Source organism: Pelecanus crispus, chromosome Z, assembly GCF_030463565.1.
Source record: "Pelecanus crispus isolate bPelCri1 chromosome Z, bPelCri1.pri, whole genome shotgun sequence".
Classification (NCBI taxonomy): Eukaryota; Metazoa; Chordata; class Aves; order Pelecaniformes; family Pelecanidae; genus Pelecanus; species Pelecanus crispus.
In genome coordinates this window covers 76,181,741-76,242,688 of record NC_134676.1, presented here as the reverse complement: position 1 = coordinate 76,242,688, position 60,948 = coordinate 76,181,741, and the positions used below count along the sequence as shown (strand labels likewise).

Here is a 60,948-nt window from a genome sequence, read left to right as displayed (position 1 = left end):
GTTCTGGGCTACATCCTTTAATATTGCTTTAGATGTCCTGGGTATCACAAAAAGGAGCAGCTACATTGAAAATTTTGGCATAAACTTCTTTTTTGGAAGTATTTTATATCACAAGGTCTGTAAATTGTCTTGCTGGGGAACAGAGATAGCTTTAGACCGGTACCTGTAAGGATTAATTCAATGCATGCTTATTTTCCCAATCACACAGTTGGTGTGTGAACTTGGTATTCTGATTTGAAAAGTCTTTCCAAGATGTGTAACAGACCTTCAACTCTCAGTAGAGACAAAAAACCAATGGTTAGTCTTTTCTTTTTTGCATACAAAATACTATTTCAAAGATCAGCCTAGGTACAGTTGACCATACCTGGTGGCTGCGAAATGTACTAGACAGAGGAACATCTTGCACTTCCCTCCTACCATACTGATTACAGTATGGTATGATTTCAGCTTGTCAAAATCTTATCAAAATCAAAAATTAATGCATATGTGTGTACTTGCTATACTGCCAGATTCTAAGCAGAGGGTGGAAAAGGAACTGAAAATGCAATGTCAGAATTTTGATAAACAGGGCTTCTCTGCCATGAAAGCAATTGGAAAGAACAAGACCAAAAATCTTGGGCTTGAATTTCATCCAAGTCATATTTGGCAGCAATGTGTGGCTTCAGTGGAGGTGGAACAGGGACTGGAATCCACCACTTGACCAGGCTGACACTTGTTTACAAGAGCAGGCTCACAACTGTTATGAGAGCTAACAGTTTCTTATGGTAATCCGAGAATTGCTTTCATTAAACAGCATTTTAGCATGCTCCACAATGGCTTGAACAGGCTTGGCTAATCACTGCATCCATTACCAACAGGGACATTTGGGTACTACACATTCCCTTGTACCCCTCACATTCACAGTTGGCAGACTGCTGCTGCAGGAGGTGTAGCTGGGGAAGATGGCTTCTTTTCAGCTCTATTGAAGGGTTTGTTTCCTCAGGCAAAAATTAATGAGAAAACGCTTTAAAGAAAGATGAAGAGTTCAAGATTTTTTTTTTTTTTTTTTACTTTTTTTTCCTAAGCTTCAAGCTGGTAAGTGATCATCTGTGCAGACAAAGATATTAGAAGTTTGGCACCTCCCATCTACCACAACATATTGATTCCTTCCACAGAAGGCACTAAATACTGGCTTAAAACAGGAAATGAACAGCAGAATGCAGAGTTTTACCATGACACACAAAAAAACCTGCTGGCACAGCTTCGTAGTACAGTACCTACAATGGTGGTGACTATAGCAGCAATGGTTAGCATTTTTACAAGTACCACATAAATGTACAAATGTCAGAACATCTAGAAAACATGCAAAATTTCAACAGCAACATCACTGAATCACACAATGCATAGAATTATTATTAATATTATTATATTATTATTATTATTATTTGGCAAGACAGTGAATCATTTCCTTATAAAACAAAAGAATTAACAAAATCTACTTTTTTACAAACTGTTCTTAAAAAAGTTGAGTTATCGTTCAAGTCAGTGAGTAGAAGTTAGCCTTAGAGAGAGGTTTAACTCTGAGAATGAATTGGTCACTTAGGAGAATTCACATTGTTAGGTGGAAATTTGGTTACGTTTAAGCAAAATATGTTTTTCAACTGCTGTTTTGGGAGAAACAGTGCTAATCTTGTCAATTTATAAAATGGGAGAAAACATATTCACATTAAAAGATTAGAAAGATTAAACATTGCATGCAGGGAAAGATAAAAGCCTTACTTCAGCTGTTTCTCCCTAGCACTGCTCACCATGAGACCACGGGTTGTCATAGCAAAAATACTTTTCAAAGGCAGAGTTAGAGCCAGCAGATAATTAAAACAAATGGAAAAGATTTTCTAATTCCAGTGTAAAACAAAGTAGGATATTAAAGGATACGGATTATGCTTGCTGCCTTTAGAAAAAAAGACAAAAAAAATCCATTGTGTTTGCCAGGCTTTCCCACTGCCTTTCCACTATCTTCATCACACTTAGATCTTCTGCCATTTCTTTTTCTTCCAATCTTGAATAATTTGGTCTACCCTGACAGGTCTCAAGATGACCCTGAGATAGATGGGTCACATGGACAAAACCAAACACTGACAACGCAACTATGGCCAAGCGATGTCCCTTCCTGCATACTCCAGACCCATTTCTTCCAGTGGGGCCAGTCATGCACTTAGGGCTAACTGCAGCTAACAGCCCGAGCTGGGTGGAAGTGGGCAGCAGGGGCATGCATTTCTCACAGAGCTCTGCAGAACCGGCACCAAATCCTCTCCAGCAGCAGCAGCACCACTTGGCTTGCAGGCACTGCCATAAACAGGAGCAGAATCAGGTTCTCACCATTTCTTCCCCCGACAGCTTTCAGACTCCATTAAGACGTTTCATGTCACGTTTTGTCTGCACACCCCTGAATGCTCTGGGTATTTCTGCACCTGCATTTCACATCCAGGCACCCAGCCTGGTGCAGACGAACCCAGTCTTGCAAGTCGCTCACAGAGAAAGCTCCCGCAGGAGGCAAAGCTTGCAAGATCTGAACCATAAGCACCATGCAGAAAACAAAGGCCTCCACCAAGCAATTTACACTGCAGTCATCCTGCAGTGCAACTTCAGCCTCAGAGAGTCACTAGATTTGTCTTCCTACACAAAAGTTACCAAAACCAGTTCGAAGCCAGTTACTCTTGCCTTGCCTTCTGGATCTATACTTTGTATCCATTGCTGAAGATATAGAGGCTGAAGTTCGTCTCCTGCATTGCCTTGTTTTCAGGCTGGAAATCTGACATATCGTAAGGGTATTAAATGTGTGATAGTAGAAGGGAAGTAGCAATGTGGGGCAGACCAGGGACTACTTAAGGCTACATGTGATTTAGGCCAGCTGAGAACATGCTATAATGGTAAGGAGGACAGTCTCAGCAAGATTACAGCCTTCAGAAAACAGATCAAATTCTAGGCATGAGGAATGTTAGAGTCATCTTTGTTCACAAAAATAACAGCTGAAGTGGCAAAGATAATATCTGTAAAATTAATTTTAAGAGTTTCATTTTCTAGTGTAAGAATAATACAGTATTTTTGTCCAAAACATTCTGCATTTTCTTGATTCTTCTCCCCTCACTTAGCTGTTTCATTATTTTCTTGACACTTACGGACTGTATAAAACAGTAGTAACCAAAAACCACAAAGGCGGATTCCTGAAGCATTGTGAAAGAGCTAAACACCTCTTCTCATTCCCACTGAAAGCCTATCCCACTGAATTTCAATGATAGCACCTACCTCACCAGTCTCTTAAACACTGTGAACAAATCTTCTATTAATTACAAAAGATGAAATTGAAATCTGAAAAGGTACTATTTTTCAGATACTAGTGACTGCTGTGTAATGAATGCTGAGCACAAGAATAAAAGATTAAGCAAAAGCATCCTAATCCCCTTGAAACAGTAAGTCCATTTCCGATGCACAGACAGCTCATTTAATGGCATTTGTGTAATAAAACAAATAGAATTTTGTGTGCATTACCAACTAAAGTTAACCAATTCAGTGAGAAAACAGAGGAAATAAATTCTTCACTTGAGACAGAGACTCTAGAGACTATGTTAAAACTCATCACTTCATGTAACGAGCAAATCACGTGCCAAATCAATTTATTCCCCCATCAGATGAGGAATTAAAGCTTTAGACATCACCACTGCTTTGAACATGTTCCAGTGAATGGCTACTGTCAATTTTTCAGCAAGCTCACAGATGTCTCTGAGCTGTGGGGCTTTTAGCTTTCCAGCATTTCACCGCTGTAAATGCCTCTCTGCTGCTTTCGGGAAGGGTCGAGGTGCTGGAGGACAGCTTCAGCAGAGCTTTGCGGGGCCTCAGCCAGAGACAGCACAGTGGGGAGGAACGGGCTGGCAGCTGCTTTGCATGAGTGGAGCTGGTAGCAGTACAACCATGCAACTCGCTGGGGGCTCAGAGAAACCTGACTTGTCCTCAGAAGGGCAACTCCATCGTCGGCTGAAGTTACGCTGCTGTGAAAAAGGTAGAGCAGTGATATCCCTGGTGGCCCTTAGCTTTCCAAAACCCTGGAAGAGATACGGCGCAGCCTCACGTGTCCATCACACGCTGTCCATGGGGAAAGCACCATCATTTAATTGTGCTCAGGGCCCTCCCCCTTCTTGGCTCGCAGGCTCTTGGTTTTTGGAGAGTGGTGCAGCTCTGCACAGACCCAACAGATGTGCCAGGAGACACCAGATGATGCAGTACCATCCCCGACCACCAAGGCATGCTCAGCATACGGGGACCATCACCAGAAAATATAGTTCAAGTTTTTCAGCTAGGAATATAGCCATACTTTATGCTGGACTGCCTTCTCTCCACACTCCTCCTCAGCACTGAGAGTGCAGATTCAGCACACACATGAAAGCACAGAAAGAAAAGAAAATACATCCTCTCTCTTAAGAACAAGAACAGCAAATCACCTTCGGCAAAGAGCCATCTCTTCACACTGACATTTAACGAAGAACCCTCATTAAGAAGTGCCGACCCACTTCCCACCACATTTCATAGTGAACAGCTGAGTCCTTCTCTACCCTAACCCAGAGGATGAATTGGCTCATTCCAGGCAAATCAAACCACATTTGTGTGTCCTGTAAGCTCTCCTCCTTCCCACGCATTTGCCCTGCCTCTGGGAGTTCAGGGAGTCAGGGGGGTCCCAATGCCCTGTTGTCCACACCACATGAGATGAACGGATTTCCATGATGGAGTGAGCCCAAGAGTTACGTACAGTTGAGGACCAGTCGTCTCAGTCCTATTTTAAGGATGTCGGTGGAAGGCCAAACAGTGCACCGATGCGGGCCTGGTCCCCTACACAGGAGTGAATTTCATCTAGTTTCATTATTTGAAAGCTCTCTCACAAAAAGCAGAAGAGAAGACAGAGCGAGAGTGCTTCCAGCACAAGAGATGCGAGCCTCCAGAGTGCTCGCGTCCAGTATCCCACAAACCCCGCGTACCTGACACGAGGCGGTCCGCCCTGAGCGCATTATCCCCAAAGCACAAGGTCACTTGATAGGCAGGGAGGGAGCTCTCAGCCAAGAGCTGCCCTGCACAAAGCGGTCCCCTTGCCCCACAGTGCAGATGCTGGGAGAGAGGAATATTAGAGGATCAGGGATGGTGAGAGAAGCAGGGATGTTGGGGAAGGGGAAGACTGGTCAGTCAATCACAGTCACTTGCAGCTTATTGTCAGGAGGAATGATCAGCCCATGCACCACATGTGCTAGCCAGGTCAGTCAATGCACTTAGGGGATGTACTCAGACATGGTGACAAGAAAGGGTAAATATGAGCTGGACAGGGAGGAAACCTAGTGCAGCAGGAATCTCAGTTTTCTTTAAGGCTGTTTCAGTCCTTAGGGCAGTGCAGGCTCTAGAGTGATGCAATACCTGCTCTTCCCGATCCCCATCTTCCCACCCCACATCACTTGCGCAAACAGCAGAATAAGATCTGGTCACAAACATCTGAGACAAGCACACACAGCAGTCCAACATGTTGTTTGCGTCTCATTCTCTACGCAGCTTTCTAAGAGGGCAACTACACTGTAGACTGAATACTACCCACAGCAGCTTCTAAAAACAAAAACACAAAACAGATCGAAAGCATTGATATTCTTCACGAAGGAGAACGTGCAACAGGGATACTGTTTCCATTGTTAGATTGTCCTGTATGTCAATAGCCTGGATGCTGCTATTACAGAATTATTGCACTATGCAAATGAACAAGCTATTTGCTGTTACTTTAGATATCCCTTGTAATTTAGCCTACAATGTAGCTCACAACAGTATTTCATTCTCCTGCACTTAAAAATATGTTTTGTTGCATAAATATGTATTTGAAAACTAAACAGGCAGTTTGTAACACCTAGATATCAAAGACTTCAGTTCCAGCTACCTGCATGAATACATGTACACTGTGCAAACTCACAATATCATAAATACATGCATGAGTGACTAATAAAACAGAGCTTAAGCCATCCAAGTGCCCACAGCTCTGCCCAGCTAAATGTGCAATCACGTGAACAGACCTAAGTGCATGTATTGTGCACAGCTGCATCCAGATCAGTCCAGTGACATCCATGTATAATCCCCATGTCTGACTCTTGGTTTGGTGTCACGAAAAGGCCACGTGGGAAAGCCTGCGCTAACATTGGTGCAGATTCCTTCACACTGTGTACAGGCCTGTGCTTTGGCACTCTGCCTCTTTCTGAAGTTCAAGACCCAATGTTGCCCTTGCTAGCAATGAGCAAATCTCCCAAAAGATGGTAGATGGTTCTGAAGGTGACCAATACATCTACAAATGATTCCGAAGGGTCTCAGCCTGCATTACCCTTTTGACGGTTTTCCAAGGCCACAGTAGCTGAGCCAGGCTAATGACTCTGTGATACTGGCAGGGGAATACCTTCCTCTGTCTCCCCCACTGGCTCTGCACCTCGATTTGTGAGCAGATGCAGCATGGTAATCTGGCAGAAAACTAGCTGACTTCCCCCTTTTTCTGCTGCATTTTCTGCTGGGCTAGTGAGTTGAAATGGCTCACTGAAGAGGTCTAACACCAGATCAAAGAAAGGTGAGTGGCAGGAAAAAGGAAGGGAAAAAGAAAGGAGAGAAGTGAGCCCCATTTTGGAGCCAGCTACCCTCACCTTATGAAAACCACAGCCTGTCCTGTGGGCCAAAAGCTCAGCTTTTACATCAGAGCACAATGTAGTCAGGAGCACAGCCAGCTGCCTGCAGTGCCTCACTGTAAGCCACCCTACACAACCATCAGATAACAGGCTGTGCTGGATGGGAGCGGTGCGGTGTTTTGCCAGCTGCCCTTTTGATTTCACGGTAAAAGGTAGTCGGTATGAAGAGCCACGGTAGGAGACCCCAATCCTCTGCTTAGGCAGAGAGGAAGGCTTGTAAGAGTTGGCAAGTTGGCAGCACTAGCCCCTGGCCACAGTGCCGTGTCTTAGCACCAGGGAAGCTGCACACCATCGTGGTGAGCTTGCAACTTGCTGGTGGAAGACATTTGATACCCTCGGTCAGAGTACTGGGAGACAATTACAAGCAATTGAGTTGTGACCTGTCAGCTGAGCCAGAGCGACTGGGACAGCTACTCTCCTGCCAGCACGAGACAAAACCATGAGAGTGGTTTAAGTCAGAAGTCTCCTTCCCAGTGGGTTAACAACCCTCCCAGGTCCTTAATACAAATGGCAATTCATTAAGCTGTGGTCACTCAATTCCTTGCAACTGTCCACAAATTAAGACTGGGTAATACATTGTGCTAAATGCCCTTCAAAGCTAATAAATTTACTTTTAGAGTATGATACTACTTGGGTATCATATTCTGGCCATATGTGTTTAACTGCTTCAACAAGTAGTCTATTTGGGGCTGCCCTGTCAGAATGCGCCACGCAATGTGCCATCAGCAGCAACTGGAAGCTGGAGTTACTAGAGATGTTGCAAAGCAGAACAAACCCACCCCTATAACACTGAGGTTATCACAATAAGCACACATACTCCACAGCTTATCCCCCAACCAGAGAAGCAAAAGTTGCTGATGTGCCCTGCTAATCCAAGGGTATCAGAGGCTTTGCCTCACCCAGCGCATGGGCTGGACATTAGCACAAACTATCCTAATACTGTGGTAAACAACAACTCAGACAGTATGTGGAGTCAAGAAGTCATGGGAAATTCTTTTTATGACCTTTCTGCTCAAAACCCAAGAGTGCCCGTCCTCTTTTTCCTGGGTCACTCCGAGCATTTTTGGCTCCTGCCAATGGAGCCAAGGTCTGTGTTGGGTCTGAAAAACAGCACTGATGTGAAGCAGCACTTCAAAGACCTGCTCACAGCACAGCACATCCACAGACAGTGATCTGCCTCCTCGGAGACAAGAGTAATTGTGGAATTACCACACTAAATAGCCTGCACAAAATAGCCCACTCTGAAGCAACACACGTAAGGTATACCCGCAGAAGATGTGAACCATTGCCAACCTCTGAGCCTGATAATAGTGTGAGAAGCAATTTGGTTATAAGGTCTGGTTTCCTGCCTTGTTGTGGGGCTTGAAGAGAGATGTGAGACAGCCACACTGTGGGATGGCTTCTTTCCCCTGCAAGATCAAGGCAGCTCTTCCCAGCAAAGCAGGGCGGTTGGGCAGGGGAGGAGAGGCGGGAAGTGGAGATCTGCTGCCCCACAAAGGCCAGCTGATACCCAGCCTTGTGTTGCAGCACAGGAAAGGCAAGGTGGGGAAGCAGGTCAGATCCTGCAATAGCTGCCACTGGGAAGTGCCGAGATGAGGGCCAATGTGGCAGAAACAGAGATCAAAGACTTTCCTAGACATTGGCTCCATGACTGAGCTCTCACCTGGCACCCCTAGGGAGCTCCTTGGCATGGGACCCCCCCGGCACTCCAGCACACACTAAGAGCAGCTGCGTGAGTCCTCAGTGGGAAACAGCAAAGAAATCCCCCAGAGAGCAGCACCAGCCTTGCAAAATTATTTTTAACTGTATCACATTAAAAGCACTGCTGTGAAAAGGCAAGGCTGTGCTAGCAGCAATCAGATGGCTGCACCCGAAGTCTTTTTGTGCTTCCCTCTCCTTCACCTGCAAGTCAGATTTGCCATGGCACTGCAAGTCACGGACACAGCCTGCACTCACTTCAGTAGCATCATGATTTGGTCTCAAGCCCCGAAACGAAGTCACAAAAGCATAGCTCTGCAGTATGAATGACAGCCTGTGCCCACCAATCCACTGCCTACCCTACACCCTTGAGAGACAGTGGCCAGTAACTAAGAGATTGCAGATTTGGTGGTTACACTGCCATGGCATGCAAGACCCTGGGACAGCCGGCACACAGGAAACCCAAACTTTGTACCAGCCTTGCTATGTGCGGAGCACAAAGAGATGGGAGCCAGGCTGTGTCACCTGCAGGAAGCTCCGCGGGAGGACAGAGTTTATGATAGTGGAATTCTCTGCTCTTAGGCCTTCCAGCACATCTGCTACCTACACCATCCCCAAAACAGACCTTCAATAAGGCTTAAGGTGAGGTGCAGGCATTCTGCCACCTCCCTGGCACAGAGGAATTTTTCATCCTAGCAACACAGAAAACAGGTTTTAAATGGCGCCAGGTGGGTTATTTTTATTTCTGTCTGCTACCTTTGTTTCACCCTTTCTTTGGAATCAGTGATGATTAAAGTCACTGTACAGTTGCAGAGCTAACGAATATGAAGGATATGCAGGAATGTGAAGGAATAAAGACAAACAAGCATAAAGAAACACAACAAAAAAACCCCAAACCAAACCAAAAAATCCCCTCAGTAACAGTTTGGTCCAACACCCATGGGAAGTCAGCTAAGGTTGACCCTTTCATTGACTTCAGTGGGCATTAGATCACCCCAGCAGACTTGTCTGAAGCCTCATCATGGCCCTAGGATATCCTAGTGGAACATAAACTAAGCTGAATTACTTGACAAGTACTGTACATAATTCTAAAGGTCAGGAATTATAATAATTCACTGAAATACTGAATTTGCTAGTGTTATCCCCATACTTAGAGAAGAAGAACAATTACATTGCAAAGTCAAATGCTGGAACAGTGGCACTCATTATTTCAAGGCTTCAAGGACCAAATTGTGCCTTCAGATTCACATGCACATTTTCCATTGTCTGCAATGAAAACAGATTATGTGTAGCTGACTTAAATTTGTTTTCCAGCAAACCCAGCTTTTTAATTTTCTGTAGCAAATATGAAATTACCTTTACATTCTTTCTGCTGTTTTTTTGTGGATTTCAAATGATGGCCTAAGACATATTTGATGTATTTTTTTTTTCTGTACAGTTTGGGATAAGATTGTAGATTTTAATGCACTGTTGCATTCCCCAGAATACTGAAAGAGTGGCTCATAGTCAGTAGATTTTACATTAAGTATACACAGTGACAAAATACTAACAACCCGTGCTTAAACAGTTAAAATTATGTGTATGACAGTGGTTTTGCCATTATACTTTTGCATATTGTTGAAAACAATACCTTTTAGCCTAAAGACCAGCAACATTTTGATCACAGAAAATCATCAACAAAACCAAAAGTTAAAAATAGCCTTTAGCTGACTTCAGGATTTTTTTCCCATCTGGCATAAATGAGCCTCAGGAAACAAAATAAAAAACAGACAAAAATTGTTGTAAAAGGTTTCATGAACTTACATTGATGTATCTCTTATTTCTTGGTCTTGCTGATCAAGAATAAGCCAGCAGCTAAGAAGCAGTAGCCAGTGATAAGTTTGTGTCCTCCACTCTGGGAGGTCATGTTAAAATAAGAAGTTGAAGAATGCTTTAAAATAGAATTGCTACGTAAGCCTCCCTGGGGATTTACACTTACTGATGTGTGCATGTTAAAACCATATTTCCAGTCTATCTTGTGTTGCCTGAGAACCATTTTTGTCCTTTTAAAATCTGCATTTATATTATAACCCATAAGTACCTTTCATTTCTGTGTTAACACTATAAATACTATGTTAGTAATACTAAACTATTTCTATTGACTTATTTGTAAAAAGAAAAATATATTATATATTTATATATTTTTATAAAGTGAATTAACACTGGAGAGAGGGCTATGGGGGAGTAGTGTACAATCACAGTTGATGTGTATTATTGGGCACAAATTCAATGCTTGAAACAAAAAGGAAAAGAAAAAAGTGTTCAGGTGATATCCCTCTTTCAAGCTGTGTCAGAGGAAGAGTCATAGGATGCTGACACTATGAAATTGCCAGTATTGGAGTGGCTCGCCATGGACTGGGCAGCCTGCTGGCTCAAGTTATTGCAGATCAGCACCAGCTGGTTGCTCTGCGCTTCTGAGAGGGTGCTACAGCTCTGGTAGACGCTGAAGTTGGTCTTCCTGCCGGGGATGTTGCCTTTCTCGCACATCGTCTTTACCATCTTGGCAAGCTTGTTTTTCCCCAGGGCTTGGCAATTGTACCAGTGAAGTGCAGCCAAGTTGACAACAGGTTTGATGGACAGGTAAAAAGGCGCATCCTCGTAGCGCATGGCTGGAGGCCGCCTCTGGGCGTACTCCTTGTAGTCTTGCACGGGGCAGGTCTGTGGGGAGTGCTGGGTGGCGTACACCCGGGAGTCCGTCCCGCCTCTCTTGCTCTTGGCGTTGACATCTCCGTTGTCCGGCCCCATCCACTCCAGGTACTCCAACCCAGTCTCTGTCACCCGCAGCCGGATGTCTCCCCACTTGAGGGTGGACCCATGGAAACCCGTGCAATGTCCAAATGCCTTAGTGTTGTTTAGCCAGACAAGGTTCAGCAGCCCTTCAGGATTGTAGCGGCTCAATAACCCTCTTTTGCGCAGGATAAGCTCATCAGCAAAGGTGAGCTTCATGGATTTGTGTGGCTTGTTTCCTTTTCCTTTACACCTCAGCTCTATCTGCTTTTGCTTTAGAGCTTCCTGGGACCTCTTGAACTCCTTATCCCTTGTAATACTGTATCCATACCTGTGCTCTTTGAGATACCGCTCCAGCCCACACTGATAGTTGGCCAGACTGTTTGGCTCATATTCAGACCCATCCTTTTGTCTGGCGTCCACAAAGAAGGAAGCAAGGTAGGCATCAAGCTCTTTGCAGGGGATGACGTAGATCTCCCGGGTCTCAGAGGGATACTTGGAGATGAGGAACTCTCGGAAATTGCGAAGAGCTGTCTGCGTGCTGCGAATGGTCTTCTCATTCTGCTCCCTGCTGAGCTCCGCTGCTCTCTCATCCTGGTCTGAAAGAGGGAGAAGGGGAAAGACAAAAGAAAGCAGATGCAGTGAGTTTGCGCAACGTGCTTTTCCCCAAAACAAATTTGTTTAAAAAGGAAAAAAAATTAAAATCAATTTCACAAAGAGCACTGGAAAACATCATTACATACCTGTCACATGACTGAAAAGCCAACTTCAATTTCACAAAATATGTACTAGAGTACGGCACAAAATCAAAGTGAGCTCCTCATGACACTGGGGCACAGTTTTGTGCATGGAGATTTGTGGAAAACAGTGGGATTACAGGCAATCTGCTTTTTAGAACAAATGCAAGGTAGAAGATTTTTCTGTGGATCCCAGTGCTGTGTGCAGGGCCCAATCCAAATAAAAAGCCTATTATGAATTGCTTCATTTGTGAAACCAGAGGTTGTGTACTGGTTCCAATTTTTTTCTACAAAAAATAACTAAAGCATCATATTTATGACAGTAAAAATTACTTTTAATCAGACACATCTTTAAAGTGCTAAGTAAATACAGACAGAAACGTACAGTACAAAATAATGCAGCACATCCTAACAAAGGAGTTGGCAGGTCAAAGTACTACAGAGCAATGTGTAATTTACAAATGTAGAAGAATAAAAAAAAAATAGTTAATATGTTCACATCAGAAGATATGGAAGAAAAACATGATTATACAGTCTGTCTACATAATCAAGCTGTACCTTGACAGTGGAAGTACAATTGTGGTCATTTCTTTCCATTTTGCAGAAAAATCAGATTCTGGAAACAGCTTTATATTGCTCTATAAGGCTAGACTCAAAGGTCCTTACAATCAGTGACTTATCAAACCACAATATTCAGATGCTTGTTACGGACAACTGATTTTCAGGCCGATCATAAGCATGAAAAGGAAAAGCTTTTTACATGTAAGTGATGTATGTACTTAAGGACTGTTTTCTTGGCACATGTAAACTATCTGTCTGTACAAGGATGCAGCTTACAAGGTGGAACTGTCATTATGAATGTGACAAACCTTAATGGTTTTAGAAAATGAACAGCAAATGCAAAGAAGGAAAAATTCAATGATTTGACTATTCTCTGTAATTGTGAATGGAACATTATTTGTTCTCTCTTTTATTTAGTAAGCAGAAGAGGGGAAAAAAGCGAGTTCTTTCTTGTTCTGTCTCATTGCAAAAACCATACATTTTGGTGTCCTTTCATCAGTCCCACAGTAACACTTGCCAGGTGTTTCCCACCCAACATACACACCACAAAGTGGTATAAGACCAGGTGCCCCTCTGGCCATTCAGGCCAAGCTCATGTAAGGCCATGTAGCACACCCATGCCATGCAGCAGTGCTCAGACACTTGCTCCTCATGCCCACTCTGCCTTGCCAGCCTGTTAACAAGGGAGGCGGCAGGAAAAGGAAGGTGGCCCTACCTCCTTCCCTAGCCCACCCGCAATGTTTCATGTGGTGCAGAAACCTCAGTGCACAGCTGGGCAGCTTCCCCTAACACCCATCTAGAAAGCAACTCTGAAGAGCATTCATCCCATCACCTCCATACCACAGCTGCAGACAGAGGCACTGTGAGTGACTTGTCCCAGGACTGGCCAACAGGCCAGAAACAGGGATGAGTTTATATCCCCTGGGACCAGGTCCTGTGTCTTCACTGCAAGGCATCCACTGCAACTGCAACACTCAGTGAAACCTATCGAGAGGGGTCCTCAAACCCTCTGCAAAGCACAGAGAAGTGGGGGTTTGCAGCTGAGGCCTTTGGAGGCTTCCACAGCCGTGAAAAATGCTGCCACAGAGCACTGAGATTTGCTCTAACTGTGCTCAAGGGGAAAAAGAAAAGGTCACCAGCCTGTTTCAGAAACTGGTTTTAATATTGATGTCAGTATCAAAGAGCTCCTAGCAGCCTGCAGTGAAGTCTCATGCTTTAGGCAATGTATAGGATAGATCCTTTTATTATGGCTAGACGCAGGCTGGCAATAAAGAAATAAGGCTGTTTGAAGCTCTAAAACAAACATGTACTCTGGTACCTTATTCACTGCACCCACCACCAGTTATTACAGCACTGTGTAAGTAATCAGTGCTTTGACTGACAGTTCACATTTTAAGTACTGTTTCAATATAAACAGCACATATAATGGCTTGGTTTTATACATGTCATCAATCACTACTTCTTAGAGGACAGCCTGTCACAACACAGCAGTGACACCCAGTCAGTCATTTATGTTACGGCATCTTTCCTTAATCTGCAAAGGAAATTGCCATATCTGCAGCTAACAGTTATAAAATCCATGCTGAAGTAAAGATCCCCTGAAGTTGCATGAGCAGAACAGTATCACAGAAACACTGCATTCCTGCAATGCTCTGGTATGTTACTCCACAAGGCAGGTGAGAAATGTTAAAGATAATAGGTCAGCTTTTCCTCCAGCCACATCAGGAGAGCTATGTCAATTTTGACTGTGAATCCAGCCTGCAGTGGTAGCTGATTGTCCTCTTCCTATGAGACCACTCAAATATCAGGGATACCTCATAGCATGGGACGCATACAGGGAGGCAGTGAGACCCAGCAGACAGAGTCTGAGACAGCCAAAGTCATCAGATGTCAGCTGAGCCACTGTCATCATCTGCATATGGTCTTCCTCCACAGCAAAAGCAGATGATGCAGATGAGCCTAACTTAACTAAGACAGCTCTTTATAGCCTAGGATAGCTTAGGAAGGAGACATAATTCTCCATGTCATTAAAGTCTTACTTCTTCATTTAACCAAGGAGAATTCATAGTGCTGAAAGAAACCATACAATCCATCTCCAACTACCATGGAGCTATAAATTGTATCCAGGCACGCTTTTAGTAACACCAAACTCTGTGGTTTTTGCTAATTTCATAATCTTATTCTCTATTATTGTGGTGGTTGACCCTGGTCAGCACCTAAGCACCTCACAGCCACTTGCTCATTCCTCACCCCAGAGGGACAGGGAAGAGAATAGGAAGAGCAAAAGTGAGAAAACCCATGAATCAAGACAAAGACGGTTTAATAACTGAAGGAAAGAGAAAAAAGAAACCCAACTGACAAGTGATGCAAAGACAATCACTCACCATCTTCCACAAGTTGACCAATGCCCAGTCTCTGAGCAATGCCCACCTCCCCCCAAAAAACCCTCCCTTCAGTTTTTATTGCTGAGCATGATGTCATAGGGCAGGGAATATCCCTTTGGTTAGTCTCCGTCCCTGTTGTGTCCCCTCCCAACCTCTTGTCCACCCTAGGCCTAGCTGTTGGGGGGACAGAGTGAGAAAAAGAGAAAGCCTTGACACTGTGCAAGTCTGGCTCATCAACGCCAAAACACTGGTGTGTCATTAATACTGTTTTAGTCACAAATCCCAAACACATCAGGGTATGGGTGGCTACAAAGGAAGTTAACTCCATCCCAGCCAGACCCAGTATAATTATGCCGCTTGGATCACTAATGAAACAGCGCCCAAAACCAGGCGCACCTTGCATCCTTTCTGCACAACCTTTGACAGGAGAAGGAGACCACAAAAATTATTCTCTGGGTGCAGTCTGCAAATGGCCCATATACTTACAACAAACCCATCTACTCTACACATCTCTACTTTGCCTACAGGAAATAAGTAGAAACAGAATCAAAGACCTTACCACAGTCTGGATATTTGGCATTGATTGCTTCTGCTCTAGCCACATGGCCTTGCAACCTTATCAGAGAAGATTGGGCTGATGTAATATCATTTTGTTCCTTACAAATCCACCCAGACTGACAGTTAAAGAAAGGCTATATAAAAGTAATTCAGTCATTAAGAACTCAAGACTAAAAGGCATCTCAACTGCCATCACAGTGAATTTTTGAAAATGTGTATGTTATGGTAAGGATCTGACAAGCTGGGAGAACTGTTGAGGTACAAGACTTCATCTCTGGGTCTGGGTATTGAAAGTGAATGTTCTTGTCCTCAGACAGGAGTGTTTCCAATTTAATATTTCCCTGATGCTTGCTTGGTCTCACTTTGCTGCATCTTGCTGAGAGAGACCAAAAGCTCTTTTGACCAGGGCTTACTTTTTTTTTTTCTTCTTTTAAATTTTCTGTGGTCCTCCTGGAAACTACTGAAAAGACAGGTGGGGACCTGCATTAGTTCCTTGACCACTGCAAGCATAAACCTGTTTGCTTTTGGGCCTCTGCTGTTCACAGTATCATCATCAGTGTGCATGGGTTCCAAAACAGGGTAAAAGCACAGGAAAAAAAAAAAAAAATCACAAAGCGCTCCTCAATACAAGAGAACACCTCTGGTTCAGGAAGGCCCTGAGCTGCAAATTGCTGGGGGATAGGAGAGTGGGGAGGTGTCATATGCTTGCATCTTTCTTACAGTCTTCTGTAGGTGTCTGTTGTTAGGCTCTAGGAAGACAGATACTCTCATGTTATGGTCAAACCTGTCTTGGTTCGTAAAACGGTTTGAACCAACCAACCAAAAATTGTCATCATTGACCTACCAAGCTTGCTATCCTTAATGCCTTTTCCTTGTCATAATGCAGCCTTTGGGGTTGGTAGTGCTGTTGCCCCTGTTTTACAGACTAGGAACAGAAACATAAAAGATTAACTGACTTGGAGATGCACTTCCTGAGGTCCTGCCCCTCCTCAGCTGCATCACTGCACAAAGGACCTGGTTGGAGCTCTTCTGTTTCCTATCTGATCTGGAGTCATTTCCAAGAAAACCAGAACATGGCAGAAAAAGCCAGTAAAACCCACCTTACTGTGGGATCCGGTATACACTCCCAACTAACAGTTTGAGAAAGTACTGAGTAGTTTATATGTCCCAGTTTAAACGTAGCCAAAGAGATAAAGTGACCTGCCAGAAATTAAACAGACAACCTAGTGGGAGCTCAGTGTCCCAGGCTAGCCTGCAACCATGAGATGATCCCTCCCACAGAGCAACAGCTGTCTTCTGATCTTTTCATAATCTGATCTTAATGCAGCCAAGACTTAACATTATCAGCAGAGTTATCAAACTCAGAGCTGTTTTCATTTCAGCTCGCACACATACACACATTCAGACTCCCTGAAAAGGGCATAACCTCTGTAATTACGTATGGCAGGGGAAAGGCACTTGATTTCATGACAGACATATGCAGATTGTTAATGTTCAGAGGGGGGTTCTAACATTAGCGGGAGTCATGAACCTGAGTTATTATTGCAAACAGTCTTAAATTCTGTGACTAGGCAAATGCTTTTGCAGCAGACCTGCTTCCACCAAAATGCTTTCATCTGGGTGAAAAAGCCTAGTTAACCTCACACAAGGCACCACAGATCTCCACGCTGGAGCTAAGTACTCTCTCTCTGCAGTTATTGAAAAGCAGCAATATCCAACCTACGGGCCATGGCCATACGCAGCCCACTAAAACAGTTAATGTAAACCACAGCCTGCTCCTTTCTATTCTCCTGTCCCCTCCTGTTTCAAGAAGGTATCTGCAGGCAAATGACATTCTCAGGTCAATAAGCGCAGTGGGCAGAGGTCACGCTGTTGCACAAGGGAGGTATGGTCAAGTCATGGGGGGAAGGGCTGGGGGACCCTCTGACAAACGTGCCCTCCTGAAGCAGCGGTACAGCTCCCGTCAGGAGCGGCTGAATGCCACTGTCGTACCACGGCATCCTCCAATACCAGTCCTCTTTCTGCATGCAAAATTTAAGAAGTTGAGAGCTGGTTTTCACTGTATCACAGGAATAACCAAGTGAAAGCCAGTCTCCCATCTCACCACTGAAGAGCGAGGGTGAGGGTAAGAGCAGGAGGTCTCCCCAGCAGAAATGCCTCTCAGCATTCGCAGAAACACCCTGAGATTAAGAGATAGGGAGTGCTAAACACTTGGAGAATGGTACTTTTGGCACTTCTGCTGTCTGGTACAGAATAACTCCCTTGGGGCAACTCCTACACACACACACACACACAAAGTAGTCAAAAGCTTAAGTCAAAAATACATATGTTTCAATGTAATTATTTCAAATCCAACAATCACCACTTCTTTAGCAAGTCCTAAGGCCAAATAAAGTGCGCTTCCTGTGCCGTAATAGTCATACTTATTAAGCTTAGGCTTGGTGAGTCAGAGTCAAAAGAAGGGGGAAAAACCTGTGACTGCCTGGAGACTTTAATCAGGTTTTGACACCTAACAGTTTCTGAGATCTACAGGATCAAAGGATTAACTTGTTAGCTGCAGATTAGTGACGTAAAAGAAAGTGCTCCTGCACTTTTTCTTGAATTTCTGCCCTACCCATCTGATGTTGCTACTAAATTCTCTTTAACAATTAAAGTTCCCTACTTCCACTACATTAGGTCAAACTCTACGTAGTTTAACATTTTCAAAGAAGGCTTTCATTAGCATGTAAAATGTGTAGTATGATAGAAATTTATTAATTACAATCCATTTATGAAAGATGTTATGTTTTCTGGCAAAAAGATATGCTTCTATTCAATTAACCCCCTGCAACAAAATAATCAGTGAAATATTTTATGACTCTAAAATTAAAAAGCTTTAGATTCCATCAAAGAAAAAAGGACACAGATTCCAAGCAAATGAGAATGAGAATATTTATACATTGGTATAATGTATGAAGTAAAAGTAACTAAAATAAACTTTAGTAATCTGTACATTTTTTGCAAGGTACAGAATGGTCTGATAAATGGATGCTCACTCAGACACTAGCACTGGTTTTCAGTTTGTGTTCACTTTCACTACTTTCTCACCACAAGAGCCTGAAAAGATACAAGGTCTGGAGTCTGCCATTTTAGCTGCCCTGTTCCGAATCAGTCATCTGGATTATAACCAAGCCTGGAACCAGTTCCAGGTCTACCTGTCCTGCCTCATCGCTCTCCTATTTCCATGCTACTATTACCTTTACTGGAGCTTTATAAAAACAAATTCTTTGGACCTCTTATACAACTGACTGAGGTCCAGGGACCCAACTCTTCATAGAGGTGGAGGACGTAAAAGCCATGCTTGGAGATTTCTATACTGCAAACCTAAAAACATTAGAAAACTTTTAAAAAAATGTGAAACTCCTTTCCTTTCAAAATAACTGACTAAACTTTCTTCAACTATGTTCACTTCTAACACATAATTGCTCCTCTTTCAGAGCTCAGGTTAAAAAGATCAGGTAGACTGGTGAGATGGAAGTGCTGCTGGAGTTGTTAAATGGCAAAACACTACCCACAATGAGAAGCCAAATGTCAGCTTTAGGTTTAGCATGCATCTTTGCATTCAGCCATATAATATTCTAATAATTTCCAACCAATTTACGGCTAACTCCACTTAGAAAACTCAAAGTACTGATTTCAGTTTAAGGCTAAAGACGAGACATTTTTTGCCAATGATTTTCTTCAGGTTAAATATTTAACTCTGGAAAATAGAATTCTTTTTTTACCCAGGACTTTTATCAACACAGTGAAATGTTGCCCTTTCAAAGCATGTTATTTACTTCACGATCTGTGGCAGAAGGAATTAAAGGAGTAGGTCACTGATTGTCTAACCTACCCTGAGAAATGGAAGTGGGATGATGCATGGCAGAAGCGATGCACTCATTTTCTAAGAGGACCTGGCTGGCTTGACAACAGTCCAGAAAGTGTTGCGCACACATCCTCAGCAGAATCTGTTTTTCTCCCAAATAAGTTTCCAATTCAACAAAGTATATTTTAAGTGCATTCCGGATTGAGATCCCTGTACTTAAGCATATGCTTCTGCAGAAATGTAGAAATCCACTGGACTAAGCCATTACATGGTGGAAGAGCGGCACAACTGAATAACTTTTATACGTATAAGATGACTCAATTCAAAAGTTGCTAAGAGAAAAAACAAGAAGAAAAAATCAAAATGAGAAGAGAAAAAAACTGTAAAGATCTGAGAAACACCTCTTCTGATGAATTAAGCTTATAATTTAAAAAGTAATGAAGCATTAGGGGAAAAACACAAATTCTTATAGCAAAAACTGATTTCTTATATAAGAAAAACAAGAAGCTACATTTTCCATAAGGTTTCCACCTTTACATGCTCATACAGAAGAAGCCAGATTTACATGTGTAAACAGATCTCGCAAGCACTGATTGCTCAGCCAGCAAATTTAACTAGTGGGCTGGTTTGCACAAAAGGTACAAATTTATACGGCATTTTGGAAAATTTGGTGCAGTGGAATTTTGTGCCTGTCTGCAGTTGCAAGCCCTGTGGAAAAAGAATGAGAAGCAGGACACAAACACGTATCCTCTTACGGTTTAGTCTTCTCTTTACATGCCACCCCACACCACCAGAGGCTTAGCATGTTCTCAGCTATGGCCTACCACCAGTTTTAATGTCATTGCATTTAAGAGCTAACTTTAATAAGCGTAGTTGAGAAAGCAATGCAAGAGGTCTCGAAGGCATGCGCCAAGCTGAAGTTTGCCTGCTTTTGATTCACTCCAGACAGCAGCTGAGAAGCAGAGTTGGGAAATATCAGACGGAAATAAAGACAAGGGGGAGAGAAGGGAGAATCAGAACAAAGGGATGTGAAAAAAACCCAACAACACTGAAGAGAGAGATTAAAAACAGATGAGGCTCCTCAGCATCTGAAATGTAATTTATATCACTGTTTCAGAATGAGGCAGTCTAACTGGGGCAACAAGCAGTGAAACAAAGGAGTATGTAATAAATATTTTATTACATTAATCATCATAAGCTGCACTTTAAGTCTTGGCCAAAGCGTATTCTTAAATCAAGCTGAGAATGTGAGCAGTTTCAGACTTAAGAGCACAAGGCCCACATGACTGTAATTAACATAATAAATCATGCTGTGGAGCTCTCTACACAGGCTGACAGCACTTAGTTGATATATTGCTTATTAGAGACTGCAGACATTTCTCCCTCTATTTTATTAAAGTGCCATTGGTAGTGAATCAAAAGGTACCCTTTTCTGTTCCAGCTGAACTATCTACTGCAGGTGTAACAGGAAACATGTGTTGGGAGCTCATGCCATTGACTTCTGGTAACACAGACTGCAGCACATGCATTCCAAAGAACTGCATTTCAGTACCTTTTCTCCCACCCCCATCTTTAATTTAGCAAAGTACTCAAATTGCCTTGTTACTGAGCTTGCAGTTTTATTTCTAAAATTCTCTGTGGTGATTTTGCCCAACCAGAGCAATCTGCTTTTACCTTTCCGCACTGTATATTCTCTAGTATGAGTGAAGCAAGCTATGAAGGGCACAAACTCTATGAAGAGCTCAAAATTTACAACCTTGCCTAACTAGTTTCAATACACGCTTTTAATGCACCTATTTCCTTTGTCTTCATCGGGTCAAAGAGCAGAATACAAGGACCAGCTCTTTACACAATTCTCCGGAGAGGGTGAAGAGCAACACTGAAAGTGAAACAGCTCCTAAGCTGGATTTCTTTAGCCTGCTTTTCTGTTTTGAGCCTGTGCTGAGAGCCCTCTCTTCTTTGCACTCCAGAAAAAATGATGACTTTGAACGTCACTTTAACCTTTGCAAACACGACTCTCACCATATTAGGAAGGGGTGGAAGTTCAAAGATGTAAAGGTCCTACAAGGTTGGGGGAGACTCAACAGCTGGGCAGAGGGCAGAGACATGAATACATCCCAGCTTGTGGAAGGGCCACAGACCTTAGGCGTCAGATACTCTGCTAGGCAGCTGCTCACACACCCTGGCTGACCAAAGCACACGTGCTTTGTTCCAGACTAGCCACGGCACATCCAGCCATTCACCAGGACAAGGAGTCCCAAGAGGCACATGAGCAGCTGGAAATTCTGCACAAAGAGGAGACAAAGAGATAAGTAACACACATTCGTCAGGAACCAGGCTGTTGTCCATGGCACAACTCGTTTATTTCTGTCCTTGAATACATGTTTAAACTTAACCATAGTTTAACTGAATACATATTTAGTCACATTTTGCAGCTCTACTTGAGTAAAGTCTCTTTAAATAAACCGAGGAGTTTCAAATTTTTTCTAGCTATGTACACACACAGAGCGCATACAAACACACCCCTCCCTTGCTGCTCAAAATATTGTTATTATTTCTCCTCTGTAATTACATTGTCAAAATTTTCCTGTCGAGATTGTATTGTTATTTCCATACAAATAATTTGTTCTTCTATACAGGATATGAACAATTAGTTCCCCTGCTACTGAATGAGTTCATACCAAAACTGATACCAACTAATTCATGTAACAGGTGACATGGGATATAGTTTAGTGAATATAATTATGCATGTATGTTATACATATATATGCCTTTTTTATGCACTAGCACAATAAACAGTCTGATGTATTTAACAACTCTACAAGTAAATGGTAAATGGGACAAGTTATTTGTCAAACTCAAGTTTTCTGAGGGCAATCTGAAATCAGGGGAGAGGAAACAGAGGCCAAAAGACACTTCTTTATACAGAGAGAAAAAAAGAAATGTAAATCTGTGAGCAAAAAGCAAAGCCTGTATCAGTATACAGGCGTGAATGCTGCGCTGTAATGCCAAGAACAGTTTTCCTGTCTGTTAATTTGTTTTCTTGGATGTATAGTCAGTAAGAGGGAGCAAGTCCCAAACAACTGGTAGTGCTCCATTTCCCAAGAATCAATGCAAGAAAATAATCCCCATAACCTGGCACATCCACATGACTGAAGGACAGAGCTCAACACAATCAGAAGAGTGCTCGGAGTTGTGGACAGAATTATATTATTCCCATACAAAAACATCCATGCTTCTGTGCCTCATTCATACTACTATCCTTGACCAGCTACAGCAGTAAAGCAGAGATTAGGCAGATACCCAGTTAAGAGAGAGGTGAGTGTAAACAGAAGACTGAAGCAAGCTATTCAAAGATCAGAGATGAACTTCCTTATCTTTCACAGGTAAAGGTATGTCCTGCTTTGGGTACAGGTATGTCCTCCTTGAAATAATTCAGTAATACAGCACATTCAGCTTTTGCACTGAGGTGATGTGACCTGGGTCAGAAGAGCTCAGAATCAATTTTTTCCTTCTCTGAACAAAACAGAAGGCCAGCTTTTTTCTTTCTTTTTTTTTTTTTTTTCTCAAGGACAAATCAGCAAGCAAGTGATTAAGTATTATTAGTCCATAGTTCTATGGTTTCAACTGATGTTTTCATCATGAAGACCTAGGTAATGAAAAGCAACACCAGGCCACTGCCTCACTGCCAGTCTAAAGATATCCTGAGTTTAATCAACAGGAACACATACAGTATTTCTGTGTGTGTGTGTGCACTTACTGTTTAATTAAAGTTAATGGGAGCAACAGGTATATGTTAGAAGTAAGATGCAGCCAATGCACTTAACGGTCAATGTATAATTAAGCACATAACATAAAGCTTTCATCAGACTCAGCAAGGTCCTCAGCACCACTTTTTACATGACATGCATGTAGGAAGTCCCATTCCTGGCTTCCACCACTGTCAGGATTCGGTGGCAGCCAGGACCTGGGAACTGCTGCCTCTAACACAACATTCGTGTGATCAGTGGCATCCTGCTGTTTTTGCAGGGCTGCATTGCTTGGCTCCAGACAAATGCAGACTCATTTGGGAAATGAAAATACACCTCTGCCCACTCATCCCACAGAGGCTACTAGCCACATTCAAGCTGTTCAGAACAACCAATGCCAAAAGCAGCTTTTGTGTGACCAGTCCGTGGCATGCCCCAGCAAGAAAGATACATCAGGCAAAGTAGGTGTTTCAGTTTCTCTCTCTTGAGGCTCTGATTTAATAGCCTGGTTCAACACTTCCTGCAAACAGCAGGGACATATGCTTCATTTAAGCATACTTTACCAGAGAGAGATGGATTTCAGCATGTTTCAGTGCTTCCAGGATCTGGATGTTTCAGCAAGCACTGTTCTGTGCTGTGCCAGCCATGATAAAATATCTACCATCATACTTCTGTTTTCTTTTCTGGAAAAATTCAAATAAGAATTTTGGTATTCAAAATTGTTATCTTGCTTAGATAGACAGAAAATACACTCAGAAATTTTTACTGATCTGTTTCATGCTCAAGCAGGTTCTAGGTTCACTGCAAGCACAAAAAGAAGATGACATGACAGAACAAGACTCACTAAGAGGGAAATAATTTAGGTATGAAGAAAATGGCAGAAATGAGAAGTCACTGTGTGTTGGCTTCACAGAACAGCTTATGCAAAAGAGGCATGCTTCCACCATGGAGACAGGTGAAAACAGTTCTTCCCAAGGTTTGCTGCTGCTAATAAAAGCTTAGACCTTGAATACATATGTGAAATAGTTCTTCTGTAGATACATTTACTGAAGTACCAGCCTCATCCAAAGTGGAAAAACACTCTCAGAAAGTATCCTGACCTAAACTGCCAAGTCCTGTATTCCCTTTCCATTCCAGCACCCCACACAAAGTGTAAAAGCAAAGTGCATGTCTGAAGCCTTTCCAGGGTCAGTGTCTCTCCTGGCTGCTGTGCTGTGTCTCCTCTGCAGATCACAATCTCATCCTGCTTTGCCTCTCTTTTCTTGCTTAGACACTCACAAATCATAAGATGAAAACAGCTCCAAAATTAAGCAGAGCAATTGCAAAGACCACACAAAGAAAACAGATCTCTAATCAAAATCACGATGTTAAATAATCTTCTATTTCCTAAAAATAAAGTGATGTCCAGTCTCCTTTGCTGTTTCTACACGTTTTCAGGACAGCTGGAACCAGCAGAGGCCTTATTTTCTTCCTTTATATACCAGTATCACAAAACACAGCACTTGGCACAGAACAGTAGTCTCTTTAAGATGCCTTTAGTGAAAGGGAGAGCATAGCATTTATGTTGGTCTTGCAAAAATTATTGTTTTCTACTTCTCACTTGTGCTTCTTGTTTTTTGCTTTTCTGCCTTTCATGTTGGGTAATGGGGAGAGGGTACATTTCTAAGTCTGAAACGAGCAGTGATGCTCCAGAACACAACCATTCATTGAAGTGGGCAGTTTCTCTTCCGATAGGACATACCATCTTAGTTAATACGGTTTGAGCTATGGTAATTTGAACTAAAAATATATATTTAAATGAAGTGTCAATAATTCTCAGCTATGCAATTCCTCTGTTCAGAACCCCAGAGAATGTTTGTGACTGTTTGGCAGCTGAACTTGGCATACTTTACAGACTTAACCCTTAAAAACCGCTGGGGCTTGGCTGCAATAGATCTTTCTGAAGGGATGGATTCAACTCTCCTAGCTATGAGAAAGAAACTTCCACAGATGGGATGGAAACTACCATTCCTCACCTTTTACAGCGGATCAATATGTCTATGCAGCTTCTATTGCAGGAATACAACTCAAAGCCCATCCCCAAAGTAGGCTGGTCTCCTGCACCAGCCTACGTTCAGCATGCATCCTCATGAATGGTTTCCTCCAAAATGTATATAAATATATCCAGTAATGCTGCTGCCAGGAGATGTCTCTGCGTGCCCCAGGTAGTTCCACTTGGAGGAAGTCCATGGTGAACAGGGGAAACAAGCCCTGACATCAAGAAAAGCAGCAACCTAATCTCTTGTGTGCATAGCTGCTTTGATAAATACTTAATATTTAGGGCAGCAAGGAGATTGCCGTCAACATGACAAGTCCATTGCTAGTCTTCAAGGTTGCAAAGAGGCTGGCATGAGCCTTCGTGTCTGGAAGGAATTTGCTCACTAAAGAAAATATACATGGAATCCTGAAATGGTGATAAATACATTTCTTAAGTACAGTGAAAATCTAAAGATGTTGTAATACTTGATGAGTCTTCATTTCAGTCTTCTCCTGCAAGAATTAATAACTTGATGAATGATTCTTGTAGGAACAGCTTCATAAAACATACTCTTGTATTAGAATTATTAGTACTATGGTTTCATTTTTTTTAATCATCATGCTGTGTACCCAGATGATAAAAGGAAACAGATGACTACTTTGCCAAGGCTGAATTTGTCCTTTTTATGATACTGTCCTGCTTTTAAACAGAACTCCCCTACAATACTGTAAAGATAAGTAATATCAGCCTCATTAGCACAACTTCTAGAATAAAGCTCCCAAAACATTAGTTTATAATTTAACAGCATTTGGACACAGATAATTAAGGGTGGGAATGGGCTGGCAAATACATGCTGCAAGATCAGAAGGCAGTGGCAGTGCAGGAGGTGGTTAATCAAGTCACTAGCTTCCTTTTTTCTTATGATTAAAACTATAAAGATCTAATTTTAGTCTTCTAAATAAACCAGGCCCTGGCAACTTATTAAAAAAAAAAAAGTATGATGTTTTTGTAATTATGTATCTCAGCACCTACTGGTTTTACTTCAGCTACTGGAGCAAGAATAGGTATCAGTTGCGGGACCTAGACAGTCACCAGTGGACTCTGAACTCTTCAGTCCAACACGAAGAGGAAGAGACTGTCTCACCCCTACAAATGTTTAATTGTTCACTTGACACATTCAGCAGTGTATGTCCCTGGAGGTGGGCTTCAGCAGTCACTTTAGCCAAAAGTCATCAATCTTTGTGTGTAAATGACAAATACAGAGACCGATCAGCAATTATTTGAGTGTTCTTGGAAGGGCTCAAATAAAGTATTGTAACTATCTTTTGACATGATTATATGCCTTGTGTAACATCCATTCTTGGCACAGTTCCACTGAACTTGGAAGAATTGCAGCAGGGATTAATTTGCCCTTTCTGTATGCATGGCTGATGCCTTATATACCTCTAAAAAAATGTGTTATTTTTTGTTTGCTCTTCTTTGGAATGCAATAGCTAACACACTTTTTTTCCTTAAACAGTGATTTAGGAGTTTAAGCTAAACCTAGTCAAAACTGGGAATTCATGAGGTGTGGGGGACTTCTCTAAGTCTTGTAACATTTTGATGCTCCTCTAACAGCTCCTAATCCATAAGTCTTACAATCTCAGCTCCCACTTCATTTAAACAGGGGGGGAGAGGTCCTAGCTCTTTTGATTGCAGAAAAATACTTAAATTTATTCCATATTTATTCCACCTAAAAGCTCTACATCAATGTCAGACAACCCCCAGGTGCCCTGCATTTTATAACGGTCATGTTCAGATAGAGACATTATATGAACACCTGGAACCAACAGGGATGTCCACACTGAGAGCAGAGTGAGAGTAAACCCACGTTAGGTGCCAGTCATGAAAGGCTGCAATCCCTGCTTGCACCTTCCCATGACGAGAGCACAGGACCAGAACTACATCTTCGCTCAAGTCACCAGGCTAAGCTGATCACCAGGCTAAGCTGATCACCAGGCACTGGTCTGGGATCCTGACTTACCAGCTACAGAAGCAAAAAGAACAGGGAGGAGGTCAGAGCAGAGATATCAGAGCCAGCAAGGCTAAGTACTGCCCTCAGCACAGACCAGGGCACCATCCATCATGGCACACATTCAACCCCCAATACTGTTCAATAACCACAGTGGAGAGACAGTGTGCGGCACACTGGCTAAGAAAGCAGTGGTGCTTGTGGACAACCTGTTTTCCTTCCAAACTCTGCAAATGCCTGTACATGTAAAACATCACCCAGCAGCCCATTGAGTTCAGCGATCGATATGCATGATGGCATTGTGATGGTACCCACAGAATATGATTTACCATGTCTCTGACAGACACAACAACCCTAGTCACTTCATTCACAGGATTTTTTATTTTGCATCTCTACTCACTACTCTTGGCGTTCTGCACATTTTGTACATAGGGATTTGACATCTTTTTAGTGTATCCTCATGGAACTCTTTGCTTCTGTATTTGTAGTGTTGGACTAGTATTGGACCAGAGATGTCTTGCTGCACTGTCTTGTTAATCCAAAGCACACCTTCACCTGCAGGCTTCAGGTGGCAAGTGAGTATTCTTCATAAATACTACAGCAATTCTGCTTACGAAGTCCTGCCCCTCTGAGAATCAAAACTTGCCTTCCTACACAATAAGCTCTATCTTCCTATGAGCCATAGTCTTCCTCCATATTCTTCTGCAATAACACCAAATCTTTTCCATCCATGGTTTCAGACATCCAAATTTCTCTAGGCTGCATATACTGCAACCTAAAGCATCATGTTTCTTACCTTCCATCTTCATTGATGTAACCTACCTTGCCCTTGCTGGTTCTTGGACATGAAAAACAGGCCAAGTATTAGCAAAAGCAAAAGACAAAAGAGGCTGTTTGGGGAGGAGAAATTGCAGAAATTCCATCCTCTCCACCACTGAAAAAATCTCTCTCCTATCAGATGTAGGTCCTCTCATTACTTCCTGAAGAAAAAAAGGACTAAATAGTACCTACATATATTCTTGAAGGCTTTGCTAATGAAGTGGTAAAGAACAATCTGAAAATTCACAGATGAATGTCCACTTATTAGGGTGGAAGTTTAACAAAAATAATTCAGTATATTCCACAATGCTTAGATGCAAACCTGAGCCCAGCAGAAATGAGTGTCTAACCTCACTGAATCCTCATTGAGATGCCACTTCACTTTTAAGACATGAAACTACCTTTGTAAAGTCCCTGCTTACACATTCAGTTGCCATGGTTTAATTGAAGAGAGTAAAAGAAAAAAAAAAATGTTTGAAAGAGAAACTAGTTTAAAAGTATAATGTGGCTTAAACTGGCCTAAGCTAACATATATCATCAAGATTTTTGGTGTCATGGAAAATCTTACCCAAACTTTCATGACCTACAAGATGACCATGCATGGAAACTACCAGCTGTGTCTGATATAAATGCAAGGATATGTGACTTAAGCTAAAACTCAGAGTAATACTTCTTGCTGGTTGGGTTGCACCCTTTAATCATAACATATCATTTAAGGCCTTAGTCCTGCAAAGACCTCATAAACATACAACCAGTTCTAATGGGACCGGGAACAAGGCTTCACATATTATTTTCAAATTAAGCAACACTTTGTAGGGGACAAGGAAGAATTTGATTTCCCTACTTACTTTCAACTGTACCTTTGTTTGTTTGTCAAGCATCCACCAGGTCTATAAACTAACAAAAGCTCTAGGCTCCTTTGTATATGCCTTTTTTTACTTAAGAATTATACTCATCCTTATTTCTATCTGTTTAGGACAGAAAACTTTTTACATAGGATAGATAAACATCCTCTTGTAGTTCAACATTGCTCAAATTTTATATATTACACACCACTTCCAGTACATTGTTCTTCGTTGAGACAACCTAACGAAATAACTGTACATGAGGAATCACCCTACTCTACTCTTTAATCAGACCTCCACATTTTATCTGCAAGAATCTGCTGTGCAGAACTACGCATGTGTAATAAATTCACTTGCCAACATTGCCCATTTTTCTGCAACTTGAAGATTTATTAATGCCAGCACTTGTTTCCCAAAGGAGCAGGCTCTGTGGAAATTGGAGACTTTACTGAGGTGAGTATCAAGCTTTAGTCGTATGTCAATCATTCTACCCTAGTTAAAATGCAGCTACCTCTGAGTACAGTAACAGCATTATTACAAGAACACTATACCAGGCTGAAGGGAGGAACTGCGTAAAACCTTTTGAAAACAACACAAGAAATTTAAGCATTGAGAACATAACTGACTGAACTGGAATCTGAACAGCACACTGAGATAACGTTGCTGTCTATGCAAGAAACACTAGGAGGTTTTGAGGGCTGATTTACGCAGTGGGTGTAAATCCAGACGCAATCCCACTTTGTCCTCACAGTGAGACACTAGACATAGACCAACCCTGCTCTGGAAACTATATAAATGTGAGAATGTGGCACTGCGTCCATTCTTGTAGGTTTAACCCTACAGTTATAGCAGTAACAACTGCTGACCTTGTTTGGCCTCTGAGGACCTCACAAAGGCAGCTTGAAAGGGTTTGGGTTTTTTAATGAATCTGTTGAAAGTAAATCACTCTCCCAGATAACACACAGCTACATGGACAAATTCTGCCTAGGTTTGTATTCCATTGTCCCAGCTTGCAAGTTTGAGACGGAGCAAGTTGCAGGGGCAGGTTGGTAGAAACCAGCTCCAGTACATACAGCAGTGATACGCTATAAACTGAGGAATGCAGAAAAAGTAGTTTACCACACAATTCACATTGACATCAAGCACCCCCTATCTCTTGTATTTAGCTGAGCAGAGTCAGTTTTAAAGCAGATGGAGTTTTGTAAGGGAATTTCCGCAGGACTCCTGCAAAGTAACATCTCAAAGATGCAGCCATGCAGAAATGGGTCCCAAAGAGGAATTTGCTTTACTGTAACTAAGACAACTATCATCCTTTCTAATTTCTAATGCTTAGTGAGGTTTTACATAGCAAAACTGGGTATTTAACTTCACCCATTGTTTTATTTGGCAACAAGATCTTCAGGCTCTTGCCAATTAAACAGATTTACTAGCATTCCATCAGGTTTCAGGGTGTCCAGGTTGAAGTATCACCTGGGCTGTTACAGTCATTGTTTTTAGTGCTTACAGTAGCTGCCACAGGGACTGCAATTTTTTTCCCCCTCCAGTGTTTGGCTCTGCTCTGTCTGACCAGACACTCCTAAGCTGAACCAGCAAGGGAGCACATGGAGAACTCGCTCCTGCCCGTGCATCCTCCCAGGATGGCACCACTCACCAGCTGGAAGAGCAAAGCCAGCACTGTCTGCACTCAGGTCCTGAGGGAGCTGGTGAGCCTGCTCAAGAAACAGATCCTCCCCCTCCAGAAGACCTACGGCCAACAGTGAGTTATTCTGCACATAGGATAATCATTCAGCAGAAGTACACTGTTGTAACATGCTCTTGACCCAATAATGTTGATCTGTTTGTGCCAATTCTCAGTGCTTTGGCAGCAGCAGGAGATGACAAAAATGAAGGATGCAGGATACAAGACCTTCCACTGAGAACAGGGGGAAAAAAAAAAAAAATTCTCTTGGATTAAAGTTTGAGTGTTATCAATTTCACAGTTAAGGTTGTAGTTGTCCTTGTCCATTCTGCAGGCTGCTCTGATTTACGGGTCAGGGAAAACATTTTATAAAGATTTATAGAAGTGCCAACCTCTCTCCAGGTGCTGTCCTTGTGCCCTCCTTTGCCTCTCCAAGTCAAATGTCACTCTTCTAACAGGGTGAAGGCAACACCTGACCCCCAACTCTAGGCTCCACTGGCTGAGACCACTTCTTTCTGGTTCATCGAAAGAGTGCATGGCCAGGTTTCATGTCCTCCCTGCCCCATGCACAGAGCAAGGTGGCTGCACACCCTCTCCCATGACACAACTGCACCCAAGACGGACCTATAAACCTCTCCTGAAAGAGCCCTTTCGCTATGGCAGCGGTACACTTTCTCATGGGGAGTGCCCCCGGCCTTTGCTCAGTTGAGGTCTTCCCTTCCAAATGCTCTTCCAAGTGGGGCAGGGGTTTTCGCCATCTACCGACTTACAAGCCGGCAGGACCGGGGCACCCTCGTGCAATGCAGCATCTCCTCCCTGGCCACCCCCTCACCGAGCTGTGCCTGGGGGGTCCCCCCAAAATGCTCTTGCCCCTCACCTCCCGCCCAGTGTCCTACCTGGCATCGACTGTGCCACCACCTCAGGCGTGGCGGTGGGAGCGGCATGGGGCTGCTGCTGGCTGGAGCTGACCTCAGGCTCGGCGCTCACTGAGGGCGAGCCAGCCGCCTCGCCACCCGGGGCCAGCTGCGGGGCGGGCGGGAGGGTCTCCTCAGCGGCCGGCGGCTCCTCCTGACCGGGCAGCTGCAGGGCTGAGAGGGGGATGCTGATGGGTTTCCCGGCAGCGGCAGCGGTGGCGTTGGAGCTGGTGGCTGGCACCTGCAGGGCAGCCACAGGGCCACCGCCTGCCCCCCGTGCCGGGGAGGCCAGGGGGCCCCGGGGTGGCCTCTGCGTGGCCAGCCGGGGCGGGCCGGGGGGGGAGGCGGAGAGGCGCTGCGGGTCGGGGTCGGGGCCCACGGCCGGCTGGGGCAGGGCCCTGGTGGGGCCCAGGCAGGAGGGCCCGGCCTGGGCCGGTGCCTTGGGCTTGGACATCTGCGTCAGGGCCAGGGCCGGCCCGTCGGCGCCGGCCGTCAGCTCGGCATTGGCCACTATGTAGTAGTCCTCAGGGAGCTCCTGCTTGATCTTCTTGAGGAGCACCTCGCCGCCGCCCTCGTCGGCGGGCTGGGCCTGGGCAGCGCTGGGCAGGCCGGTAGCCGGCCGCTTGCGGGGACCGGAGGGGGCCCGGTGGGGGTGTGGCTCGAAGTCACTGTCCTCATCGGTGACGGAGGACTCGCAGACCATGTCGAAGAGGGTGGCCTCATCTTCGTACTCCTCCACAGGCTCACCCAGCTCTGATGGCTCGCTGCAGTAGGAGAAGTCGCAGGAGTCGCGGGTGCGGGTGCAGTCCAGCTTGGCCTTCCCTGGCCGGCCTGGGTAGCGCTCCAGGGGGCTGGCCTGCGCCTCCGAGGGCACCCCCAGCATGCTGGGGCTGTCCGAGTTGAAACTGCGGCTGTCCTGGAAGCAGACGCGCTCCTGGGAGCCGGCCCGGCAAGTGGCGGCCAGGGGCCAGTGGTAGGCATGGCCGGCACTACAGCCCCACATGGCCGTCAGGTTGCCGTGGGCCCCCTCGGAAAGCAGGTGCTTGAGGTTGGGGATCAGGCTGCAGATGGTCCCGTGGCTGTGGGCCCAGCTCACCAGCTTGGAGAGGTTTTCAGAAGAGGTGTGAAGGCAGTCCTCCATGGTACAGGATCAACAGTGCCTTGCCACTGGGAAGTCAGCTGAAGATGTGGTTCAGATCACAGGATCCTGACACTCATGGCTGCGTGCTAAGCTCATGCTTGCTGCTCACCTGCAAACAGAGAGCAAAATGCCGCTCTTCAGCACTCCCAAAGCAAGACCACATTTGCACAGGCAAGCGAAACATTTGTAAGCTCAGCTAAACCCACTTCAGTCTCATTGCATGTGCTCCAAAGCATGTTTCTCAAAACAGTGCCTGCTTTTAAGCAGACTCATTCCTCATTCTGCCTGCAAAAAATCTCCCTTTAAACCCAAAGGAAGGAATATCCCTGCAATACACAACTAAAATAAGATAAAATGGCCTTTTAAACAAGCCAGTTCAGTATCAGCAGCAATATGATTTGAAGCTTAAATCTCTGACAAAACGCAAATGCAGCCCAAAAGATGGTGATTGTGTCTTCATAGTTAGGAAATGAAAATTAAATAAAATCTTAAAACATACAATTAATCTGGAACATCAGGGTGGCAATCAATCACCAACTCAGACACTCCCTCTGCACCTGATGAAACTTTATGACATCTTACAACATTTATGCACTATTCTCAAATGTATCCAATATCTCCTTTTCAGCTGAATTTGAGAGGCATCGAAATGAAGGCCAGAAACTTTAGTTCTCAATATAAGGAGAAAACAAACAAGTTCACCCTTTGCTGTGCTACACTGACAGCCATCAGTTGTCCAAAGGCTTAAGACAAGCTTAAGGGACCTAAAAGGTTTAAGTCATAGATCACAGAATCATAGAATCGTTTAGGTTGGAAAAGACCTTTAAGATCATCCAGTCCAACCATTAGCCTAACATTACCAAGTCCACCACTAAACCAATTAAGGGGAGAGTAGCAATTTCATGTTTCCTGGCTTGGTGGCTGGGTTATTTTTGATGAAATTAAAAACTAGGAATCATGAAGGTTGGAAAGGATCTCTAAGATCATCAGTCCAACCATCAACCCAACACCACCATGCCCACTAAACCGTGTCCCAGTGTGCCACGTCTACCTGTTTTTTGAACACTTCCAGGGATGGGGACTCCACCACCTCTCTGGGCAGCCTGTTCCAATGCTTGACTACTCTTTCTGTGAAGAAATTTTTCCTAATATCCAATCTAAACCTCCCCTGGCGCAGCTTGAGCCCATTTCCTCTTGTCCTATCGCTAACTGCTTGGGAGAAGAGACCAACACCCACCTCACTACAACCTCCTTTCAGGAGTCATAACCTTCCTTAAGATCTGAAAGTTAACCTTTTGCCTGTTTACCATATTGTCTATTTTCCCAGATCTAAATCATGATTCTGTTCAAGACAAACACTTGCTATTTTCATCAGAGCTATTCAGAAATTTGCAGCACAAAGCATGGACCTCTGGGGCCAAGGCCATGAATCCTACAGTATTTCAGGTCAAATACAAAAGTACAAAACCTGCCGCATGTTCATCTTTTCCTGCCAGAAACTCCTTCCTGCCCACACGGTACAGATACTTTCCAGGCAAGGTCTCATACCCCACAAGACTGCAAGCCCTCACCTTCTCAGGACTTCAGCACTAGCTTTCTGGGAGACCTTGCCATTGTTTTTCTGACCCACATTTCTTTTATCACCATAAAAAAGACAATGAAACATGATGTAGGAGATTCTTCATTCATTTAAGTGACTAGAAAAGAAGGAAAAAATAAAGGATTAACCATTCTTTCAGTAAACAAAGAAGAACAAGGAATTGTAACATAACTTAGCTAAAAATACTGAAATTGTTTACAGGTAACTCCTTGGGCTGTAGCTTTCTTTTCCCCGAGTGGTTTACCAAGGTATCTGGTCTCAAAATTCAACAATCTGAGTAGTAAGCTTCTGATGGTATATAAGCATGGCTATAAGGTATGTCTGGAATTAATGGAGCAGGGCTTGGTCACTGCATGATGAACATCAGGGTACTGCTGGGCCTGGGGGCCAGGCAGCTGGGACAGCCCCAGCCCCAGGCATTGGGCACTGGACTGACAGACCCTGGCTGAGCTGAAATGGGGCTCCTGGGCCATGGGCAGGGGGTGGGTGGGGGTCCCAGGGCAGGCTGGGCAGAGATATTAAGGCCCATGGGTGCCCTCAGGGCCCTGACAAAAAAATTAAGGTTGCAGTGGGAATGCTCAGTGCATATACGTCTGCTGGCCTCTCATATCTACTCTAAATCATCTGCTTAAATCATCAACTGTAGGAGGTTGTTCAGAGGAACATTTGCTGTGAATAATTATTTTTTAATTTTTACTTTGCTTACAATATTCTGTATTCCACACACTTCCAGATTTAAACTGCAGACAATGCTTATTTTCCTGTTATCCAGGCATTTTAATACTTAAGTACTGCAATAACAATCTTTTTTTTTTTTTTTTAATCACAACTAAATGAGATACAGTTAGTCAAATGTCTGTACAATCTCAGAGCAATGATCACATTGAGAAAGACTGCACAAAACCAGTTTTCACACAGATTCCACTACCGGGATACTGGACCCCTCAGTAGTCTGTTTCTGAGGTGGGAAATTATTACCCCCTACTGTAAAGATCCTTGAGGACCGTGGCTGGAATAGATCAAAGTCAACTGTGAAGCTTTAGCTGACTTCAACAGGTCCAGGTAACTCAGACTCCAGAGGTCTGTTAGAAAGTCAGCACTTCACAGGTGGACCCCAACACACAGCCCTCACCCAGGGTCCTCGCTATGATTAATACAGAACTGGACAGTCTCTCTTTCTTTACACTATTGTCTTACCTTTAAAAATAAAGGTTATTTGAGTTGCTGGAGAAGATCAGTAACAAAAGAGCTGAAACAACTCAAAAGTTTGTGGTTGCTGGGCACAGGCTGGGCTGAGAATGTTTTGAGGTTATTGCTCAGCTAAATTAATAGAGATTAAATGTATGTTCATATTCCTCTAATGATATCCATGTTTCCTATCTCGCCAGCTGTTACCTGCTAGAGGTCACTTTTTCAAACAAGAGCTCACATCTCAACACAATTTCAATTTGGTAAATATATATTTTAAATTATTAATCACCTAACTTTGGAACTTTTTTCCATTAAAGTAATCAAGGAATACCAAAGAAACTGCAGCACTGTCAGATATAGTAAAGTCTGAGCGTCTCTTTTTGTGTACACCTGATGACAGAGCATTCACCTCCGGTGACCTTCTCAGACAGCTAAAACTAACTGGGAACTTCCGCTCATTTCTGCAGGCCTGTTTGGACGCTCTCCCTAACCTTCTCCCTCCTGTACTTTGTGAGCATAACCTGCAAGACTTGGAGCTCCTGTTCTCATCTCACTTATATCTTCATACAGGCAGAAGAGCCCTTTACATTTTTGCAAACTGAAATGCAGCACTCACACCAGTGTTACACCTCATTTTGTTCCCTGTCCTCTTCTACACAACCATTTTTAGATACAAAATGAACTGCATTGTGGCTTGAAAAGACAGCTACATGGTGGCTAACTGCCCCTGCAGAATGCTTTCCCTAAAATCCACACAAATTACTGCCTGCCTACTCACCTGCTCTTCAAAGTCACCTGCCAGCTAGCTGCAGATAAGTGTGTTTGCTCTGTGCCAAGGGTGTTGAGGAGGCTGTGCTTCAATGGTTTTGCAGCCTGCATATCCCTGCCCACCCAATCTCGTTCATCAGGCAAAAGGTGGCCTGTGCAAACCAAAATAGGAAACAGAATGGACAAGTACTCCCTACAGTTCCCTCCATGAGGGAGGGATGGTGAGCCATGGGTCTTTCTTCCTCATCCAGACGCTGTGCCTCACTGGTGGTGTCAGGAATAGAGCCAGCAAGGGAATTTCTAGATATTTTGCAAACTTCTAGGTATTTTTTCAACATCTTTGAAACTAAGCATGACACAGAGGGAAGTCCTGGATAATGGATGAACAGGAAGAAGCACATCATTAGGAAACAAGAGTAAAAATGGTGGAAGATTCAAGCTTGTTTTTGCAGCAGCTCAAGCCAGGGTGCATGCACAGAGAACAACTGCTACAATAAATTCCAGTGTCTATTATTGCCTACACAAAACCCCAGCAACGGTACCGATCTCACAGCATCACCTGCAACACAAAGCTCCTTGCATGACCAGTGCCTCTGTGCAGTATAATAAATGCAGTAGGTCCCCACCTTGCAAGCCTTCTGGGCACTGGAGAAGGCTCCCCTTTTCAAACATACAGCTTTTAAACATCTAAAGGTTGTTTGTTATATTTGGTTGTTTGTTTTAAACCTTTTAAAGATGTCAATCTGGACAGGGATCAAAACCCCCAGGGCATCCACATTTCTGCTGACTGGTGTATTCAAAGATACGGACATACAATGCATCCTGCCACAGAAGAAACACCAAAAGATGGGAGGTATAACACCATACTCACACAAGGCGAAGAGGACAATCTGGGAAGTGAACAGGGGAAAGGAGGAGGAGCTAAAGTCAGGGCTATAGTCAGAAGCTACATCAATGCAAACCCATGGGAAAGCATGGAGCTGCTCAGTTGCTGCACAACCAGGGATGTATCTTGGGAAGACAGAAAGCCCAGTTTGGCTGAAGAACCATTTTCCACACAGGGAAATGAGATCGGGTCAACTGCCACAGCCTAGATTGTTTGTGCAGGTCTGAAAATCCAAAGACATCAGATATTCAGAAGCAACATGTCTTCAGTTTGCCAACTGCAGCAGAAGTCGACAGCGGCACTTCAGCAGGGAGGGACTCACCCTGTAGAAAGCACAGCAAATCCATCATTATCCGCTTCGTTTCCTGAAGAGGGGCCTTGTCTGTTCAGTCAGATAACATGATGCTGGCTGACAGTCTGCTCTTGTTTGCTGAATCATATTTTAAAGATTATATAAGTCATTCATTCAGCCTGGCAAGATTCAGTAAGATGACTCATGCTTAATAACCTGCTAACATGTATACTCTGAAATCACACAGTAGCTGGCAAAAAACCACTACAGCTTCAGTGTGAATAACACTGGTATTTTAACTGCATTACAGATGGCAAAGCCTTAACCTGCCACAGCACTTTTCTGCGGTTCGGAGCCTAGCAATATCTAATGCAGATTGAAGCATGTCTAGGTGCTGGAAATTCACTGCAGCTATCTGGACCCTAAATTAAGAATTCGATGTTACGGCTTGTTTAGCTTTTCGACCTCATTTACAATATGTCGCTGTAGTGACTAATGTGTACAGCATACATGCTATGCCAGAAAGCGCTATTGTTGCAAAACCATTCCTTGAGATCTGTTAATGCATTAACTGGAACATCACTTGATTGTAGAAAGGGAATATTTTCTGTATCCAGAACTGGGGTTTTGCCATAGGAGAACTACTTGGTGACCAAAGGGTAATGAAAAATAGCAACCTCTAAAGATCATCCCTCTTCCATGTTCTAGGATAAGACTTGGCTTAGCTAGTTTCATGCAGACAAAATTCTTCCTGACTTTACACACAGCAGCAGGAACAGGTCCTTTGTTATGATGTAGAGAAGAAGCACTGACACCAGGCAAGTCCCAGGAACAACACCAGTTGGTAGCTGTGGCCACTTTGAACCCTTTCCTTTATCCCATGCAGAGAATGAATGAACACCGGTGGGAAGCAAAGACCTGGCTACCTCAACTGCTTCTCCTTTCCCTCCTTGTGCATGAGGGCATTGCAGTGGAGTTTTGGTTAGGACCTCGTGGGAGGTTCTTTGGGACAAATGGGGAAATCAGTGATGTGGCTTCCCCGGAAAGGAGGCAGCACAGGTGAGGATGTAGTGAAGGAGCTGAATGCAAAAAAATGGGATGAAGCAGAGGTGTGAGGTGGGAAGCATGTGTTGTCCAGTAGCATCCACACACTGGGAAGTGTGTTTGGTGGACCTGCTTTTACTGTCTTAAAGAAGGCAAGAAACCTTGTTGGGATCCTGTCCCCTCACAGACAGTTAGCAATGGATTTCCTTCCCAGGGTAATGTTAGACAAGTTGACAAAGACTAACTTGCATCACATAAATGTATGTTTGAAATTCTATTACCACTACTGATTACTAGCATTTCAGGAACTTCCATGCTGATTTTTGTTCAGCAGAACAGTATAGCCATGGCTACATTAGCCAACTCTTGGGACATGATCCCAAGGCTGATAGTACTGGGAATTTTCTAAAAGCCCAAGATTCTCAAGTAAGACTACAATGCAAAAATTATTTTTGTTAATAATAAAAAGTAGTCTCTCTAATCTCACACCTGTATAAAAACTCTAACACCCGAATTAATTAATAGTCCATCTAACACCGAAATTATGATTTCTTCACTGATATTGCTAAGGATGTCATCAACTTGTCAAGAGACTGGGATGGACAACCACTCATTCAAAACAGGCCAGCAAACTGGAAGGGCTGGGAATAGGTCAGTGCATTTTCTCTAATTTTAGACCTCAGGAGTACAAAACTCCTATGTCAACTCAAATATTATTGAATTTACTTTCTGCTTGAAAGAAAGACTATGAAGAAGAAGCAGAGAGGGAGAGAAACAAAGTACATAGAAAATAATGACATCCTACAGGCAAGGTAAGAATCAACTAGGTGTCCCAATTTACCATGGGGGAAAGAGGCAGACCTCCATCTCTGTGTGGTGGGTTGACCCTGACTGGATGCCAGGTGCCCAGCAAAGCCGCTCTATCACTCCCCTCCTCAGCTGGACAAGGGAGAGAACATATAACAAAAAGCTCACAGGTCAAGATAAGGACAGGGAAAGATCACTCAGCAATTACCATCATGGGCACAACAGACTCAACTTGGGGAAAATCAGTTGAATTTATTACCAATCAAAACTGAGTAGGGTAATGAGAAATAAAACGAAATCTAAAACACCTTCCCCCCACCCCTCCCTTCTTCCCACACTCAACTTCACTCCCAATTTCTCTACCTCCTCCCCACGAGCAGCACAGGGGGACGGGGAATGGGGGTTGGGGTCAGTCCATCACACATCGTCTCTGCCGCTCCTTCCTCCTCAGGGGAGGACTCCTCACACTCTTCCCCTGCTCCAGCGTGGGTCCCTCCCACGGGGTGCCATCCTTCAGGAGCAGCCTGCTCCAGCGTGGGTCCCCCACGGGGCCACAGCTCCTGCCAGCAAACCCGCTCCAGCGTGGGCTCCTCTCCCCACGGGCCCACAGGCCCTGCCAGGAGCCTGCTCCAGCGTGGGCTTCCCACGGGGTCACAGCCTCCTTGGGGCACGTCCCCCTGCTCCGGCGTGGGGCCCTCCCCGGGTGCAGGGGGATCTCTGCTCCCCCGTGGGCCTCCATGGGTGCAGGGGCACAGCTGCCTCAGCAGGGGCTGCACCAGGGCTGCAGGGGAATCTCTGCTCCGTGCCTGGAGCACCTCCTGCCCTCCTCCTGCACTGACCTTGGTGTCTGCAGGGTCGTTTCTCTCACTTGTTCTCACTCCAGTCTCTCTCGCTGCTGCTGCACAGGTTTTTTCCCCCCTTCTTAAATACGTTATCCCACAGGCTCTACCACTGTTGCTGATAGGCTTGGCCTTGGCCAGCGGTGGGTCTGTCTTGGAGCCGGCTGGCATTGGCTCTGTCGGACATGGGGGAAGCTTCTGGCAGCTTCTCACAGAAGCCACCCCTGCAGCCCCCCCACTACCGAAACCTCACCATGCAAACCCAATACACTCTGATACAAACTGCACATGGTTCCCTTTAGTTAGGAAAACATGTTTTTAATTGAATGCCTCTCCCAGAAACAAAAAGGTATAAATTACAGAGGAAAGGCTCACAAATTCTGGCAAGTTCTGCAAGCCTGTGAGATAGTTTGGCAATGTCATGTATCCTTAAACTAGAGAATAATTCCTCCAGCTCTGCTCATTTGTCACTGTTTCCTTATCACTTTTGTACAGTTTCCAGCTGGTGTCTTGAAGGGAAAAACAACCTCTCACCTTAACAAAATCACTGACTACTTCCAAATCATGTGAGTTTATACTATTTGTTCATGGTTTTAGCTCTGTAAGAACTGATTTAGAAATAAACAGGGATGTACAGTAGGAACAAAACAAAACCTTCATGCTAATTTTCCACCTCCACAATTCTAGGCTCATCTCAAATTTTCTACCAATTCAATCATTTATGTGTAGCAAGTGCCTTCCCTTTTGTGTGTCTCAGCACTTCTGTGCTTATATCTTGGTCTTTCTGAAGTCAGTAGGAGCTCTGCTATTGAATAAGCAGCCCAGGGTTTCACCCACAACAAACCACAGTTAACCATTCCTATCATCAGCAAACAGCAACAAGAATGCTTTCCTGAGATGGGGGTGCACGGGGAGGTAGAAGAAAAAATAACCACACATCCTTCTGGGCAAGCAGTGCTATTTTCCATTCAGAAAAATCTCACAGTTGTCTTGTCACACTTGCTCCACGAGATCACAGCTCCTCCTCAGCTGATGGTTAATCTTCAGGGAAGACGCTCTCCTTGCCAAGTGTGGCAGGCAGGAAAGCAGCAAAACCTGTTTGCTGGTGAAACTCCTTCAGTTGGCTGAGAAAGGGAAGGATTTGGCTGGGACAGCATTTGGGGGTTTCTTCGCCTTTTCACATGTAAGACTACCATAGGATCATGAGCCTCCCAAGAGCCTGCTTCATTCACAAAATGAAATGATCCATCCATTGACAGCAGAACGGGCTGAGGAACAGTTTGGGTGTTTGATCCTTAATCCAAATGTAATGCTACCAGCACCACTGCTTCTATTTTTGTTTTCTTTCTCAGTGCCCACTGAACAGTGAGCCTTGCTCCTGCACAGCATGGCTGAAGGGTCATAGAGGGACCAAAAGAGCACCAACAGGGCAAGCAGGTGAAAAGGGAGCAGAACAGATGGTGCAGCAAGTCTGAGTGATATGAGCAGGATCTCGTCACCCAAGAACCTCTCTTCTCATCCAGATGCCAACATCTCAATTTAAGCTTCCTCAGACTGACCTGTTCCTCCTTCCATTCCCCCCAGCTCACTGTGACTCTCTTGATAACCACTCAGAGACATTAATTCCTTATCATGAATCCTCTACCAAGCTACCCCTGTGCTGGTGTTTCCCAGTCCTGAGCTTCAGTCCTCAAGAATATAGGCCTGATTTGGATGTCCTTTGCAGTAAGTAGGATCATCAGAGAACAGTACAGAAATGCATGGGACTACTTCTTGCTGAGGAAGGATCTTCCTTCCAAGGAACATGTCAGAAAGGAAAGTGAGTTTTCTACAGTTCATGAACGTATCTGCAAAGTTGCTGAGCACCTCCAGCTCCAGAGAAGTCAAAATACTTTGCAGTGCTACACTTCATTTTTTTTTTTTACCTTGTGTCTTCCTTGTATATCCCACAAAGGACATGTTCTGCCATGCTCTTCCCAGAAACTCTGTAGCACTAAGGTAATATTAAGTGTAAGATATTAACCCTCCACACTGCTTACAACTAAGCAGTGTACAGCTGAACCCAGAAAAGATTTTAGGATTTTGAAAGCACTGAATAGTGTAAACATAGTTCTAGTGCTTGAATAGTGTAAACATGGAAGATGGAGAAATCCTGCTTGTTCAATTCAGTATTTAGTAAGGGTGCCCCTGCAACTTTCTCTCAAAGCCTCAATGAAACATAACTCATTTTCTTAATGCAGACACCTCTCGCTGTGGTCTGCAGTGAAGACCTGAGAGACGAGATGGACTGTGTACCCTGGCTTGAAAGTTGTGTTTCTTCAGGCTGACAAATGAAAGCAAATCTTAGCACTAGCAGTTCTGCAGACTTACAGACTGAGAGATGAACTATCCGATGACCATTGTGTGCCCTCAGGTTAGTGACACAGGTTGAGAGGAACTGCAGGGACCTAACATGGAAATCATTTCCCCCTCTACTTACCCACCGTGAGCTGCATTCAGATTCGGTGTTTCACCTCACCAACATGCAATGCTGGGCACTAGTTATAGCTGCTTGCATCACCAGTGAGATCAAGCTTACCTGGCTCATCTCTGCGCAGTCACTCGCTCTGCCTCAGCACTCCAAGTTGCATCTCCATGTCAGAATTTAATGAATAAGCACTCCCTTGCAAAACTGCTGGGGGCTGCTTGGGAGGTTTTTTTGCATATGCATGTACCACTGAATGAACACAACTATGTGCTCAGTGCACATATGTGGATTTATTTCTGGCTATACCTGAAATTCCAAGCCTGGAGAGGGAAAAGGAGTAGAAATGAACTTTCAAGTCTTCATCATCTCACTAACCAGTTTTCAGAAGGTTGCTCCCATATAACAATTTTCGATGCACTTTTAAAAATGGCAGAGTTTTGATGGAGGGAAAACACAATCGGTTTTAAATGTCCTTGAACTGAACCCACAAGCCAAGTCCTGCATTACTGACTGCTAAAGCATGAGACTCCTCCTGCAGATAGGATGAATCCAGCCCTGCCTCTCCTCTCTTTGAGATGCTATCAAATTTACATTTATATTTCAGAGTGCTGCCTGCTAAAGTAGGTAAAAATGACCAAAGATATATATGATCTAACACACATATACATCAGGAATGCTTCTATATAAAACAGAACTTTCAAAATAAAAATACACCAGCTGGACCAACTCAAATCCTGCTTTTAAAACATAAAGGCTCCATCATCCTACAAGAAACAATTTACTCACTGTTCACTCCAGCATTCATTCCTACAATGGTGGAAAGTTCTCCAGAGCAAAAGCATGGAGAGAGCAAACATTTTCAGCTGCACTCATAGCTTTATCCACTGGCGGCAATGGAGAAGATGTAGCAAGAATAAAGAACAGGGCAAAATCCATCTTGGATATAAGCCCGTGGAAAGCTGTGCAACTACCACTTGTTTGAATTTGGCTTCCTTTGGGGTTGTAATGGCTCTGACACTGAATTTTTCCACACCTTCAAACCCAATCCATCCTTTTTATAAAGTGTCTTTCTACAGCAAAGTCAAAATGAAGGTTTCCAGCTCTGACATTTTTCTCGCTGCACTGTTGCTCATTCCTTGAATACAGGTATGACCACCGCTGTACAGAAACAGCTGCTGTGATGCAGTCAAACTATCTACCATCAAGTCTGCTTAAGAGAGCTTGATCTAACACCCACTAAGGTGAAGGCTCCACTGAGCTCAGTGGTCACTGAGACAGGCCCAAACATCTATTTTATGAGTTTGGACTTGCCCAAGGAATAATGTCGCTGCAGCCACTTCCCTGGATGGGTGAATTTTGATGTCTGTTCTTTGGGGTGCCAGAACTGATTCAGATATGCTTCTACACTCATATAATTCTTGTATCATTATCTTTGATAGATGGCATTTTTTTAGCTGAGTCACCAGTCCTTTGATCTCTGTAGGAAGCCAGATTCTCTTGCTTTGAGTTCACATTTTGTCTACCAAAATTTAATATAAAAACCAAAACAAAACAAAAACAGCAGAACAAGTGATTTTCTATGCTCTGGCTCCAACAATATTTGCTGACGAATTCAGCATGAGTTGGTAACCCCACATACAGCAGTGCCTGCTCATGCGTTTTTCTCGGAAGTCTTTCTAGAGCTTTGCAAGTCATGTGTAAATACACAGGCCGTTCTCAGTTACAGAGGAGTGTTACAGCTCTGGAGAACAGCGTTTTTGCAGCTGTTTGGTTTCTGGTCCAGGCTCAGATTTTCCCCGGGAATTTCCATCTGTTCATGAGAGCCCAAAGCCACCCCTGTAGTCCTCACAGCGGGGCTGAATGTGGTAAGGGGTCAAGCCTCCAGGAAACAAGAGGAAGACCTCTTGCTTCATTTCTCTCAATGCAGCATCTCTTATAAGCGCTAGAAACTCTCACCTCCACTTTCAATGACTGCAAACTATGCTTCATACAGGAGCTGGCATCCTCCCTCAGAGCAAGCTACTGGGGGAGGGGGAGCAACAGTAACATGGCTTTCCAGAACAAATGCAACATGTCCCTAGTTTGTTTTTGCCAGAACTGGGTCTTGCAATCACCAAGCAGGGACTCAGGTACCTCTAGTACTCGATGCAGAGCCTCTGGGATAGAAGCTGCTCTGGGGAGGAGGCAGAAATGACAGTGACTGGGAAAACTGTATCCAGCCAACACCTGAAGAGTTAAACAGCTCTGCTGAAACAGGGTAAAGACCCAGTATTCACAGCACCTCCACGAGCTTTGTCAATAGGACTGTCAACAGCAACGACAGCAATGTCAGGGTACATATGGTGGTGACACCAATGTACACGGCTATACCATGCAACCAACAGGACAGCTCAGAGGAGTACTTGAGAAGATGCCTGTGCATTAGGATTAGTAAAATGTGGCAGGGAGTTTTACTGTAGCCCCAAGTCAATCTTAGCCATCTCTCATATTTTACTAGCTCTGTATTCAGCAAAGGACATTTTTAAAGAAAGAACACATTTTCTGGTAAATCATTTCTGAAAAGTATATCGACAATAAGATTTTAAAGTGCAGAGTCTGTGAAAAAAGCCCAGCTTTTACTTAGCTACCAGGGGCTTATGTATCATGACTTAGTTATTTTGTGTTGTTTATTAAAATTTGTTCCAAAATTGTATCTTCACACCATTTCTCAGGATCATCTGAATATAAAACCACACTATATCAAAGATGCTAGCATTTGCCTCAGCTTGCAGTTCACAATCATTCTTTAATGGAGAAATCGCACCACACGTTTGGGAAATCTTTAAAATACATAATTTCCTGAGTTTACAATGAAGTGTGTCTACCCTCTTTAATTTTAGAATTACAGTAAGAATGAAGGACACACAGCCTGCAGGCAAGATGTTTTGCCTGGTTGTTCATTTTCCTAGAAATTGTATTAAAAGAAAGTCTGCACGTAATTTACTAAAAAGAAAATAGGAATATTACCGTTGACTTGCACACAAATTGTGAAGACCAAACTCTCCCATCTTCTTAGTGGAAAATTAATGCCTTCAGTTCCAGCCCAGACAACTTAGCTATACCATGCTATTCCTCACAAGCAAATGCAAGCAGCTTCTGTTGATGCCAGATTCAGTTTGTATTTTTTATTTGTAGGATTCCTCTCACTTCAGGGATTTTCTAAACTAAGGAAAATTGGAATAGTGCAACTACGGCAATACTGCAAACATGCATAATTTGCCTAAATAGTGTCAGTGAAACCACATTATTAACCATCTACACAAAACAGGGGTTGTTTTCTGTAGAAAATTAGATCAATCACAGCAACTCAACACTTCTGTGTGAGGATAAAATTCCACTTTCTATACTAGAATTTAAGGGTTTAGGTTTTCCCTTTTTTTTTTTTTTAAACACAGAGATGGTTTTGGATGTTAAATAATTTTCCGAGGACTTAATTCTCAGCAAGACAAACATTCTAAAACTGTCTTTACAGTGCACTTTTGTGTGCTGTAAGTATTAACAAATATCCTTATCATTAAACTATTGGTATGAGACTGAGGTCTTGCCCTGCAGTTTCTTTTTAAAATCTTCAAAAAACAAAAAAACTTGGAGAAAGAGTTGCAGGAAAGAACAGACTTGAAAAAAATACAAGAAACAAAGACAGCAGATTATTCCATGAACAGGCTTGTATCCAACTATGCACAACAGATCACATGCAGCTGAGTCCCTAATACAGTTCCTAGACAAGACATTGACATGATGTAGAAAAAACAGTAATATGAAAGCGGCCCTAGAGATGAGCCAGTAAAAGCAACGATTTGCATTCAAATGTAAGCCAGTCAGAAACACAAGGTAACATCTTATAGTCAACAGCCAGTGGACAAAAAGATTAGAAATGTTCCACCTAACTATGTGCCAATAACTATGTTATCCCTGGAAACATTTCTAGCTGTGTGCCTCTAACATAATATAATTGATCAATTTAGATTATCCTAAAATTTAAACCAAGGTTTAAAACAGATTACATTTTAAGATTACTGAGATGGGTTCCCTGAAAGTGCCCAAAGATATTGAAGGCTCATGATGCTGTACCTACATACAGGTGAGGAGTTGGTGGTAACCCAGGGCGAGCAGCCTGACCTGCCATTGCTCTTGATGGAGAAAGCAGGGAGCAGGCCACAATACGACATAGAGATCTCAGGGACAGAGGCTACCTAGGCTGTCCTGCACGGCATTTCAAAAGCCTGCAGGTCTGAGTTCAATGGGACTGGAGCAACAGAGGCTTACACACATGTACATTGAAAAAGGTCCCTTTGACCTTGGCTGGCTCAGTCCACCCAGGCCCCAGTTCTCAGAGGCATTTATGTAATCAAAAGGATGGACAACCATTGAGTGGGATTTTCAGAGGTCTCTGTAGGTACGTAAACTTACATAAAACCTGACTCCGAGTATCTAAAAATCTACCAAAGCTTTAGACAGGCAAGTTCCAAAGCTTTGGCCAAAAGAGCTACATTTGTGTTCTCAAGCAAGCACAGTTCTTATTAACATCAGTGAAAAACTTGGCATGTACAATGTGGAGATTTAGGGATGGTGCATGATTAAGAAACAGATAGAAAGCCCAGAATATTCATGTTTTACATATAGAGGCACTGGCAGCTGGCACAGAAAAGACGACCTTGGAAGAAGAGCTCTATCTATCATGGGGGAATCTCAAGAGCCCTCACTTATTTCCTCTTGGAGATTCAAAAACAGAAATGTAGCCTTTGGACAACTGGTGTTCAGAACAACATGCTGCTTACACTGCTGAATGTTTGGCAGAGCAATTAAAACTAAGACCATATGTCATGGGACCGGTAAAATGGAAGGGGGTGTATAAGAAAAAACATGAATACATTGTTGCATATATTGTTATATTGTTGCATCGCACCTCTTCATTAAAGTCTGTTCTTGCTATCCTTCTTTAGTGCTGGATCTATTGCACCAAACAGACAACGAAATTCCTTCCAAAATTACCCTTTGTGGCTCGTGCTGGTTCATTTCATGATCAGAGTGAGAAATGGCCCTAAACAAAATCCATGCCAGTAAACACAGCTGAATAAAAGTAATTACAAGCAGGATAGTAATTTATTTTAAGGTACAGACCTCAAAAGCACACCACTAATCTCCTTCAAGAAATGTATCCAGATCAACTTCTTAGTCTCTCCAAAGGTAAACAGAAAAAAAAAAAAAATTAAAAAACACAAATCTTTCCATCTGTGGTACTCCAGACTTTCTCTTCCTTTGCCAATTAAAAGACAGACAATAAACCAAAATATTTCTTAAAACACAGTAGGTTTCAAAGATACGAGAAAATATTTTACTATATCAACTTGACGGTGTTTCCAACTAATTCTTTCTTGTGGTTGCATTTATTCCAGCCTTTGCATAGAGTTAGTAAAAAATATACAGCCATTGTTCATTCAAAAAAAAAAAAAGAAAAAAGAAAAAAAGAAACCTTTATCCCATACATATGAGCTGAATTGTCATACCGTGTAGTCATTCCAGGGACATTGATATCAATATCTAATTTCTTTTAACTCTCTCCAGATATGAATAACCTATTGGCAATTAATTACTAACACTGGAAAACATGCCAAGAATAACTGAAGATTGGAGTCTAGGTAACACAGCTTTCTAACATGTGTAATTACTAATTAATTTTTGTAAATATTTTCTGCAAGAACATGCACACATCAGATATCCATTCATCCAGCTGTGTCATGGAGTGTATTTGCATTTGAAGCCAGTCAGGTCTCTTACACATAACTGTTGATGCAGATTCAGCAGACACCCGCACACATCTTGTTTGGAGGAATAAAGGAGATCCTAGAAGGGCTATTTTGGAATTATACTGAGGAATGACACAGGCTCTTATTTAGAAGTTAGAAACCAACCAAAAAAGAGAAAGGATGAAAAAGAACATGCTGACATTAATACAGCTGTTAAGTGTATTGAACTGTCCTGACTAGCTTTCTTGAATTTCTGCTGATGTTTTTCCAAAAGGACTTCTTTGGCAATGTGCTTGGACAGCTTCATCTCTTCTCTCAGAAAGAGCTGCTCCAGTCAGAGCTGCTGATTATTTACTATTATGGTAAGTCCAAAACAAAAAAAAAACCATCTTGTATTAATGCCTTGCACCGTTCTTTAGGTGTCTGCAAACATGGCTGGCTTCTTTCATTTGCAAACGGTTACCAGTGAGAGTCAGTGGGGGGAGCAGTGAAAATTACTACCGCCAAACCCAGCAGTGATGTTGGTACCTCTCTCTGGACAGCCCTTACTCCAACTTTGCCAAGGCAAGATGTCCTTTCACTCTGCTGCAAATTGCAATATCCATACTCAATGCTAGAGCAACCTGAGAAAGAAGCCAGGGGGACGATTCCCCCCTGCCTTACACCAGATCTAAGCCTTGAGCTCATTTTCACCCCTGCTTTGCACTGACAGCATTTCACCTTTACCTGCATGTATCTCAAGAGCCACTGTGACACGTGCAAGGCAGGAGAAGACAAGATCCACCAGATTTGAAGGGCAGTCCCTGTCCTCCCCCACCCACTTCCACCTGCCCAACTGCAAGTAAAAGGTGCATGCTGGCACCAAAGAGAAGGATGGGAGTTCAGACTGAGTGTTATCACTGAAAAAGTGATAGCGTCCCTGCTATGTTCAGCTTCCTAAGCCTGCTGATGCTGCCAGTTCAGTCTACAGTTTCAATATCATTCGCCTACTGAGATTACATTGAAGGGTCAGAGCGAGCTGGCATGTCCAGCCAGAGTCCCATTACATCTGCAAAGCCAACAACGATGCTGCGAACCAGCCCTTAAAGCAGCCCCCTGCATGGGGACTTTGCTGGCATGCCAAACAGAAGGGCACATTTCACTTACTGTCCTTCGGGGGGGCACAACATGCCCCTGTCCTGGCTCGACAAAAGGTTGGAAGCAATTTCTGACCCACACTTCCCTGTCGTGATAGAAAAAGAAATGCTGCCACACCCAACAGATGAACACACTTAAGTCTTGCAGGACAGACATACATGTTTTTCCTTATGTCATCTACAATATTGACAAGCTGATCTCTCTGCAATCACCTTTTCAAATTTAACCATTTAATTAGCGTGGAAATGCAATTGCTGAAATGCTGCTTCTGATGGGGCACAAATGTTAGCTAGCACTTTTGTGGTTAGAAACCATGCCTGTTTGTAACCAAATTACAACAGCCAACATCCATAAAAACAACTGCACTGAAACAAAGCACTCAAAGGCTCTACAAAACACAAAGGACATCTGAGAAGTTCAGGCATCCCACATTATATTTGCAAAGGGCAAGCTCCACATTACCAGCTTCACAAAGCCCAGGAGCAGGAGGAAATAAAACCGAATAGCTCTGTTCCTCTTTTAAACATCTTTTATGTCACTGGTCTTAGATCAGTTAAAAACATGAAGTATGTTTTTCAGTTTGTCCCTCAGACGTGAGGCCACCTTTGTTAAAATCAGGTTTCATTTCAAGCTGCACCAACATCACACTACAGTGGGGTCTAACCCTACAGTTGCTAAAGCAAGCAAAACACTCAGGGATGTCAGGGGAAATTTAACCTACTTACCGTCTGCCAGATTGGAACAAACAGACCTAGGAATACTTCTAAAACAGATATGAACAAAAATGAAGCCTCACAGAGCATTTTAAAGGCTTGTGTTTAGAATTGCTGTGCAGCACGAGAATAAATTTGCCAAAGACAAAAAGGCAAGAAATTAAAATCTCTTGGCTGTACACTTTTGAAAGATAGATAGGGAAAGGGCAGGCAAAAGATTTTTCTCTCTGCAGCACAGCTGCGCAAGTTAAACATTTCTTAGTTAAGAGCACTGTGTTTGGTAACTAGCCATTTAAAAAAGTTATTTAACGGTGAAGCTTCTCATTGCTCCCATTTGGAGTCCAACCCAATAGATAGAGCAGGAAGGGTGGGGCAGGGGGAGCAGCAAGGAGAGCAGTATCTGGGACCAATACATCATTGTTCTACTTCATTAAAAACTAATCCAGCCACCAAGCCAGGAAACATGAAATTAAGTATTACTCGACCCTAACTGGTTTAGTGGTGGACTTGGTAGTGTTAGGTTAATGGTTGGACTGGCTGATCTTAAAGGTCTTTTCCAACCTAAACAATTCTATGATTCTATGACTTGGCAGGCAGCATTGATTCTGTGCCAGCAACTGTAAGTGATACTTGAGCCAACTCTGTGAAGATACAAGACATGCAGAAGAAACCCTCTCTCCCATTGCCCTCCGATGCATGGAGACCGTTCAGGCCAGCGGCAAGGGGCGAGAGAGGGAGATGGTACCAGAGACTACCTCCCCGCGAGGCAGGCGGTGCTCCGTGAGACTGGCCGGCTCCCCTGGGCGGCTGTGAACGTGGGGTTTTTAGCACTGGAACATGGTGCAAACACGAACCACAGCCACAGCTGTGCAACATCCAATGTTGGGCTTGGCTAGAGCAGTATCTTTCAGGGCTCCCTGGTTTGGCATCGTTCTGTATTTATTAGTTTCACGCTTTAAAAACAAGAAACAGCTCGCTTTTGCTACCTATGGAATGTTTGCGATGCCAGTATTGTACAATGTCTATGACACCAGCAGTTAACATGAGGAAAAGACTGACTTAAGAAATAGATGTCAGCAAAAGGCCTCAAAAAAACCAAAACAAAGATATATTTTAAACAAATGCCCGTGAAGAACACAAGTGGTAACGTTACCACTAGACTAAACTGTTCAGTGAAACAGAGCAACACTGTCACCTGCCTCTGCTTTAACAAGCGCTTCCACAGAAAGTTAAAGACCAACTTTAATAATTGCTATTAGGAAATTCACTCTTTACCCAACTGTCTAACTCAAATACTCACTGCCAGTTTTAGCAAGACTCACATACACCTGTACCTTTCTTAATGTTTGCTCATAGCATCTGACTGCCCCAACAACACTAGCAGTTCTACCATTAGGCATAAAGGCATGGAGAAATGTGCGAGACGTCTAGGCCTGTCCAGACAGACTGGTGAAAGGTAACGTGAAGGTTTCATACTTGGCTTAACTTCATCACCTCCATCCAGGCCCTGCACCTTCACAGCACATGTTGCTGCCATGCATGTCACAGCCAAGTGGGATTCCCAGTTGCCAGTCATATGCCAGATCCTCAGTGATGCACAATGAGGGCACTCACTTGATTTTCCTCGCACCTCCTCATTCGTGCCTGTCGTGGTTTAGCCCCAGCCAGCAACTAAGCACCACGCAGCCGCTTGCTCACTCCCCCTACCCCGATGAGATGGAGGAGAGAATCGGAGGAGTAAGAGTGAAAAAACCCACTCCTGGGTTGAGATAAGAACAGTTTAATAATTTAAATAAGGTAAAAAAAATTAAATAATAACAATATAATAATGATAATAACAATATACGAAGCAAGTGATGCACAATGTGATTGCTCACCACCCGCCGACCAATACCCAGCCAGTTCCCAAGCAGCGATCCCTGCTCCCCGGCCAACCCCCCCCAGTTTCTATACTGAGCTTGACGTCACATGGTATGGAATATAGCCCTTTGGTCAGTTTGGATCAACTATTCTGGCTGTGCCCCCTCCCAGTTTCTTGTGCACCTGGCAGAGCATGGGAAGCTGAAAAGTCTTTGACTAGCATAAGCAGTACTTAGAAACAACTAAAACATCAGTGTGTTATCAACATTCTTCTCATACTAAATCCAAACCACAGCACCATGCCTGCTACTAGGAAGAAAATTAACTCTATCCCAGCTGAAACCAGGACAATGCCACACTAACCTCCTTTGTCACTGAGGTTAACAAAAGCAAGACGTATCTCACTAGCACGACAGTCTGCACAGTCTTGAAATCAGGGGGAGATTTTGGTCAGGGTGCAAGAGCTGGAGCAGTGTGTGCTCTCCATGCCATGCAGCCGAAAGCATGCACTTGGGAAGACTCTTGGTGAGCAGCGCATGCACAGACACTTGTAAAATTAAATTCACAATGCTTATAAATCTTCTCAAATGACCCTTACCAGAGAAAATCAAGGATTGGCCTTTATGGCAGTTTCTAGACAACCTTCTCTGTTGACAGTGAAGAAGCTCCCATGTAGCTAGCAATAGGACGAGAGGAAATGGGCTCAAGCTGCGCCAGGGGAGGTTTAGATTGGATATTAGGAAAAATTTCTTCACAGAAAGGATAGTCAAGCATTGGAACAGGCTGCCCAGAGAGGTGGTGGAGTCACCATCCCTGGAAGTGTTCAAAAAATGGGTAGATGTGGCACTTTGGGACATGGTTTAGTCTAGTCTACCCTTGATTGGCTTAGTGAGGATTTGGTAGTGTAGGTTAATGGTTGGACTGGATGATCTTAAAGGTCTTTTCCAACCTAAACAATTCTATGATTCTATGATTCTAAGCAGCTGGCAACCAGACAGGGCATGGGTTTCATTTACAGCAGCAAAAGTTCCTGAAAAACTGCTCTCCCCAGCAGTCTGCAACTTCCCACTCCCAGCCCACTCAATCCCCAACATGCACTGCAGAGGCCTTTACAGACACAAAACAAACCAGAATAAAACAGGATTTTGTCAGAACAAACACTGTGTCTTGCCCCAGGGTATGCACAGTCATTCTGTCTGTCTGCCCAGGTTACTCTGTGCTCCCCTAGCATAACAACCAAAGACCATATTACTGACACCTATCTCTTCAGAGCACTCAGGCAAAGTACTTTTTCAAAACTTGAGACTTTCTTCCCTTTCACGGTATATTCTGATACTGAACTATGCCAAAACTGTCTTCCCACAGTCTTCTACCCTCAGAGCACAGGAATATTCATTTTGTGCAACAGTTGATCATAACTGCTGCTTGTCACTGTCTTGAGATAAGATACTGGGACCATTGCACACTAGAGGTCAACTACTAATACAAATCTGGATTTTTAATGACAGAACTACAGCCTTAGCAAAGAAAGCAGATTACCCAGCAAAGCACTAGCAAAGTAGTTGTTTACAGAATAAAAGCTCTTCCGAGGCAACTCTTGTACAGAAAGTCCAGACAGCACCACCCTACCCTTTCCATACGCAGATGCAGTATCTGATACCAGGCAGATGGTGGTAGTATCAGGTGTCTGCTGTACACTTATATCAGATACAATAAATAATACACAACTAATGCAAAATAGCAATTTCATTCTGTTCCTACTTACTTGAGACTGTATTGCATGCATTACCTTATCTCTAGCTGACTGCAACACATCTGCCCAAACCCGTCACTGAAGACTGAATTAAATTTCCTTGGCAGTAATATTATTATATATGCAGCATGTTTATCTAGTGCTGTCTTTTCTATTTTCTATCTTAAGTGTCTTGAAAATGTAAAAGCAATTCAATTTGCCACCTACACAAATACTTTCTACGAAACAATCTAATGGGTCAGACTATGTGAAAAATGGTAATACCATTTTCTTTTGTCAGTACCCTGAAACCAGACAGCCCCCCGCCAAAAACAAGACATTGTTTCTCAAATAGCATGCCATATCAGCAGAAATTTTACTTTGATGTCCTTCTGAATTCTTTGTAGTATAACTATAAATACAGCAAAAGTGATACACTATTCTTTTTGAGAAAGTATCTTGCACAGGCAGAGCATAATTAAAAGTAGCAGAGCACTTAAAACAAGTGCAACCAGACAGGATCACACTTGTACAACAGTCATGAGGGAAAACTGCTAGACCTCTGATGGCTCCGAGAATCTTTCAAAGCAGTCATTCAATACAGAGGAAAAGTGAATCAAGCAGATGAAAATGACCTATACGACTTAATTTACTTGACCTTCAAAAAAGCTTCAACAAGATACCTCATGTCTTACAGAGCAGGTATTAATTCACATAGAAGTGGTATGCAATGGGAACAGCGGACCTTCCCACTGTGTGAAAAGGACCTTGCTGACAGAGGGCTCTGGCGTTAGTCATGGGGGCCTGGGTCCAACTGTCCCAGTCACGGGTCAACTGGGAGGAAGCTTTTACACCAGGCAGTGCTGCAGACCTCTGCTTAACCCGGCCCCAGAAGCACACTTCCTGGGACAGCAGCCCTGGACAAAAAGCTGGTGCAAGACTGCAGGAAACTCACTGCACCTCCAAACTGTGCATGATGGACAACACACACAAAACCCAGAGGAACGGTAGGTTGATCCACACAAAAGCCCTGGTCCCTGTGCACAGCCAGGATGTCCCCACCTATCGCCCCCTCCAGGGCTACCAAAGGCTGCCTTAACTTTACAGGAAGATTTGTACAGCACCATCAAGGCAATAGCTGTGTCCTTCAAGCCTTCCTACTGACTTGCCAACCCAGTCCCAAAACCCTGACAATGACATCTGTGGAGCCCAGGGCAAAATTGCATTTGAGCAAAGACTCCAGCTCCCTCCTCCACACAGGAGTCTCAAGAGCCACTGCAGATGTTCCTCCATCTCCTCACTGAGAGGCACAATGAAGCCCCTCCTGATGAATGACCTGGGTAGGAAAGGGAATATGCACTGGTCATCCCAATTTCTTCTGAAGAGCTACAGTCTACCAAAAAAACAAGAGATGAAAAAAAAAAAAAAGACTGGCAACTCCCTTGGAACACGTCAACAAAGATCACTGCCCAGTGGCCATCAGTAGTGGAAAATGATGGGCATCTGATGAAAAGGATGGCTATAATGTAATATTACAAATTTACCCCAGCTATGCCAATGGGAACAAGAAAACCTGTCTTCCAACACTGTACAGCATAGGCAAGTAGTGAAATTTACCAGGCAGAGGCAGCCAAGGAAAGACACTGAACAGCTGAGTCTAGATGTGTTCACTCAAGACTTTCTGCTTTTTAATTGTGCCGCTAGGACAGTGGTAGTGCACCAATACTAATGAAGTAAAATACAGAGCAATTTGCTCTGCTCTGCTCTTGTTAAAAAGCATATTCCTCATGGCCAGTGTGAATCTCAGAGCCATGGGCAGGGCACCAGCATCAGGGTAGGGCCACAAGGGGAACGGCTGCAGTGAGGGAAACCATCCCCTTCCACTGAAGGAGCAAGAGCAACTTCTCCTCCAGAAGAAAAATAAATCATTGAGCCCAAAGGGCAAGCCCTGAGATTTTAAAATACACACACACTGGATTCATACCTCTTTGTTTCATAAAACCTGCTGAAATGGTTCCAGGCTTTTACTTCCCCCATCTTAATCTTCACAGCATTATCCCATGTAAATACTTCTGCACCAGTTAAATGGTCTGTAAACTAAGCTAATCAAACACAGCTGAACAGTTTAATCAGTATCTAGGAGGTCAGCAGAGGTGAAGACAGTTTTAGAGATGCCTGACTGGGAAGAGGTCACTTAGCCTTACAGAGTTAACTATCCAACAGAAAAGTATTTAATGTTAACACACACACATACACAAAATTAAATTGCAATGGTTAATAGTGCATATCTTTGCTATATGGCTCTGAGCTGCTATTTCTCCTTGACTCTTGGCTAGACCAAAGCAAACTTTAACCATATTTATGAGACTCTTCAAATGCATACAGCAAACACAGTGCATTAAAACAGACGCAGCACATTGAAGAGAGCTCAATTAAAGTGTGGAATGTTTTTTCCAAATAAAGGGCTGGGTGAATAGCCACCTTCCATATAAATTGCCTGATGCTTTATTCCAGTAATGCTCCACTATCTTGTGGAGCTGTTCCAAAACACAACTTACTTGTGATGCTTGGTATAATGTATTCTCTTGCAGTCCAAACAAAATTGCACACCCAAATTTACAAATTTTTAATTTTTTCTCTGCCAGACGGCCTTTTTTCTTCCATATATGTGAATGCATTACTAAGAAGGGCTGCTGTACATTTCCATACTAAAATCAGTCTCATTATTTTGGAATAGATTATCTAACCAGACAAAAAAGCTAGCTGAAAGAAAAACATATTCACAGACAATTTGGGAAAAAATACAGCGGAAAAAAATGCATGGAACTTAATTATCTACTAAAATTCACAAGCATTAATTGACTAGTGCTTCTGTTTCTGGGAGGATCACTCACCTGTGTTTTGCTGGATTGTACCATAATGTTTAATATGTTATAGGACTAAGCCCTTAGAGTATTTATGGTAAGCCAGTAACCGTGACCAGGGTAAGACAACAGGGAGGAAAAAAAAAAAAAAAATCTACAAACTGTGAATTGATATATGTTGTGTACATAATTTTCTGGCCTTCCTCACTCACCTCCAAAATAACTATCTTCTCTCCTTCAAATCAAGACAGGTTTGTAAAATCTAAATATCTGACCCAGCTCTCCTCAGCCAAAAAATCTTCACCAGTCACGAGTATGTCAATCAAATCACACTGCCTGTTCAGTGAACACTCAGCACTGTGCCTGATTTTTAGGCTCATGCCACGCACCAGGTCAAAGTGGGTGGAGTCCTACATTGTTTAATTCATAATATTCAGTCAGCAAAAATAAGCCATTTATGGGGTACTTGGCTACACCCTGCTATGAAGTGAAGCTGTGTGCAGAAAACAGGATTTAACCGAAAGAAGTTTTGGACACAAGTTAATTGCATGAGGGTTTTTTGCTTGTCTTAACTTCAGGGTACAAGTTTTAAACTTGTAAGGAGAATCTACATTGAAATGTAACTTGAAATCTAGATGATTTGGAAATTATCAACCTGCTGCTGGATATTTAACATTCATTCATGTGTTATAAAGACAACACTTCTTTTTAACCAGTTTAGTTCCACAACAGTTATCTGTATTTTTGGAAATCAGAAATGGAAATGTTAAACCTGAATGGTTTAAAATTATTTCATCAACACTCATCAAGTCTACTAAAATTGCTAGGATTCACACATCTGGAAAAGACTATGCCAAGCACTTTACAGAACAGTTTCAATTGTAGTTTACTGGTTGCACAATAAAAGTTTGCCTCTTGGGTCTAAAAAAATGTAATGCTGAGTCTGCGAGTAAGAGCTCAGAGTACCCTTGATTTATAGTTACAGGTAAGTTAGTTAAAATACGCTTTAACTAAAAAAGAAAAGAAAAAAAGAAGCCTGACATGATTTTTTCCCCCTAACAGAGGTAAAAAAAGACAGTATGAAATCTAAATTTCAGACAGGAAATACTCACTTTCCTAGGTAAACATGAAAAAAAAGACTCTCAAAAAGCTTTCAGTTACAATAAAATCTGAGCAGATATTTAACCTCACAGTGTACAGTGGCATGACCTGGTATGACTATGGACTGCTGTAGAGGGACAATCCACATGATGGAAAGCAGAAAATGTTCCACTGAATGAGTACATCGACATCTTCCGTGCAAAACTGCCTCAACAGCAAGGATCAAAATCTCACAGATTTTTAAAAAAAAAAAGTGTCAGCTTCTACATTTTGAGAATAGTTAATTAATTTTGTTCCATCCTGCAATATTTTGCAAATTCTAAGCTATGACATTTGGAGTGTTACCAGCTAAAATATGCTGGCTCCTTATGGTGTGTTGCAGCAGATTTTGCAAACTATCACGGGGCAATGAGGGTTTTCTCTACAGCTTCAGGAGAACACTTAGCAGAGAGCATAAATACATCCTCTCCACTCCGTACTTAGACTGCAGAGACACCAGAAGTACAGAAATTATGGTCTGCGGCTTCAGGTTTAAGGAGAGGAGACAAACAGAGAAGTAAAAAAACGTTGCAACACCAAGGGCATACCAAAAGCTCACCTTTCCTTAATTTTGGCTGTCATTCTGGAAACTCCCTGTGCAGAACCACATGGAAGCACCTGCCTGTAGCCCAGCTAAGGTGTAAATATCATACTAGCCTGCTGTTCAGAAAAGGGAGGAGGTTTCTAACTGTTCAAGTGCTTTCTTGCACTGGGACTACTTCTAAGGAGATACTGGTACCGTGACAAGGACAAAGCTGAAGATACACCAATTGAAAAGTGTTCTCATTTCGCCACAGTGTTCCCCTCTTCATGCCACTGACACCTCTCCACGCACCTGCTCACACATCACATCACACCGCGTCACGTCAGGAGGTGGTGCTCTGCAGTGACTTAGGCACGTGCCCTTTCTCCTCTCCCTCTCTATTCCTGTTAAAGAGTTTCTGGTTGTCTGTCTTCAGCCCTGTTGTGAAACGTCCATTATACTCTTGTTCTACAGAAAAACTTCCTATGGACTAAGGGTTTAACCATGAAAGAAAAATCACTAAAAATCAGGGCTCCTCCTAAGCAGACTCACAGTCCCCCTCTCCCTGCTGAGCCACTCATGTAACCTTGTTGTGAGGACTTCCCGTGGCAGCATCCTGGCAGGTTATCCCAGAGCTTCGTGAGCCTTTTTCTTAGCGAGCATGCTTTGATGCCTAGCCCTGACCTTCCCTCCGACTGAAAATGATTGTTTCCTGTCCCATCCACTTCGGCCATGGAGCAAAGTTATTCCCTTCCCCCTTGTAGAGTATTTTTTTTGCTAAAAAATATTTGGGCCAAAAAATTGCTACCCAGCTTGTAATTTCAGCATTTCCCTAATCCTACCACAGAGCAGAACCCTGTGTTTTACACCTCACAGCCTGTCATCTCCAGCCCAGATCTCCAAACTGTTGAGATGATTTGGAAATCCGATTCTGTGCTCCCACATCTTTGCGGCTCCTTCCAGCCTCGTGCTCCGCACAGGTGCAATATGGAGGGAGGCACTCCTTCCACTGTATCATTTGGGAAAACACTGCATAGGGCTGGGAGCAGGATAGATCCCAGCCGAACCACAGCTCCCTCACCCCATAATTCAGACACCTTCTCTGCAAGACCTATCTTTCCTCTCTCATCTGACTACAGAATAGAATATGTATAACAATAATAATAAAGTAGAAAAATAATAAAAAACATATATGCCATGTTAATATATTATTCTAAGTATATGTGATATATAATTCTATAATCATATATAATTATATTAATATATTAAATAATATAGAATACATAATAATACAATATCAAAATAAATTATACTATCTATAGGTAGTGCAATTATTATATATCAATATTACATACATGTTTATAAATAAGCATAATTTTATATTTGTATATTATACATCTGTACGTATTTATAAAATTTAACAGCAGCTCTTTTGGGACACTACCGGGCAAACTGTTAAGCAATTTCCCAAAACAGCTTGTATACCACAGCCCTTGACCACGTGGAAATTTACACCCACAAAATAAGGTGCTAGGTTCAGCAGAGGCATGTTAGAAACTCTGCTTTTTCACTGGGTGTGTGCATGCAGGGGCAGGGGACACCATTTGACACTGGCAGCCAAAACAGCAGAACCCAACAACAGCTTTTAACAACCACAGCTCCCTTGTTCGCAGGCGAGCACACCTCCACTGCTTTAAAATGCTGCTACCTCTAAAACCAAGGATGACAGTCAGGGGCCTAAAGTATGTCATGGTGCCTGGCTCTTAGCCATTTCACACTGGCTATTGTGTGGAGCCTTGCCTTCAAGACGGATTTCTAACCCACCACTTGTTGCAGTTAGTTTTATTCTGTGCGTCACACCTATCAGCAATCTTTAAGGCAGGATGGGCTCATATGCAGTTAAGTACCACAGGTAATTTCGAGGCTGCTTCTGGCAAGGCAAAGAAAGAATTTCAGTGTAAGCTCCTAGACCATCAGTGGTTTTTCTTTTCTCCAGCCTTAACCCACGACAGGATAGCCAATGAAATTTGGAATTACTAAACTCAGTTGCTGCCAGCTTTACACATATTTTGAATAAAACTGCTATAGAAGATAATTATATCATGGATACTTTTCTCGTCTGTCTCTTTTGTTAAGATGCAGCTGTTCATAGGTGAAGGGACTAAACAACAAAGCTTTCAAACTATAGCGTTGGTGATTCAAGGAAAGAAAACTACTTCTCATCTAGTCCAGTTGCTGCTAAGCAACACGTGCATTTGGATGTTTGCCCATTGCTATACGTTTATGTTCCTGTTTTTAAAAAACTTTTTTTTTTCCCCCTGATTGTCCACACTGATGAAAGACACTCACTTTTACTGATGGTCACAGGGGAAAAATAATAGAGCAGACCATACAAAAAAGGGTGGGAAAATTAATGAAATAAAGAAAGCTGGAGAGAAAAGGGGTGAAGCACCTCTTCCCTCCCTTTCTCTCTTCGAGTTATCTTAGGTACTATTTATAAACCACATATGTAAAATATTTCAGGTACAGTAATGGTTTTTAGAAAATAGTTACTTTGCACTCTTGCAGTGGAAATAAAAACTTGCAGAAGGTCATAGTGCTCACTCTGTGAATACCATGAATCTAATCCTGTGATTTCGCACTTACAGGAAAACTTTTGTTCCTGTAACTTTTCACAGGACTAAAACCCTAGATGCCTGGGTCCAGCCAGACTCATGTGATGTCTCTGAACTAACGTAAGTCAAGTGAACAGACTTGCAGATCCTGCCTGTTGCTAAACAATAAATAAGAAAAGGGAACAGAGCACTATGAAGGAACTCTCTAGCAATACAAGGACTGTGATAAAAACT

General features: G+C 43.2%; 1 protein-coding gene across 1 annotated transcript; it reads right to left on the bottom strand.

Moving 5' to 3' along the window:
- Window positions 1-10,742: 10,742 nt before the first annotated feature.
- KIAA1958 (KIAA1958 ortholog) lies at window positions 10,743-32,450 on the bottom strand. The gene is given in 3 exon segments (XM_075726036.1): window positions 10,743-11,788; window positions 27,850-27,891; window positions 31,292-32,450. Coding segments are annotated over 3 exon segments (2,247 nt in total).
- Window positions 32,451-60,948: the final 28,498 nt, after the last annotated feature.